This window comes from Uloborus diversus, chromosome 9 (assembly GCF_026930045.1).
Source record: "Uloborus diversus isolate 005 chromosome 9, Udiv.v.3.1, whole genome shotgun sequence".
NCBI lineage: Eukaryota > Metazoa > Arthropoda > Arachnida > Araneae > Uloboridae > Uloborus > Uloborus diversus.
Window position 1 is genome coordinate 106,171,650 of NC_072739.1, and position 60,948 is coordinate 106,232,597.

General features: G+C 33.1%; 1 protein-coding gene across 1 annotated transcript; it reads left to right on the forward strand.

The window, feature by feature from the left end:
* Positions 1-33,123: 33,123 nt before the first annotated feature.
* On the forward strand, positions 33,124-55,246 carry LOC129229640 (lysoplasmalogenase-like protein TMEM86A). The gene is made up of 3 exons (XM_054863994.1): positions 33,124-33,369; positions 44,539-44,926; positions 49,640-55,246. The coding sequence occupies exons 1-3, from the start codon at positions 33,313-33,315 to the stop codon at positions 50,047-50,049; spliced, it is 855 nt and encodes a 284-aa protein (XP_054719969.1). The 5' UTR covers positions 33,124-33,312; the 3' UTR covers positions 50,050-55,246.
* The last annotated feature ends 5,702 nt before the right edge of the window (positions 55,247-60,948 follow it).

Sequence of the window (60,948 nt, forward strand, 5' to 3'; positions counted from 1 at the left end):
AGTCCAACGGGTGATGTTGACTCGCACTACTAATTTATAAGTCTTAGTTTGCTAGATTTTATTCTTCTGATTCATTTATTATTATTTTAACAACCTATTTCTTAATATTTTGTGGTGATTTTTTAAACGTTATTTTCATTTATTTATTTTAAATTTTACAAAGATGCATCGAAATTTTGAACTCTGCAATTTACACTTAATTTAGTAGCAACGCGGATAGTTTCAAAAACTCAAATTTTTTAAGCAGAGTATTTCACTGTGTTTCAAAGACAATAAAAGGTATGTTCACAAACACAATCGATTGTGTTCGATTCGATGGTGTCTACTAGTAGTTCAGTCAGAAATTACCATCTTCCATCACAGAAGGTAATTTCTCGCAGCGTTAGGTACATAGAATTCGAATTGATCGAACCGAAAATCGAACACAATCCTTTGTGTTGAAGATAAATAGCCTCTAAGTCATAAAATATTCCGAAAGATTTTTGGCAATAATTTCAAGACAGTGCAGAACCTTTTATCCGGGAACCAAAAAACCGGGAAACCAAAAAACCGGCAACTGTTTGCAGATTTTCCCGCCATTTTTAAAAAATACGCATTTTCGGCAATTTTTGAAAAACTAAGTTTTTTTTTTTTTTTTTTTTTGAAATACAGTCGGACCTGCATGTATCGAAGTAGCAAATTGCCGGGAAAAAGTTCGATATATAGAAATTTCGATACATAGAAACAACCCGTTTTTATCATAAAAAATCTCCTAAATCATTAAAATTACAGCTAATTTTCTTGCATGAAACCCAATTTCTAATTTATTTGAGCATCGGATTAAACAAAAGTTAATATTAAAAAAATAACAGAAATTACACCTTTGCGCCTTCATACATCTTCATTCTTCGGCAATTCAACTTGATCCGCAACATTAGGGGATTTTTCGTTTTGACAATGTAATCGAGAGAAAAGTAGAAAACCAATCTACTTAGCCTGAATGATTTCTACTGAAGATTAAAAGGCTAGGAATGGTAATCAACAGACAAAAAGGATAACTTGAAACTGATTTTACAGTGTTACTGGTTACAACTAAGATTTGAAATGAACTTGACGGAATTTAAGAACTCCAGAACGGAACAACGACCTTTCTTCACATCCCTCAACCCCAGATTCCTTATGAGTTTCATAGCAACCTTAGTGAGCATAATTTTCTCCCTAACCTTCATTTTTCATGAGCCAATGAGGAAAAAAAATGAACGAATGTCTCAAGAAAAATTTCGATATATAGAGATTTTTTCGATATATAGAAACAAATTTTCTATGTAATGAACATGGAAATGTGCTGGGATTTCGATATATAGAAAATTTCGATATATAGAAGTTCGATATATGGAGGTCCGACTGTACCTAAAAGAATATGAACTGTTTCTTAAAAAATAACATATTACTCACGCAAAATTTCCGAAATATTTTCTTGAATTAAGAAGTACACTCTTAAGTCGGAAGTTTTCGTGTTTTATTCTACTGAAAACTAAAGAAATGAATATTGTCGAATTCTAATGCAATATTTTATTGAATGGCCTTTAAAATTAAAGCCGTTTAGAGCATCAGTGATGTAGCGAAATTGCGGGAAACGCCGAAAACCAGATTCGCGAATTTTCCGGATAGTTAATGGTGGAATCTAGAAATTGTTAAACGCATGACTGTAATAATACTGCAATCTAATTCCCATTGATATTGCAAAAAGCAATAGTTATCAGTAACCGCCGTGTAATCACAAACAAAATCTTTAAAAAAAAATTTAGAAACAAAACGCGTTCATGAAAACAAATTTTTTCATACAGAATAGGAGGAAATTCGCACATTTCCGTTCAAAAACTTGTTTCTAGCCCTTCCCTTCATTTTTTTTTTTTTTTTTCGTTTTAAAACATCGAAAAGTGGTTTTTTTTTTCAGATTGAATGTGAGGATCTCAGGTCTTATGAATAACTTGAAGTTTTCTTGTGTTTAAATTATTCTTTCACTAGTAGTTTTTAATATTTCGATAGTATTTATAAGCATTTCTAAACTGTTTTCTTCTTATTTTAATATATATTACTATTTATTATAGTAATTTAAGTTTTATAAACAATCGGCCAACAGAGATTTTTAGCGATTCAGAAAACCGGGAAATTCAGATATCCGGGATATCGATGGTTCCGAACTTCCCGGATAATTGGTTCTCTACTGTATAATGTCAGCTCGTGTAAAAAAAAAAATCCCGATGTTTTACTTTGACTTGATTTAAATATCGCATAAACAGTTTTGATTTATTTATTTTTTTATATATATAAACTTAATGATTTTACTTTTGGTATTTATGTGAATTCAAAAGACAAGAAAAGCGAAGAATAAAGGAAAATAAAATGTACAAATACAAATGTACAAAGAAAGAATAAACAAATTAATGGTAGTCACACGCACACATACATACGATTCCAAATCTCGAAATTCGTTCTCAGTTTAAAATGTAATGAAATCATAACTGCAACCTTTGTTACAGGAAAGTGTTAACCTTGACTGCTTTTCATCTGTTCTTTTTCCTTATTGTTGCATGCACATGTCAAATTTTATTGAAATCTAGAGGACTTTTTCTTTTGAAATGTATATTAAAAAAAAAAAAAATCATTTCTTTTTCGCTTAATGTAACTGCCCTAATTTTATTCCCTTGTCGTCAGCGTAATTATTATTCTTCCCAGCTTGTGTGGAGACATTTCTTCCTCCACGTTTTGTAAACATCAGTTTTCAACACTCCTTTTTCTAGACCGGAAACCCCACAAATCCGAGTTCCACTTGTCCGAAATTTCAGTTCATCTTCATTCGAATCTAAGCCGAATTCACTTTCGAAAATTATCATTGGAGTACCCGAGAAAAAATTAAATCTACTACAAACAAAAAAGTAATTTTTTTTTTTTTTGCCTGTATAATTTTGTACAGATTGAAAAAATTAGTTCAATGTATAAGCATATTAGACCTAGTCTTAATTTGAGGTTTAAGTTCCCTTTTAAAGCTTGCAGTTTAGCATCACGTGCGTTTGCCTAAGCAGTTTAGTGTGTATTTGGGACCTGGAGGCAGGCCCGGCATTTAGGGGGGTCAGAGGGGTCAATTGATCCCCCCTGGCGTTGAAAATTTCATGCTTTTACCAAAAGTGGGCGTTGTGTTAAGTGTTTTTCGATAAAATTTACATTGGGTGCACATACTTTGCCCCCCCCCCCTCCCCCTCGAAATGACTGGCCTGCCCAGGGGTTGGCAGGAACTGAGAATGACTCTCGTCAGGAACAACAACAAGAGGGGCTGTAATTTCCCAAGTGTATTGTGAAAACATATTGTGATTTTTAAGTCAAACTTTTCATATTTATCTTAGTAGGAAAATGTGGAGAAGAATATAGTGCTAGAGGGCGATATTTTCAATAAAACTTAAAAAAAAAAAAAAAATAATAATTTGAATTCTGACATTTGGAATTTAAATTATGTATTTCACAATCACGAGTTGCGACAGGGCCCTACTCATTGGAGTTCTTGTTTCTAGAAACGGCAAATGCGTCATTTTTACACCAAAATGTCAAACAATATTAATTTGATAAAAAATATTTGCGGGCACTTCTTGCTAAGCAACCTAGCCAAAACACATTGCCCCTTTCATAATGTAATATACAAATTTGATTTTGACTTTATACTCGATGAGTGCGAAATTCTGCAGTCGGATCTTAGACTAAAAACGCCAAGAATTATTTCCAGCTTGTCCAATTGATGTAGCAGCTACAGACTCACGCTGCAACATCAAGGGACCAAGCTAGAAGTATTGTTTCTGATTTCCTTTTGGCATAAATGCAGCGCTGCCCCATTCCTCCCACCGCACCGTCTCACATTCCTAACCGACTCCTCTTCTCTTCTTAGAACTTCTTTTACGAATAAATCATATTCTTGATGAGGTTTTCGTTCCATCGATGCATTTTTTTTTTTTTTAAATAAGCTGTGCCTTTACCCTTTCGGAAATACCTTCCGCCACAAATTTTACACTTGGACTCAATTGTGTAAAAAAGTTGACGTCCGTATCCGTATTCGTGGATCTAGACAGGAATGATCCGTATTCATATCCGCGGATCTGCATCAATAAAGATTCGGCTCTAATACAAAGTGTCCTGAAATAGACTGAATGTTTGCAAAAATTTATAAGAGGAAAACGGTTGATGGTAAAAAAAAAAAAAAAAAAAAAATCTTGCACAAAATTTATGTGGTGGGCCCTAAGTTTTGCTCCACAGATTTAAAAGTTTTATTTCAAGAATTTTTTAATAGATGGCGCTGCAGATTGTAAGACCGCTAATCAAAGAAATACAGAAAATTACATCATAGTTTTCGAAAAATGTTTTTAATAAAACAAATTACGCAACAATATTTTCATAATGTCTACCACTGGCTGCAACCACATGTTGCAATCGGAGGAAAAATTAGTGAATTTCAATCCTTCTTTTTTCACTTAAAGGCTTGCTGTCTTTCCCAAGTCAATCAGTAGCAGGAAGAATGACTCATGGAAATCGGAAGAAGCAAATTAGCTTGATTGGACAGTCGAACTTCCTGCGTAGAGGAAACAAAATAGCAGACGATTTAGATTTCCGGAATCATGCTTCATCAGCTAATCTTTTAAAAGATGAGCAATTAATGTCATCAGCATCAAAATCAATAAATTATTGACATCAAGGGCGCACCTAGGTACAGAGGCAGTCGCTGGTTATAATTTCCAGAGGCCCCAAGCGCAATCTCATCTCAGGAAGCAGGGGCACCCCGCAAAAATTTTCTTATTCGGCAAAATTTGGATGGCCCAGCGGCCATCCAACGAAGGCGTTGCTATGGCGATGGAATTATACAAGTCAAATCAAAGTTTTAATTGGTTAATTTATGTTTAAACTAGCAAAAATACCCGGTTTTGCTTGGGTCAGTAATAATTGTGAGAAACAATCGCTACTTTCATTCGTTTTCTGTTTTAACTGAAAGAACTCAAAACACGCAGCTTTGACGTGATTAAAAATCGAGCTTCTTCCTTTACCCATAGAAGTAAAATAGCACTAAGTATTACGAATGAAATAGTATTCAGTTAGAATGGAAAGCACGACATTTAAGCATATAAAAATTTGAAGAATTTCTAAAATATGAACTAACAAAAACAAAGATCACTAAAAAAACCAAGCGCTTTATTTATTTAATTAAATAGTACACAAAAAAAAAACTCTCTACTATATTTTCCTACGTGTGCAAAAAGTGGATTTCCAAATATTTAAATGACTTTAAATTCACGTTTGCTCCGGAGAAGTATTGATTCAAAATTTTCATTATGATTACTATTAATATTGCTGTTGTAAGGTAACAAATTTTTGTAACAATGGGTTTTATATTGAATCATTTAATGGGGAAATTACATGAAATTTACTGTTTTCCATCATAATTGTTTTAAACTAAGTTTTTTAGAAATAAATTATAGCCTATGTTGCTTCCTGATAATGTAGCTATCTGTGGGGGGAAAATGGTTAAAATCAGTTAGTTCAATAGAAGTAGCCATTTATGTAAGATTTAGAAATTTACCAATTGTTAAATTCTCCGCGCTATTAATTTCTAATACCTTCGATAGATGGCAGTGGCATCCGTACCAGCATTGACTGGTCCTCGTTCCCTCGTTTTGAGTTTATTTTTGCTCTATGTTAAAGGTGAGAAAGGATAGGCAGTTAGTATGACGAGGGCGCTGGTTAGAGATGAAATTCAACTAACTTTCATCCCTTTTATATCTATTATTTTTCATCCCTTTTATTTTATATATCCCCTTATATATCCATACCCAATAATTCCAACATTGAGTTCGAAGTGACAAAATTCGAAAAAGTTATAACTCATAGGTAGAACAAGTCGGCGCCAATAATATAATATCAATCTTATTGTTCGTTTTGATACAGTTGTTACCGTTCAAGACCGAAAATGCAGAATTTTGACATTCACCAGTGATTTACCGGAAATATCTTTCCTTCGCCGATACCTTTGGTCGGTGAATGTTGAACTTCAGTGGCAAATGTTGACATTTGCCAGATTCCAAACTTTCACAGTAGCATATACATTAGACCCTCGTCATTCCGGATAATCCGAATTTAAATGTTTTTGCTTATATAGATAATTTTAAATTATGCTCACATCAAGAACGTAGTTTAACATGCGTTATTTATTTTGATCTTTAATCATAAAGAATTGCCTGAACATGTTACATTCAAACGGCGAAGACACCGATTAAATTTATTAAACAATAAAACTAGTTAACGAAACAAACGAAAACAGTAGTTAGCATATGTATACTTTTTAACCCCTATGCCAAAACGAATAGGGTTACTAATTTGACATGTGCGTTTGTCAGTGGCATCGCATTTTTTAAACGGATGAAACGGTCTTGATGACGAATTTTTGTTCGAAAAGTGATTTGATCGAGAGTGTTCTTACCTTAGGGGTGGTCCATAAAAAATAATGTCACACTTTTTTTCAACTTTCTGACCCTCTCCTCCCTTTTCCCTTTTGGCAAAGTGTCACACTTCATCATACTCCCTCCCTCCCTTCACATATCACACTATTTTTCATCAGCATATTCTTATAAAAAATGCGTGATGTCACACTTTTGATACCCCCACCTACTTCCCTTTTGCCTCAAACTGTCACGATTTCACGAAACCCCTCCTCTAGCAAAGCGTGACATCATTTATAAACAGCCTATTCGCTAGATATTATCTTTGTAAGACTTTAAAATGAATTAAAAAACGTAAAAATTAGGTTTTTTTTTTTTTTTTTTTTTTTTTTTGCAACTTTTGAAGTGAAATCTCATTTGCATAAGTAAAACATTTGTTTCAATCGAGAGAACAAATTTTTTAGCGTCTAATGAAATTTGTTTGGAACTTCCAAGTTGTGCATGAGGCGAATTATAAACCTTTTTAGCAAGTTTTAAATAGAGTTCTAAGCCTTTTATTCACGCGATTGATATTCCCTACGATTCGCCGACATGAAATTTCTTTTGCTCCTGTTTTTCAGTTGCATATTCTTTATCTTTACTAATAATAAAGCTGAAAGTCTCTCTGTCTGGATGTCCGGAGGATGTCTGTAGGATGTCTGGATCTCTGTGACGCGCATAGCGCCTATAGACCGTTCGGCCGATTTTCATGAAATTTGGCACAAAGTTAGTTTGTAGCATGGGAGTGTGCACCTCAAAGCGATTTTTCGAAAATTCGATGTGGTTCTTTTTCTATTACAATTTTAAGAACAAAATTATCATAAGATGGACGAGTAAATTACGAAATTATCATAACGTGGAACCGTAACATGGGTACAAGCCAATTGGCGAGAAATTTCACCATACATTATTTGTAAATATACATGCGAACCAAAAGACCTTTTCATTTTTCTATTACGGGCAAAGCCGAGCGGGTACCACTAGTTACCTATAAATGTGTATCTGTACCTCAGAGCCAAACTAACGAAAGTCCAGAAATTGCGATTTTCCATTTATTAGTGCATTGTATGTAGAATCCTATTCCGCATCGAGCTATATGAACGTAATCCTTAAATTAAAAAAAAAAAAAAAGAAAAAGAAAGAAAGAAAGAAAAAGAAAAAAAAAAGGAAAAAAAAATAGAAATCCTATTAAAGTATTTTTGTAAAAATTTACCAGTGTTAAAAGAGCACGAGTCAAATCCTTTGTATGCACTAAGTGACCGTTTTTCTGCTCTCCTGTAAAGTAGCGATTATGTGAATCTGGCTCTGAGAAACGGGTACAAAGAGGGGGGAATTTTGGACGTAGGTGAAAAGTAGGTTAAAGCAGGCGATTGATGACGTTTCCATTGTCGGCAGAGAAGGATAAATACTCAGCGATTTAAAATTTTTATCTGTCATCAGTTTCTAATCTTTTACAAATAAAATACTTGTAATTAATTTTAGTACATAAAAAAATTCTGAAACAGAAGATACTTTTTAACTTCATTGGTTTTCAGGGTCGGGTTTTTTGAGCAATCACGATTGCTTATTGTTCTCATTTGACTGTCCTTGACGTTACGCTGATTTTATTTCCCCCCCACAGTCCTCTGAAGGAGCGGCTGCTCTGGTCCCGAGCAACCGCTTCACCTGGTCGGCGGCGTCCATGTCCTGCACACACGCACGCTCATACACACACACACACGCCTACGAGCATACACTAGTCTACGCACACATAAGCCTACACATGCACGCGCGCCTACACACACACGACTATACACACGTAACCGCGCAGGAGAAGGGGCAGGTTTGGGGGGAGAGGAGCTGTTTCTAGAAACAATAACTCCAATGAGTAGGTCCTGTCGCAACTCGTGATTGCGAAAAACATAATTTGAATTAAAAATATAAGAATTCAAATTAACTTTTTAGTTTCTTTTTTTTTTTTTTTTTTTCTTTTCTGAACGTAACATTAGCTTATATGGGGAGATAACATTTCCGGGCTTATTGGCCGTGGTCTAATTGGAGTAGAAATTCCAGACGTAGTTTGGTGAGACTGAAGTCTTACCAAACTCAAACCACTGATGATGGCTGCAGCAAAGCAAGCCAAAACGTCTGGAATTTCTATTCAAATTAGACCACGGCCAATAAGCCCGGAAATTTTATCTCCCCATATTGACGCCGCCGCCGGCCGTGAAAGCCTTAAACAGTATGTAATATTAGTTGTTGTGAATGAATTTCTTTTGTTGTGATATTTGTTATCATCATGTGTTCCCAATATTTTGAAGCTAATCCTTACAATCGGTCACATAATTTTTCCACATTTTATCGCACTATTGCGAAAAACCCTTTTATCATACATACAAAATCCATTATGATTACTACACTATCAATCAGTTAAGCAACCAAAAATGCTGAAAGTGAATGATAATACTTCAACTCTTTAATGGGGGGGGGGGGAGTAAACAGAAGATTATAGAAGATTTTACTGATTGCTTAAAAATGTTTTTGTGAAAAGATGTTGACATTTAAATGTGCTAAATTACAAGATTCAGCAATCAAGATAAGGGTATGGAGATTAGATAAAGATCTCAGCCTCAATTTTTTCCGCCAACAATGAAAACTACCTCCTTGTTTTTCAACACTATCTAGTTTAAAGAGGAGAGAAATAAAACTACGAATTAAACTCTGGGACATGGATGTGCACAAAAACAAATCATTTTTTTAAATTTTGATTTTGTTCTTTTGACGTTTAAATTTTAACGAAATTCTCACACAAATTCCTGACTCGAAGGTAGGAAATCTCGAACGTTTCCGATTTTCATACCAATCAAAAAGGCTGATTTTTCTGCAAGATGAACCATAAACTATATTTGAAGTTTCTAAGTTGATTAAAACTTTTGTTCCTTCTTTCTGCGCTTTTTGTTTCCTTTATGATTTGGAAACAGGATGACAGCTTCGGCTTATCAATCAAATTATGGATGACAGAAATTTCCTCCACACAGCTAAGACACGATTAAATTGTCAGGCAGGTTTTTAATGAGTACTATATGAAAGGGAACACAGAATATTTATTTATGTGTGTGGGGTTATGAGGGGAGGGAGATTACAAGAAGACATTAACGAATTTTTTTTTTTAACGCGTTGATCAAATTTTAATGCATAACTAGGCTCTAGGGCGGCTAGATCAGCCGTCTTCGGCGGCACGTGCAAACTGCCAGCGGCAGTTTGATGCCTTCAGAGTTCGGATTGAACCTTCGTAGGTGTACTTCGGTGACTTCGCAGCGTTCTCGCTGCGTAGCATAGACCTTGCCGCCTACAACGGCTAGCTCGACCGGCTTGCAGCAGGTTTCTGCCGTACCCAATTTCCTGGGAGAACCACAGGGGTACTTTTGGGGCTTCACCTCCTATTTGGCCCCGTGAGACAGCTTAAGCTAGTGAACAAAAGACATTTTTGGGAAGCAAATTACATTCTAATTACATTCCTTCAGAAAAAAAAAAAAAAACATGGCATCGAAAAACGCGCTTTATGCCATTCGAAACGTAATTTTTCTTTGCGCATCGAAAAAAGTACTTTACTTACGCCACTCGATAAACATTTGTTTTCCGTGCGTGTTTTTCTGTCTGTGAGATTCAATAACTTCCGCTTTAAGTAGAAATAAGAGATAAATTATGAACGTAAGATCAACGTAGCCTTGAGAAAGCGAGTCACTTTCCACTTTGGTCCCTTGACAGAATGACGGGGAAAATTATGGGGAAAAGTGATTCCGAAAGAAGAACCGATAGGAGAAAAGGATAGTTTTTTTTTAACCGTTTTGAATTTTTGTCCCCACTTATTAAAGTCGCACAGCTAGGCCAATAGCTGAACATGTAGCCAAGAAAATTACGAATCTATCGATACCTAGTTCGATGCTCAGTTTTCTGTAGTTCACCAAGAGTAGCGCCGACATAAATACATACAAACAAATATACAATGAACTTTTATTAATTTTCGATTAATTTATTGAATTAAGATCTACAGTAAAAAATACCAATAGCCGTTTTTAGATTGTAGAACAAAATATAAGATAAATAAATGAAAAAGGTAATAATAATAAATAAATAATCAAACTAAAGTCAGTGACGCAACAGCTCATAGCAGTGGCGCACACAAGGGAGGGGTCCAGGGGGTCCGGACCCCTCCCATAGCTCTTGCATTTTTCTTATTTCAACAGATTATGATTCTATGTACTTTATACACAAAATATTTCCAAACAAAGAAAACAAGAATTTCAGTTTTAATAATAGAGAAAAAAATCCTCTTGTTAAAAGATTTTTTAGAAAATGTGTACATTTCTTGTAACGAATTGCACAAGCGAGAGATCTTTCTCGACTTTGAAAAGGCTAAAAACATACTTAAATAGTACTATGTATAATGAACGTTTAATGTGTTCTTGTACTGCTGAATTCAAGCAATGTCAGCATCACACACTGAGGAAGTTATAAATAAAATCGAAAAATGAACTAGAAAACTAAATTTTATTCTACGATGTTTTGTAAACCTATAGAGGCAGACTATGGGTGACAGTAAATGAAAACTGAGTAATAATAATGTTTTTAGTTTCGTAATTACAGGTTAAAATGAGATTTTTCTTGTTCTTCAGACTTGAGCTTCTTATACTTGAATTTGGGCATCTGTTTTCATTTATGAACAATGATAAAAGTAAATACATTGCATAAGTTCGTTTGCTTTCTTCTAATTTAAGTATCTGTTATTAATATTTTTTATTAATTAGTGCTAATTATTTATTCAATATTTTATTTTTTACTGTTTTTGCTCTCAAGAATCAATAAAATCAAGTCAATATGTTTCACGGCATATTGGAGTATGGTATGAAAATCGGACTTTTAAATATTTACTCTCCCCTTGCAAAATTTCTGTGTGCGCCACTGGCTCATAGGGACCAAGATCTACTGTGCTCATCTCAGTTTCCGTGATCGAGGGCTCAGGAATGCAAGACGCTCGGTCAGGTGGCAAGCCGAACGCAGAACTCCCAATGTTCAATTTCCAAGTACGCTGGGAACTCATTTTATCTACACATTGAAGGGATGAAAGACTGAGTCGACTGCGCACAATTCAGGAATTGAACCACGATCTGTGGCACTGGAGCGCAAAGCGCTATTAAGAACTAGAATAACCCAGGGGCGGTAAAAGGGGGGGCGAGAGGGGGCGGTCGCACCCCCAAAGTTTTCGAGAAGAATGATAAAAAATGAGCAAATTCAATTTACGTAAATCACAAATCAATGCTCAAGAAAAATAATCTGGCTGGTACTCCGTAATGGTTGATGAAACTCGACACATTTTCAGACAGAGCAAGTGTTTTCCGTTTTTTAAATTAGTATTAGAAATTCAAGCCTTTACCGGCCTTTTCAGAACATAAAAAACCTGAAGAATCATGATTTATTTCATCTAAAGACTTAATTTCCTCATATAAGCTAAATATCTCGTTCTTGTGTGCTCTGTGTAATGATGGTTATGAGAGACCCGTGCAGTGTTGTGACTGCATGATTTTCACAAGAAAATGCCTTGGTATTTTAAATTGATTTTTACGCTCATATTTTAAAAAGTGTGGCCATTTAATGAATGTTCATTGCTTTCTTCTGTTAGAAACACATTTCAGCTGCTCAATGCATAGTATGCTTTCATAGATACTCTTTAAAAATACATACTATTTTCGAAAAAAAAAAAAATCTCATATAAAAAATACCTTTTTAGGGGGCTCCTTAACTATACAATCTCTCCCCATATCATGATTACTTGCTGTTCGCCAATATGAGTCTTGTTCCATACTAAGCTAATTCATATTTAAAAAAACTCGACCCCCCGAGTGAAATGCTGAAATGCCGCCCCTGGAATAACCTGACATGGTTTGACGGAAAAGTGCGCTTCGTCATACGCCAAATGTGTTTGAATAAATATATGAGAGCAGGGCCGTATCCAGAGGGGGGGGGGGCAAACCCCCCCCCCCCACGAAACCCGAAATGTTTTGTACCGTAAAACAGAAGAAGGATTTTTTTTTTTAAATTCCTAATGTCAGAAAAGGAAAATCACAAAGTTTTCTTTTATTCTTAATTTTGCTACTATTCAAAATTTATAATATTTTGCAGAAATACAGAAAAAACAGTTCTAGTTCTCATTAGCTGCAAGGCACACTTGAAATTTAGACCTTTAATTAGTACTTCCTGCTCTCTTTCCCAATTCAATTCAGGGCAGTCCTGGGTTAAAGCAGCCCCTTTGTCAGTTCGGTAGACTTTTCAAGTCTACCAAACTGACTTATGTGCACTTCCTCCTCCAGGGGCGTGCACAGAAATTTTGGGGCTGTAACAAATGCTTTTTTTGGGCCGCCTCCATATTGTTCACCCATATTTTCAACCCTAAGGTTTAAAAATATTGGGCCCCATTTAAGCTCGGGCCCAGGAAAACAGGTGTACCTTCTCCCCTCTGTGCACGACACTGCCCTCCTCCCCCTAAAACTCTTATAAAACTTACACTGTACTGATTTCGAGCTGGGGACTCCCCAAAGGCTGGGCCCCTAGTTTCCGATTAGGCGACTATCTTGTTACCAAGATGTGCCAAATTCAACTCCTTGATACATCCTGAGTAAAAAATGCAAAAATCACGATTCTCGCGTTTTTGTAGCATAATTTTCAAGATCATTTTGTGACTGATATGTTTCTTGTCTTGCATTTATTTAATGCCGAATTCAGTATCATGGAAGTTCTTCTGTTATTGCTTGTTTTTTTTTCTTTTTTTTCTTACTTCTACTGCATACTGTTAATACCTTTAGTATGAGAAAAAAAAATAACACTTACTCTACTCTCTTTCATTTTCTGCACTACTTGTGATTGAAAAAAAGAAGTTTGTTTCGAGAAATATTTCGTTGCATTTATTTTTAACTTAAAAGGGTGTGTCTTACAAAGTTATAATCATTTTGTAAGACTGTGCAATCAACTTTTGAAAAGTGTAAATAAAGAGCTTTAAATAATTTCAACTGTTCCAGAGTCTTTGAAAATTATTTAAGTTTTTGAAATTCCTTGAAAAGTTCTTCAATTTTGTATCCTATCAAGAAAATAAAGTATGAATTGTCCAAATGGCCAGAATATTACTCTTCCGTTCTCATTTTCTGAATGTCTACACCATTTCTTTTAAACTATTTTGTACAATTTTCATACTGTAGGGCATTTAATGAAAAAAAATGGGGATAAGCGGAGTGATCAAAAACAATCTTCACTAAAAGCCAATATGAGCAGATGACGAAGTGCTTCTCTTTTCTCCTCTCTCGTTTTTCCTCTCTGTCCATTAAGTTCCATGATTTGTCGAGCAAGCAATTTTTATTTTGTTTGATCTTGAATTGCAAAAGAATGTATAACTTTTAAAAGACTTCGTTTGCCTATTTTTTTTTTTTTCATATTTTTGTAGTCTCAATAACCTAATATAAGGCCTCAAAATACAGATTTTTTTTTTTTTTTTTTTCAAAAATTTCTCGGGGAAAAAACTTTCGGACCCCCTGAAATTATGGATGTTCTACATCCGACTTAAAAGGACACTCTCCTATTATCCTTACCACTACAAGGTGAATAAGAAAAATAATAAGAAATTAAAATAACAACGTCCGAACAGTAGATCGGACAGTCAATCATTAAAAATCGTGACAAAAAGTCTTCTAATCCGGGCCCCTCCCGAAAAAAATTTCTGGATACGGCCTTATATAAGAGCAAAATGCTTAACGTTAAATGAATAAAGGGCAAAACTAAAATTCTTTAGTCACCAGTGAAAAGATGTATTAATCTCAATTTCAGCTCTTTTTTAAACCAGTGCACCCCTCCACTTTTCCCCCGTCAAATATTTCCTTTTACTCAAAGTGCAGCCGGTCATTTCGTATTTTTCCGAGAGAGGAGGGGGCAAACGGGTGTAAACTCAAAGTAAATTTTATTGGAAAACAACAAAAAACCACGTCCAGCTATATGTAAAAGCATCAAAACTTTCTAAGTCATGGTGGAAGCAGGGCCTGATTAACGCACGGTCCGGTGGGTCCGCGGACCTGGGCACCACAAATTTAGGAGCACCAAAATAGCCTAGCCTAAAATCACTTACTTACTTAATTTTTTTTTTTTTTTAAAGCTCATTTTCCGTTTCCTCAACTTTAAGGGAGAGGGTCTCAAAACTTTTTAAAAATGAGCTCTAAAACTCATAAAGTTAAAAAAATTTGTGTAAAGAAGTCGTTGTTACTTAGCTCTGGAATTGAAAAAAAAAATACTCGGATGACATAGATGAACATTTTCCAGAAGAATTAACATACTTTCAAATTTTTGCAAAAGGTAACCCTTCTCCTGGAGAATGTTTAAAAATGATAAGATCACTAAACATTACATATATATTTCCGAATGTAGATTCAGCCCTGCAGCTTCTTCTTACCTTGCCTATCAGCAACTGTTCAACGTGTCTTTTCATTTTTGAAAAGAATCAAAAATCATTTGAGAAGCTGCGTTTCACAGGATAATTTACAGGCGTTTTCCTTATTAACTATTGAAAATTCTGTGACATCAAACTTAGATTTCAATTATTTGATCGACACATTTGACTCTGTTAAAGTCAGAAAGAAGCCTTTTTAAAGCTTGATGTCAGAATTAGTAAGATTTTTTTTTTTTTTGGCAGTTTTAAATTGTTTTTAAACTTTTTTTCACCTTAAAGTAAGGCAATTTTAACTGTGATTAGTATGCTGACTATCAAGTGTTTGGTATTCAAATACCAGATTACCTTTTAAATGCAGTAATGTTCCTTTAAAATGTAGTTTCTATAGTATATTAGGTTTCTAGTATGAAACATTGACTTTAAAATTGTGTGGATTTTTTTCATGGGAGGGGCACCAACTTCTTCTCGGGACCTGGGCACCAGTTTGCCTCGATCGGGCCATGGGTGGAAGAGAAATTGACCTCCTCTCTTCACCCTCCCCCTTCGGATACCCCTAAATGACGAGCCGGTCAAAGTGTAAAACAATGCTTTTTTTTTTTTTTTTTAATTTATTGAAGTTAATATCTCAAAATACATGATTTAATAAAAGCAATAAATTTGAGAAAACATAAAAGTCTTGATTTTGATGGAAAGATTTTAACAATTACGTACTTACGTGCCTTTTATATACACTTTGATGTCATTGATTTAGCTATTGGGTGGTAATTGACCGAATATTTTTCAATCGTCTTTTTTTTCCCCTAGTCGCCTTGTGGTCGGTGGTGACCTGGATTAACCATGTTTCGTATGAAACGCTATAATTATTCCATATACATAATTCAATAACCTTTCTACATATTGTTACAAATCCTGTAAATAGTAATTATTGTAGGAACGTAACCTGTAAATAGTTTCCCGTAATGAATATACAACCCCTTTTCATATGGCTTAAGTATACGACCCCTATTTCCTTTTTGTTCATTGATAAAATTTGATAACGGTCTACTACTTTACAGAAGCGTGTGGAATATTTGAGAAATTTCTTTTCGGTGTCTATATAAGCCGTTAGGCTCCCACCTTACCTATAGCATCCCAGGTGCTATTACTTCAATATATTTTTCAATTGTTATAAAGTGTTCACGCAGTAAGTAAAATCCTAGCAGGGGAGAATTCCGTACAAAATTTATTTTGTCTTTGCAAAAGCCAAACAATGATATGATTTTTTTTACTTGCCATTTCTATGATATTTTTAAACATACATTCGATTTGCGATAGCTCGAATGTAAAAAGACCGACGGAAAACTTCGACTTATCGAAAGTTTGACTTAACGATAGTTTTGGTTTTTGATATTTTAATATTAAAAACCATCGAATACTTTAATTAATGTGTACATATAACAGACAAAATTACAGAACTTAAGTTTTTTAGCACAATATGCACAGTTTAATCAAATGTATTGATAGAAAAAAATCAAAAGCATGCTGGAACCGCTTGAATAGAGCTGATTCTACTTCAGGAAATGTGCACACCTTCATTCGTTTCAAATTCGGATTGCAAGTGAAGGTGAAATAATTATTCTCCCATAGTCACTTCTTTTTTTTTTTTTCTTTTTCTTTTTTTCGTTCTTTCGAAATAATTTCGAGTAATCTTGGAAAAAACTTCGAGTTGAAAGAAGTTAACTTCGAGTTATTCAGAATAATTAGAATGGAATTAAAGACTAAGTTGTCAAGACTTGATAAAAATTTCGAGTTATAGTAATATTCGATTTATCGGACTTCGAAGTATCGCAAATTTACTGTACTTTTAAGAAAATTAAAATATTTAGCGATGTAAAATCCTGTAAACATTGAATTCGTCATAAAAAACTATTTTCTACACTTTAAGCATGAATGAGAAAGGAGCTTTGAACTAGAAACTTTGCAGGAAATTTGATCGCCAAGTTTGGCGAAAATTAGGATATGAATTTTCTGTTGGAAAAATAAAATACACACACACAGTAGACCGTCAAGTATCCGCAGGAATCTAAGATCTGCTTACAAATTTTTGTAATCTTGTTCTAATAGTATAGCATTAGGAGCAGCTCTAAATATCTAGCATTTCTTAAAATAAAAAAAAAGTGTGTGTGGGGGGGGGGGTAATTTTTCGTGATAGGTACGTAGCGGAGCATTTTTTAATCTGGCGATTAGTTTCAATTTTATTTATTGTCGGGGACTATTTCAAGTTACATATGAAGTATTTATTTGGCGATACCATAAACTATTTTGTCTTTTTCAAAGACTTGTAAGCGAAGCGATAAGCCCTAGAAACAAGATCTAAAAGTCCATTAAAATAAAAAATAATCCTCTGAATAATTATGTTTCTCCATTAAGCGTAAAATAATCCATCAAATGATACACAAGCTATAAATGAACATGTAAAATTAAATTAAAAGAAATTGCCTAACCAACTTTAGATCCACCATTTACGCATTAAATAATCAGCTAAATAACTTTACTAATTCGATTCGAATTGGTTTTTACGGTATATTTCTGAGCATCTTGCGAAATATTGATGTTTGTTACATGTTCCATTTATTAAGATAAACAAGCTTTGAAACTTGTCGTTGATTGGTGGATGCAACCGTGGCTTGTGGTGCCTCCTTGCGGTCAGAATGGGCAAATATGAAGTTTTGAAGTTTTTCCATCTAGTGTGGCCATGTTCAAGTGCAGGAATAGTTGCCCCGGTTTAACACAAGAAAGTCAAAAATTGTCAAGGCCTGGTAAGCGCCAGCGCATTCAGTGGGGCCATGGCTGGACATATTAAAAAGAACTGTTGGTATGGCAACAGCAAAATGAATTATCATGGCAGAGGGGTTACAAAAATTATCGTGGACGAAGCCTTGCAAATAATTAAGAACGAAGTCAAAGTTTTGGTAATCATCGCTCACGTGAAGCGAACTTTAACCACAGTGTAAACAATAATCAGTTAGAAGAAAGTTTGCATACTACAATAATTGAAAGCAACGTGTCAAGCTCTGATGAAAGTATTATGACAAACAGAAATGAAATTAACTGGTTGCTGGACAGTGGGTGTACCGATCATATAATAAATAGTGATGAATATTTTGAAGAGCAAGTAACATTGAAGGACCCAATTAAAGTAAAAGTTGGAGACGGAAGGTTGTTAGAAGCGACGAAGGTTGGAAATATTCAAGTCTCTTTTCCTGTTTATGACATTGAATCGAAAGTAACTTTGAAAAATGTATTTTATGTTAAAGAAATGAAGGCAAATTTATTAAGTTATTCGAAGATTACAGACAATCTTAAAATAGTTTCAAAAGGACGGTTCTCAAAAATTTATAATTTTGATGGCACATTATTAGCAATAGCGAAGAAAGAGGAAAGATTATACAAAATAGTAAGTTATGTTTCAAATAAAATATTTGAGAATGTTACCAATAAAACACTAACATTAAAAGAAAAGCTGCATCGTACATTTGGACATGTAAATTTTAAATATTTGAACATTATGTGTAAAAATCAATTATTAGAAGGAATACCTAAAGAAATAGAAACAGAATTTATGAAGTGCGCTATATGTATTGAAAACAAGATGCATAATTTACCCTTTAAGAATAATAGAAGAAGAGCTGAAGATATATTGGAGATTGTACACACTGATGTAAATGGACCTCACAGAACTACTGGATGCAATGGGGAAAAATACTTCGTTACTTTTATCGATGATTATAGCAAATTGGCAAAAGTTTGGTGTATTAAGACGAAGGATCAAGTCTTTGATTGTTTTATGGAATATGTAAATGAAGTTCAAAATTTAACTGGAAAGATAATAAAAGAGTTGAGATGCGATAATGGTAAAGAATATATGAATAACAAGATATATAACTTTGCAAAAGAAAAAGGAATACAGATAAAGCCATGTCCACCATATGTACACGAATTGAACGGCACAGCCGAAAGATATAACAGAACAATAATGAATATGGCTAGATGTCTCCTAGCAGAAACAAAAGTTGATCGACGTTATTGGCCTGAAGTAGTTAAAACAGCTGTTTATCTGAAAAACAGGACATTGACAAATACTGTACAGAGGAAGACACCTTATGAAATATTTTTTGACACAAAACCTTCTTCAAAAGAATTAAAACTATATGGCAGTAAAGTGTATGTCAGAGTACCAGATGAACTAAGAGAAACCAAATGGGATAAAAAGGCTGTATTTGGAATTTTGCTTGGATATACGGAAGTTGGATACAGAGTTTTGGTTAATAATAGAATAATAGTTGCCAGGCATGTTGACATTATTGAAGAAGATATTATAACTGTGGTGATGAAGATGACAGTCATGATACAAATAATAGGACACTGTCCGAAGAAGTGTCAAATGGGCAAAGTAATAAAAAGAGTTTCAAAGACAATGCGAAAAATGATGACGAAATAAAAGGTGAAACGAGACCGAAAAGGCAAGTCAAACCATCCGTTCGATTCCATGAAGAATTCGGATATTATTGTGTTGATGCGAATTTTTGTGATGCTACAATTCCAGGTAACTTCGAGGAGGCGATAACATGCAATGAAGCTGATCGATGGAAAGAGGCAATGGACAGGGAGATGAACTGTCTTTTCAAAAACAATACTTGGACACTAGTGACAAAACCGGAGAATAAAGCAGTTCTAGATGTGAAATGGGTGTTCAAAAGGAAACCAGGGGATGTTTTAAAGGCCCGGTTAGTTGTTAGAGGGTTCCAACAAAAGGATTGTATTGATGATACATACTCACCTGTTTCTAAAACGCAAACTTTAAAGCTGTTACTTTCTTATTCTTGTCAGCATAGTTTAAACATACATCAAATGGATGTCGAGACAGCATTTTTAAATGGTAAAATGTTATCTGAAGTTTATGTAAGACAGCCACAAGACTATGATGATAAATCCAATAGTGTTTATAAGTTAAACAAAGCATTATATGGTCTAAAAGAGAGTCCACGAGCTTGGTATGAATGTTTTAATGATTATCTTGAAAGTCTAGGATTTCGTAGAAGTAAGTACGATTATTGCCTTTATGTTAAAACTGAAAATAGTATAACTGTATATATACTTTTATTCGTTGATGATTTATTAATATGTTGCAAAGACATTCAAACAGTTAACGATATCAAGAAACAGCTACATAATAAATTTAAAATGAAAGATTTGGGCAAAGTAAAGAGCTACATTGGGATCGACATAGAATATGATTATGAGAAAAGTAACATCATAACATTAAGTCAGAAAAACTATATAATATCTTTAGCTGAACTGTATAATATAAAAAACTCAAAACTTCATAATACACCAATGGAGATAAATCTTAAACTGAGTCAATCAAATATAAATGAGAATGTTAAATATAGAAATTTAATATAGGAGCTCTTTTGTACATCAGTCATGGTACTAGACCAGACATATCTTTCAGTGCTAATTATCTAAGTAGATTTCAGAATTGTTATGATGAAACACATTTCAAGTATGCTTTGCGAGTTTTGAAGTACTTGTATTTAACTAAAGATCTTAAACTAACTTATAACCAAAATCAGAAAGCTGATATTGTGAACTGTTATGTTGATGCAGGAGATGTTACTGATAGGAAGTCAACTACCGGATTTGTAATTGAATTATTTGGAAATCCCATTTATTGGAAATCTAAAAAACAAAATTGTGTAACTAAGTCATCTACCTTTGCAGAATATATGGTATAACTTTGATATACACCCCCAAAAATTACGCGCCAAATCTGGCATTTCCTACGGACTTTTTAGGGTTGCTGTTTCTTATTTTGGTGTTGCCAATTTAGGTTTTTTCAGCTTTTAGGTTTTTGCTGTTGCCAAATTAAGTATTTTCTTGTATTTTGTACCATTTTTTGAGTTTTTTTTAAAGCTTTGTGGCAACAATTTTTGTGGCAACAAAGTTTTGTGTCAACAAAAACAAAAAAAGTCGCCAAATTACCGATTGGGGGGGGGGGGAGGTATATCAAAGTAGTTCCGAATATATTGCATTATCTGAAGTTGTGACAGAAGCAATTTTTGTAAGAAATGTTGTTAATGATGTTTTTGTTGAAATTGTTCAACCTATTAAAATTTATGAAGATAATTCTGGAGCTCTTGCCATTGCTAAATACGGAAACTTTACGAAAAATTCTAAGCATATTGAAGTACAATACCATTATGTTCATGAAAATGTTAAAACTGGAGTTGTTGAAATATTTAAGATAGATTCAGAGTCAAACATTGCTGATATCTTTACTAAGTCGTTAGGAAAAATTAAATTTACCAAGTTCAGAAAAATGTTGAAATTGATATAAATTTTGTTTTTGGTAGAAAACTAAATTGTATTTATGTTTAGTTCGACGTTTTGGATTTATATGTATAATATATATATATATATATATATATATATATATATATATATATATATATATATATATATATATATATATATATATATATATATATATATATATATATATATATATATATATATATATATATATATATATATATATATATATTATTTAATAATTTGGACATTTTGTGCAAAAACGTTGAACGTAGTAAAAAAAAAAAAAAAAAAAGAATTATATTTCTGTTATGTTTGTAATTGGTAAAGATAATTGTAAGGAGGCGTGTTAAATTATGATACATTTATCTTTACCATTGTGGCAATACATTAGTACTTTTACTATATTTGAAATGGTCGTTGCTGTAGTTTCGTTGTAGTTTCGTTATATTTTCGTTGTTGTCCTTTTCTAAATAAATACAAGTAAAAATGCATCTGGATCTCTAACTATTCTTCAAGCAACATAACAAATTCACGGAGCTCACTTAACAGTTTCTCACAATTATTACTGACCCAGGCAACTCCGGGTATTTTTGCTAGTATTAAAATAAATCCTTAATTAATTAAATTAACATCCGCATATAAATAATAGCCGATGATCGAGTAAACCGCGTGTTTTAACAATGAAACTCGCACCACGGCATGATAATTTGATAATAATTTGGTAAAGTTTAGCATGCAGGGAAAAGCTTTATTGTGACAAGGCTGAACTCGATCCGGTAACTTAACTGTTTTACTGGTAAGACTTTTATTTTAGGAAACTGGACTGGAGTTTAGGGGAAATCCACTGGTGCTAGGTTTAAAATTTGAACTATCAAAATATCACCGAACTGTCAATTGCTTCGTTCAAATGTAAAAACAATTTTCACCCGTCATACCATGACGGGCTATTTTCTAGTAATAAGTTAAAATTATCTTTTGAGCTCTAAAATAGTTTAAACCTTTAGTTCTCTTTCTTTGGCATATTTTTTCTCATTTTTACAAAAATATCGTTAGTTTGACATATTTTTTAAAAAATAGTGATTTAATCAGAACTTTCAGAACTGAGGTCAAGTTGATAAATCAATTTATTTGAGCTATGGCAAATTTATTACACTGCTAAATTTCTGAAATGAATAACTTTTTTATATTATAACATATATATAACTTTCCAGCAGTACCCGCACAGGGATGCCCGTGCTAAAATTTAATGGAAGTCCGTTGAATAAAAGAAAATTGACGACCGCTCCCCTTCTGATGTAAAATGATCCTTTTTCTTTGCATAAAATGCGTACACACCTCTTCAAAGAAAAAAAAACTATTAAAGTTTCTTTGGAATTCAAAACTTTTCCTCAAATCGTTAAATTAGATTTACAGTAGCTTTAAAACTCTATTTAGCGAGAGAAGCGGTTTTTATTGCAATTTGAAATATTTCATCAAAAGACTTATTCCAAAAAAAGACATCAAATAATATCTTTCAAATGTAAAAGTAGTTCCGCAACTCTATCCAACCTAACTCGCCAAACTCGTCCAGCAACCACGCTCTCATAATCCATCCGTCTAACGAAAAAAAAAAAAAATAATAATAACATCCAGCTGAACATTTAAAAATCATCGTCAGAAAAAAAAAAAAAATTCGTACATTTCACTCGGATAAAAACAAATCAAAATTTTCTTTTCTTCCAAAACAAATCGCCAAAACAATGAATTACATTTACGGTTTCTGTTCCCAACCTTTTTTGGCCCATCGCCCCTTTCCGAAGTTAAATTACATATTACACCTATCGCCCCCCTCCCCCCGCGTTCTTCCATTAAAAACGCAAATTAGATGGCGCTGCTTTTAGTGAAGATTAATGTTACTGAACGCCTAATTTTAGTTTGAAGCTTCAAAAAGTGCATGATAAAGCAATAATTAGTTTTGAAACTGAATTTTTTATTTTTAACCCCTTCCCCCCCCCCCAAAAAAAAGAAAAAACGTAATTTGAAGTGCTTTAATTAACCAACGTCATTTACATACTTAGCAAAAATTAAAATACTACATTTTTCAGTAACATGCTTTTTTTTAAATTGAAATCCGGAAAAAATTAAAGTTTAACTGTTAAGATTCGTTCTTTTTTATCTTTTTAATGGCTGCCTTGTGCTTGATGGAACTCCGTTAAACCTTTGATGTCTGACTTTACACTGTAAAAAAAATCCGAAACGTTACTGGTTATTTCCGTGAAACGTCTCGGGATTTCACACGATTTCACCTATTTCCCCGTAAAAACAAGTATCTTCACAAAAAAGTTTCCTGAATTGCTACATGTTGCACGCGTGCAGAATTTCACTGTTGTGTAAAATATATTTAGCAACCAGTTTAAAGATTGAATGAGCGTATTTATTAAGCGTATCGGCCAAATTTTGCGTACGGCCTGTCCAGATTGCCTAAGCTCCCAATGAGGGTGAAAAGTCAATGGATAGCTACAGCCTTGCAAGGCAGGAATTGCAGGCAAGATATATGCTTGGTTCCTTCTTGCATAGCTGTGGTCGTTCTGATTTTTATGGAGTCTTGGTAATGGAAGGCGCCCCCCTCCCCCCGCGTTCTCCCATTAAAAACGCAAATTAGATGGCGCTGCTTTTAGTGAAGATTAATGTTACTGAACGCCTAATTTTAGTTTGAAGCTTCAAAAAGTGCATGATAAAGCAATAATTAGTTTTGAAACTGAATTTTTTATTTTTAACCCCTTCCCCCCCACAAAAAAAAAAGAAAAAACGTAATTTGAAGTGCTTTAATTAACCAACGTCATTTACATACTTAGCAAAAATTAAAATACTACATTTTTCAGTAACATGCTTTTTTTTAAATTGAAATCCGCAAAAAATTAAAGTTTAACTGTTAAGATTTTTTCTTTTTTATCTTTTTAATGGCTGCCTTGTGCTTGATGGAACTCCGTTAAACCTTTGATGTCTGGCTTTACACTGTAAAAAAAATCCGAAACGTTACTGATTATTTCCGTGAAACGTCTCGGGATTTCACACGATTTCACCTATTTCCCCGTAAAAACAAGTATCTTCACAAAAAAGTTTCCTGAATCGCTACATGTTGCACGCGTGCAGAATTTCACTGTTGTGTAAAATATATTTAGCAACCAGTTTAAACATTGAATGAGCGTATTTATTAAGCGTATCGGCCAAATGTTGCGTACGGCCTGTCCAGATTGACTAAGTTCCCAATGAGGGTGAAAAGTCAATGGATAGCTACAGCCTTGCAAGGCAGGAATTGCAGGCAAGATATATGCTTGGTTCCTTCATGCATAGCAGTGGTCGTTCTGATTTTTATGGAGTCTTGGTAATGGAAGGTTCTAATCAATTACACTAAACCTACTTAATTTTTCTACAAGGTTCTGGAGACATGACTGGCTTTAACAGGGGAGATTTCGCGCTTCTTCAAAAAGTTTCCAGGTTAATTTCAGAGAGGTTACTGACTTTTAGCGGAAAAGGTTCCTGGTTTTTCCAAGATATGTTAGTGTTAGAAATTGGGCACATCAGCTGCCTATTATTTTCGAGGAACGTTTCTGAATCGTGTTTACAGTGTATATTAGTGAGATTTAATCTGAGGTCCCCTTTGAGGTAGATGTCCAATCTATTTCTTTACTTCGTGAAAAGCTGCACTACAGAGCTAAATCCTCTTTCAACTAAATATGTTGAGGGGAATGAGATGAGGAGCTGTTCAACTTTTTTCCAAAGATGTGGGTAACTACCCATAAGCTTCACCCAAGCAAGTTCGTAACCGTATTGCTTGAAAGTAATTTTTGATTCACAATCAAATTTCAAATCCATAAACTCTGTCTGCAAAGAGTTTTCCAGTTCATCCACATCTTCAAAACTAAATGGGTTTAAAATCCAGTCAGGAATTTGTAAGATGATCAAATCTGCAAACCTTGATTCTATGTTCTTTTTTAACTGATCAAGGTGATCAATAAAAATTAAAAATTTTTCTTCAGGAAGTTCATCATCCACGATTAAACTTTTTTTTCAGAGTTGGAAACAGGATAAGTTCTTTATGGCCAATATTTGACATGTGGATTTCGAATTTGGCAATGAATGCTGAAATTATGCTTTTGACCTTGATGAGGCTCATCTTGTTTCCTTGAAGCTTAATGTTGACTTCGTTCATTTTTTCAAAAATATCTGAGATACGCAAGTTCCAATTTGCGCTGTTTCAAATTCTCACTTAAAGCAGTATCATGCAGGTCGAGAAACTGAGCTACAGAGTCGAATAGTTCAAAGAAACGGCGCAAACAGTTTCTTTTGGAAAGCCATCTCACAGACGTATGTAAAAGCAAGCGTTCGAATTTTTCATCGCTTTCATGGCAAAGCTCTCGAAACAGGCGATCATTGAGAGAATTAATTTTGATCTTGTTAATACCAGTAATGACTAATTGTAAGGTTTCATGTAAAACACCACTCAATTTTTTTGCAGCCAAGTGTTGACGATGAATAACACAATGGATGGTAATCACTTCTGCCACTTCTTTTTTAAGGTGCGCAAAAAACCCAATGTGACGACCCGCCATGGCAGGGGCACCATCTGCTGCGCAAGCACTTACATTTGTCAATGGAATTTCTTTTTCTTCAAAATAATCCTTCACCACTTTAAAAATCGACGATCCCTTTGTATCAGTAATCAAAGTTCTGGCGAACATTTCCTCAGTTATCTCTTTCAGCTCATTAATAAACCTCACGTAAGCTAATAAAATAGTTCTGTTATCTGTCACAGTTGATTCATCAATCTGTAGTGCAAATTTACTTTGTTTCAGAACATTTATGAGTTTGCACTCAACGTCAGCAGCCATTTCATCTATTATCCTGGAAACTGTGTTGTTACTCAGGAGGAGAGATTGACTTATCTTTTCACTGGAGCAGTCACCAAGCAAAATTTCAACTATTTTTTTTGGCAGCCGGTAGAATAAGAGATTCACCAATCGTATGAGGCTTACCACATTTTGCTATCAAAAGAGACACTTCGTAAGAAGCAAGAAGCCCTTTGTCAAAATCTGTTACTTGTCTTCTATGTAATTCACCCACCTTTGGCCGTTTATCCGCTTTTGTTTTGAGGTCTTGAAAATAACTAAGAGGCTTATTTACTTTGTCACCATGTACTCTTGACAAATGCTCTTTCATTCGCGAGGGCTTCATCGCTTCATTGCTAGAAAAATGTTTTATCGCACAAAAGACAATGTGGAAACTGCACATTTTGCGGTGGGTCACGTGACAAAACCAAATATTAAATACTCTGCTGAATACTGCCGGCACTTCTTTTTCGAATTCATATCGAGCTTCCACACTGCGAAACATGCACAATTAAACAGAAATTCACTAAATTAAATCAAACAATAGAAACTACGTAAAGAGGTTTATGCGCTGATTACAAGATTCTGAATGACAACTGATAAGTAAATGCAAAAATCCATTCCTACACATATCCATCCCACATTTCAGGCGTTAAATATATGCTGGCGCCAACGGTCATACAGTTCCTTCCTCGTGAAAACGGCAATAAAATAAAAGTTATTATTTTTCGCTTTTGGGATTTTCTTTATCCGAACAGATTTGATTGAGCTGTAAATCATACATGCCTTATTTTCTTGGAGCGACTTTCTTTGATTTGGAGTGCCATATGCTTGGTTCGGAATGACACAACATAAGGTATTCTGAAAGATATTTCTGAATTGTGTACAGATTTGTTTTAATAAATATAGTTTTTGAAAGGTCAAGAATTTCCCATTACCAGGTATCCGAATATCGGTCGCCCCCCAGAAATTTATCGCCCCCTTGAAGAGTTCGATCGCCCCCAGGTTGGGAATCACTGTCCTAGACTGAACTGCTCAGCGCCTCACGATCCAAGCAACCACGCTACCGGATCCCAGGCGTTTTGCAAGTGAAGCGGATATTTTTTTCTTTGGCAAAGAAAAATGTAAACTATATCACTCATTATGTCTCATTCATTATGCGCTGGGGACCTTCGTGGCTTTGTGGTAGAAACTTCGCTTCAAGTGCTGGTAAACGTGGGTTGGATAACCTCGGATGCTCTGAGTGGTGTATTTCTTTTCTTAACGCTGAAAATCTTTCTCATAATGTCTTATGTGTGAATAAATAAAAAGAATCCAAAATCTCGAAGCAATGGCCCTCAATCCTTCCATGATCATTAACTATAGACACGTAAACAGCAACAGTAGTTTAATATAAGTTAAAGGCAACAATTTTCAACTTAATTAAAAAATATAGTCATTTTTATAGTAATGAATGGACTTTAAAAGCCACTCCACCGCAATCATTCCGTCAAAACGCATAAACTTCAATTTGTCGACCTAATGCATGAAAAATTATTTAAATTAACAGTTTCTTATTGTTACTTCTTTATCACGAAAGTATTCGTCTGTTAAAAGATTGAATTGATACACAACTTCACAAAAATATCGTTTTGTTCTAAGAAGTCCAAAAACTTGGTTCAGAAAAGTGTCATTTCATCACGGAGCAGAAAATAGCACAAACATTGAGGAAAAAGAAATATATTTTTTTTCCTCCGTCTTGTTTTTCATATTTTAACAATGAAGTGCAGAGAAGAAAAAAAAAAAGTCAGCTGAAATGAGAATATTTTCACTGTAATCGCTTAAACCTTAAAAAAAAACTGTCTTTCTGTTACACATGGAATTGCTCTGAACTAAAAGGCATTATTTTCTCTGTTGTAATTAAAATAACAGGGCTGTGGACATTACCGAACGCTGTGGATCGCTGTAAAATAAAATTCCAACAAAACATAAATGTGAAAAGGAGCCAAGCTCGATCAAATGAGGTCCTAGGTAGACGGCGTCACCGATAAAATAGTTCAGATCTGAATGGGTACCAAGTTTCATAGTGTTCCTCATAGAAGTTGGACTGTCCCATGTTTTTTAATTCATTCAGAAAACAAATTTTTTATTTTCTTTGATTCCGCATTTTAAACTTGCGGCAAGGTTTGATCGTCAATAAACAATTTCCAAAACATTTGACTGCTCCAATTATACAGTAACTTGTCAAGTTTAAATCCGGGATCAAAGAAAGTAAAAAATTGCTTTCAAAATGAATTGAAGAACACGGGGTAGTCCAATTTCCATGAGGAATTGCTATGGAACTTGCTATCCGTTGAGATCAGAATCTTGTCGGTGACACCGTCTACCCAGAATCTTATTTCGATCGAACTTGGCTACTTTTCACATTGATATTTTGTTTGGATATCATTAAGTTTTGAAAGCTAAATCATTTCGCTTTGCTCTTCTTTAGAATTAAATGTAAAAGCGCGTATAAATACAACTTCCATCCCCCCTGCTTTTACGATGCACCGGTTTCTTTTCATAAGTAATTTCGAAGATATTTCGATAACTGGCGGTGAGGCGCTGTCGTCAATTATGGGCTATAATTGTTTGCTTCTGTCACTATCAGCAAGGCCATGGTCGAAGCACATTAGCCCTTGGTCTTTGGCGTCCAAAAATTTGATGACAATTGGGAAAATTGCTAAGACTCCTAGTTTTCAAACTCTTCCCGCAATTTCTACATTGTCTAAGGGGAATCATCATAACGTAGATCGTGAAATATGCAGAATTGGCGAAAAAATTTCCCCATTACTTTATAATTCCGTGGTGCCAAGTCTGTGGACCTTTAAGAAATTAATATGAAGCGAAGCTAAAAGACGTAACCATGGCAATGTGAAACAAAACATCAGTAGTTTTAATGGAGATTAGATTTATTCGAACTTTATTTTTAACGGCTTGTAACTTTTTTTCCTTTGGAGATAGAAGGTTATTTTTTCGACCACAGGTAGAGATATTTCTGGATTAAAAAATATCACTTTTTCCAACGGTGTCAAAAAGAAAACTGTGGGACAATTCCTTCACTTTCTATTGATAGATTTAATGAAGAAAGTATTGCCAAAATTTCAGCTAAGCCTAAAAGAAGTTCTAGATAAAAATGCAAATTTCTCCCATGGTAATGAAGTTAGAGCATTGAAACAAATTGCTTAGAACGCGGAAATATCTACCCTTTTCAACGATATAAAATATTAATATGTGCAAGTAATTTTTCACCCTTTTAATAGCCAATAATAGGCAATTTACGTGAAATTTGGACCTAAATTGGAGTAAAAAAAGAACTATTTATCGGATTTTTTTTCGAATTATAGCCTATGTTACTCAGTAAGAAGGCACCTTTCATACAGTGAAAGAATTTTTCAGATAGTAGCAATAGTTCCAGAGATTACCTCGAACATATAAACACGCAAAAATTCGTCCTCTCTCTTTATAATATTAGTATAGATAATATAATATAACTAATTTTACTGTCCCATTGAGAACATAAAATTGTCTTTTATAAAGTCTAAGAACATTTTTCCAATTTTCGATTAAGAAACTAGCCAATGCATAAATTCGTAATTAAATACAGTATAAAAGCCCTATTGCACCTGTTCGCCATATAAAGAACCAATTTTAATAGTCTCCAGCATACTAAATGTTGTGCTGCTTGACCTGCTGCTAAGACACCGAAGCGTTAAAACGGCACTGAATGCAAAAATTGTTTTATAGCCTTAAATCATACCAAACTTGAAAAGATAAGACGATTTCTCGCGTGGAAAGAAACATTCAAGGCGTAATTCATATCTTGTTAGATAGCACCCTACGAAGATGAGATCGAGATATCCATGATCTTCGTAAAATTGCGATTTTTTGTGTCTGGTTCGATCTTCAACTCCCTGACGTTCTTTAAGGAGTTCGACGGACAACTCATTTGTCATTCCAGTTGCGTAGGGTAGTGCCATCTGTTGGAAATATAAAACATAAGAATTATTTAATTTAATTTAATGTATTAGCGCATATTTTATGCATAAATTTTGTCATCCTACGCTCCTTCTCGAAATGAACTTCAACTGTGCCTAACATTTTTCCGTGCACAGTGCACTTAAAAAGGTGACATAGGTGCATTAATATACAAGGAAATTTAGAATTAAATTAGGATTAAAATATTAATTTTTTAAAGTCGGGGACAATTCCTAAATTCAAGAATAAGTTAGCGACTTTAGAAATTTAAAAGAAAATATCACAATAAATTTGCAACACTGAGAAAAATAGCTTTAATTAAAAATTATTTGCAATGAACTTCAGATACGTGTTTCGGAGTTATGAAGAACTTCTTCTTCAAAGTAAAAGAGTGATCTTATAAATGGAGAGACATGCGACAAAAGTTAAATTTTCAAGCTCAGCTCTTTTGCATTGAAAAAGGTGTTTCTTGTAATACCAATAAATCACATGACTGCAATCCTCGCCGCCTGCTTTGTCTAGTAGTCAGAGAAGTCTGACTACGACAGGAAGGTCCGGGTTCGAATCCTGACTCGGGCATGGACATATTTTCTCTCTCCTGTCCTTGTCCTTTCTTTGTGTGACTATGCAGTTGTTGTGTTGTGAATGGTTGCCTACCCTGGCTGCGCTCGGAAATGATCCACCGGTTACACCGCGTGGTTAGTCCGGTATGGTTATGGCGTATTTGGAATTTCTCTAGGAAGCCTGGTAGAACAGCTGTGTTTCCGAACGCGCGTGGAACGCTCTATAGACCATTTTCAGAACGCTCGTTAGGAAAATGGTCTATAGAATTCCATAAAAAAATTCTATGGAAATACCTATATAGAGTCTTATAGAATTATGGCCCAATTTTCTATAGGCCGTATTCTATAGTGAAAAACTGTATAAGATTCTATAAAAAATATTCTATAGAATTCCATATACTTATAGAATGCTATAGTTTTAATGTAAATAGAACTCTACAGAAAATTGGGCCATAATTCTATAAAACTCTATACAGGTATTTCGTATACAACCTCTATAGATCTTCTTATAGAGCCTCTATAGATCTTAAGAGCCTAATAAAACACAATGACAATGCTTTACATAATCAATACATGTTTGAAAAAAACAAACTACGCCTAAAAACATTCGGTGCAGCAGTTATGTATCTTTATTCCAACAATTACCCATCATTCTTACATAGAGATACACTACATAAAAATGAACAATGGCTTACCATTTGGGAGTGCTAATTAAATATATTATACACAAGACCTATTAGTAAAAAAAAATGTTAACACATCCAAGCTTTTGGTTCTTGCGATTTAAATAAAAATTAATTATGCGAAAATCACCAGTAAATTAATGTCAACTCAGTCATGAGCTTTATTTATTTAGTAAAATCAAATGCTATTTCCGATGCATAATGAAGTTATCATTCTGGATTTAAATCTCAAGTTCTGTTTTACAACTACTGTTCATACATTTTTTCATTCCCAATTGGTTTGATACAATCAAATAACACAAAAATAATACATACTTTCTAACGAATTCGCCATTGTTCGACCATTTTCAGCGCAACGATTTGTGAGGATGCACGTGCAAAATGGACACTCCATTTGGGGCAGACGTTTTCATATAGGGACTCTAGGGCAGAAAAGGGAAAACAGACTGGCGCATGCGCAAATAGATTGAGAAAAATATTGCCGGCAAGCTTTTCGCGACAAAACACGGGGATTGCATCTTGGAATTTCGATTATTTTATTTACTAAACAATGAAAAGAAGTTATACGATTTCTCACACACTTAGAATTAATTTCAATGTTTAGAAGTTTTATTATTACTATAAAATAACTTAAACATTTTAAATAATAAATAATTTTTATCTTTTATGAGTATATTTTTTTATTATTTAAGTTTGATTTTTTTTTCTTCGAACTGTGGTAAAATGCAACAGAATTATTATTAAAGACCATACTACAATCCTCCCTTGTAATAAAAAATATGACCTTAACAAATAATTGTTAAAATAGTTATTCTTAAAAATTAAATAGATTAATTAGGAATTAAACTATTTCATTTTAGGGATAAAACTTCCTACTTAATCAGGAATTTTTAGCTTTTCCAAACTAAAAGTAATATATAAACGCTACTGAAAGCTATAATTGTAAACAAAATGAACGAATTCTCAATTTTTTACAAAATTCTACAAGAAGGGAAATTTTCTGATCAAATTCTACAGAATTTTATAGAATCTATTATCTATAGAAACCTTATGCCTTATGTTGTAATATTTTCTTTTATTTTTCTGTAAATAAATACTTGAAAAATGTTTGCAGGGACTCATTTTTAAACATAGCAAACTTATGTCTAATTACCCTTTTTTTCGTAGTCAACGATAGTGAAATGAAAGGGGGGGTTGGGATGGATTTTGCAGAGCTTTTGATTCTCATTTTGGTGCGTCGTGTTTGGGAGGAGGGGTTGCTACATAGCATTTGAGGGGGTGCACCATCAACTTGGGGGGGGGGGGGTCACCCTGGGTCAAAAATACAAGTCTTTAAACTTGGGGACGTTTCGAGATCCCAAAAAGTGTCCCTAAAAGTTGTGAAGTACAACATATTAACCGTTGCCACAAGATTTAAGTTTTAATGTAGAATATAGAACTAATATAGTGCACATAGAGCTCATTTTTGAGCAAATGTTGAATAAGAATGTGCAGTTATCTTCCGTACTTGTGGCATAATATTTTACTGTACAATGAGCCCGAGTTAACCCGTTGCTTTTTTCAAACACGACTAAAGATTCTTCCTACCCCCCTGTTTTTTTTTCCATAAAGATTAGAAAGTTACTACTACTTCTACTGTCTCCTGTAGTTGTTTTTTATTTTCTTTCGCTGTTACGCATGTAAACGATGTAAACATCAGGCAGATGAATCGCAGATCTTAAATACGTTAGACGCAATTATATAGTTTTATGTATTAATTTCAAAGCGCTAACATAAGTTGCTCTATATCGCATTAGGTTTTTCTGGAAAAGTCTGCAAAATATATTCAAAATGCAATTGCATTTGACCTTTTAATAATTTTTTTCACTGCTCTTTGTTTAAAAAAAAAGTATGCTGACTGACAATATTGAAGAATTTTCTGCCTATTGGACTAGTCCAAAAATAGTGGTTTGTATTTTCCTTACAGTGTGCTTTTGTTGGTACCGCAATGCATAACAATTTATTTTTCACCGTTCTTTATTTTTTAAAAATATATATATATATTTTTTAATTTAAATTTTATTTTGTTTTTGTTGAAAACTTGATAAAAAGAGCAGAAATACGTACAGAAATGTTGTTAATGTTGTGTTCAATTTTCTTCTTTTTTTTTAAGCTAGGGGAGGAATGAAGTTGTTTATGAGGTTTTTTCTTTTCTCTTTGTTTTGGTGTTTTACAACATAATTTATAGTAAGACCTATTTTCAATGCATAAATGTTGATCTCCTACATTAATTGGAAGCTATAAACTTATTCACCAGCTATGCATTCTTTATAAACAAAGCATAGGGCTGATGTAAAAATTTGATAGCATAGTTCTTTTGTAATTAAAAAAAAAAGTTATGATATTTTTTAATCTCATGCATTATGAAACATTTTTCTATACGATCTAAAGTCTGTGTTCTTCAGTCCTTTTACAAGTTTTAATAGCTAAATAGTCTGTAGGTATTTAACATTACATAGTACAGTACATTTAGAGATGCAAAATTACTAGAAATTAGTATACTTTCTTAGAAAATATTAAAAAAAAACGTTAAATATTCAAAAATAAATTTGCAGCAGGAGAAGCAGCGGCGCATGACACGCCCGTCATTTACAGTCAGGAATAAATAGTCCTGGATCTGAAGGGGGTTGAGCATACATGGAAAGGCTGACGCAATATTATTTCTGATTATTGTTGCAGGCACGATGGTGATTATGAAACCACATGTCGTCGCCACCCTGAGTGGTCGACAACCCCGGGGGAGGGGGAAAGCAATGGGGGGAGCCGTTTGTTAAAACACTCATAACTCGCGAACTATTTGAGATAAAACACTGAAAAAAGTGGCAATCGACGCAACAAAACAAGGGCTTCATAAAAGCTAAATATGATTATGGACCTATCTTTGTTGGTTTCTGAGTAAAATTCCATTTTCCGCAAACAAGCAAATTTTTGAATAAAATTTGCTGAATAATTTGTTGAATGTGCAAAACAAACTTTTTTTGACCAAAATAAATTTCAAATCAAAATTGTTTGATTTTTTTTCAAATAAAGTCCTAAATATCATTATTCAGTTTATTAAAAGGGCAGTTCTCAAAAGGTGGGAACAAAAAAGTTAACTTTGAGCAATTTCAAAAATTTTCAAATTTGACATCAATTTTGCTTTTATTCTATAGTATGCATACCTAGAACACAATATATGAACATGAAAAGACTGCAGGTATTTGTAAAAATTGTTAATTAGCAAATTAAATCAGCAGTCTGTAGGTAACAGATTTTGGACATTGTTGTCCTGTAGGTAACGGATTTTGGACATCATCATAATGAAGTTTCACCATTTTTGACAATTCTTAATCTGATTTTTAACTTTTCCAATGAAAATTTTATTTACTGCTTTTTGAATTTTGCAATTTGATAATAAAGAGGATATTCATGAAGTACTTGAATGGCTATACATACTGCTCTTTACATACAATAAAGTTTTGGAATGATTTTGAAGAAGTTAATGAAAGGTAAAAAAAAAGTTTCAAATTAAAAATAATACAAATGTAAAAAGTGACATCAGTTTTATAAATGAATATTTTTTTAATGTCATAAAAATTAAAACGATGTCTGAAAATAATTATTGAAAAAAGAAATTCGTATTTCTATTCGGAACTCCAGCGCTTGAATACGCTACCTTGCGGTGATTTACAAAACTGCCGATGGAACTAAAACATTGCCACGTTGCGTTCCACGTGTGTCTGTTGACTTAAACACAGGCAGTTTGTTCTGAGTATTTATTAACGCAATCGATGTGTCTTAGTTTGCTTTCAGCTACAGAAATTAATTCGTCCCTTAGTAGTATTCTCGAGCTTCTCAAAATAATGTTAGTTTTCCTTATTTCTTTCAAAAAAGTATTAAATGGTGGACGCGTAAACAAGAAAACTCTGGATTAACAAAATTGGATAACGTTATACCAGGTAAAATTTTTAATTGTTTTGTATGAATTTTTAAGAATATAAGTTTTTTTTTTATCTTAAATTAATTTAACTAATCATATTTTACAGCAGCATTTAGTTGGAATGGACAGTATGCAAAATATTTTCTTGAATTTATTATCGTAGAACAAAATGAAAAATGTTTAACCGAGAAAGAATTTACTTTATTCCTTTTATTCTCAGCTGAAAGGTTTCGCCAAATTTGTTTAGGGTTATAGTTTTAGTATTGTGCGAGCAAAGTAGCCTTGGCGAGATTTCGCGTTTTTAGTTAAACCATTTTTAATTTTTATCATGAGTGGAATAAAATGATAGTAAGATTACAGAATTCGATAAGTAAAAAGAAATAATGGTCAATCAACTGAAAAGAAAACTACCACCATATATAAACTGTGAGTACACATTTTATTTATTTTGTTCTGAGTGAATTTGAATAAATATCAGTTTTTCAATTCGATGAAAAAAAACGAACTTAACAACATTGACTGGATACTTTTCCTTAACCTAATTCCACATAAATGATTTAAATAACCTTTGTTACTACAGTATCCTACTGAAATAGACAGTATGCAAATAAATTTTCTTGAAAATATTTATCGTAGAACAGATTGAAAAATCCAGAAAGAACGTTAAGAATTTGAACAATAAAAAATAAAAGTTCGCCAAAAATCTGTTTATAGGGTTATGGTTTTAAAATTGTGTGAAAGAATAATGTATCTTGACAAGATTTCGCATATCAGGTAAATCATTTCCATGACGAATGAATTAAATGCATGATTTCTTTGGATATCCAATCATATAGTCAGAGAAATAAATTATCTTGTGTTAAACGTTATTCTTGACAGTCTGCCACGTATGTGCACTATGTGACAAAAATGTCAACAAATGCCAGAAATGTCACGAAACTGAACTGAATATGTACTAATGTATAGAAAAAACGGTACAAAATGAAAATGCCGTTCGAAGCGAACCAAAAATTTATGAATTCCGAATTCAACATCGTGAAAATGGCTGCTTCAGAACAACTTACTGTGTGTTCTGCATTAATTGTTTACTTTCGTAATACTTTTTGGTTTCTAATCTCTTTCTATATGGGTCAGAATAACCAAAAGACTTTGAAAAATCTTTTCAAATGAATGAAGCGAAAAAATCATACATAACAACAAAAATCACAACACTTTTAGCATTTTCTTCGTTACCACATGCATTTGTTTTAGTTTTTAAGTCGGCCATTAGACAGTGACTGCAGTGCCCCCTATAGTTTGTTGGAGTTGCGAATTTGGAGATCGTTAAATTATGTTTTGAAAAGAAAGAGAAAAAAAAAAAATTCTAAAATAATAAAAGCGGGGGAAAAAAAAATGCTAGCGCAGGTGATAAAGTCTCCAAAACTGTTGCAGCTGAAGAAAAACTACATTTGTCAAACTGGAATTCCCCTCTGGTAACCTTTAGCTTATCGTACACTGTGTTGTCGCCAACGGAGTTTCCTTGGCGATTTTAGCGCAAAATGGCTTTCGTTCGATCATAACCAGCCATGTTTCTACTGTAATTTATGTATTGTTCAATGTGTAACGTATTAATTATGCAAAATACCAATAGATTAAAGAAGATAACATTATAATAACCTTTTTTATTGAGGTTAGAAGACAGTGGATGATCAAAAATTATGAATAAACGGACAGAATTATCGGCGTCAAGATCATAACGCCATTTGGACACCTCACATGTATGTTTAAGAAAAATTATTTTTCTTCTAAGATACTGGATAAAAGCTCATGAAAACACTTTTAAACAATTAAAAATTGATTCTCAGGATCGATAAATACCTTTAAAACAAAACATCATATACTCAGTTCTCAAATAATAGCATTGTAAAGATCGTAACTTTTGGACATACATCAAATTTCAAACTTACTTTTTTCTAAAATCGTTTACAAAGTAAATAATCTGTCTTTACTTTTGTTATTTGTGTAAAATATTAACAAAAAATTATTCAGTGTAAGATTCATACCTTTAATTTTTTTTTTTGAAAGGCATGGAAATAATTAAAAAAAAATTTTTTTTAGTGGTACATTTGCTCAGTTAACGTTTTGGTATGTCCAAAATTGTGCCTTTTAGCAAAGAAAATATTTTTTTAAGGGCATTTGAAGAGCAATTTTTCCATAATTTATGTCAATTCTTGTCTCTATACAGTATTATAATTTAACTCAAAAATTTTTGAGTTAATTAAAATGAAAGTTATTTGGTGTTGAAGCTTCAAAGTTGAGGTCTGTGTTTGCTCCCACCTTTTGAGAACTGCCCAAAACTATTTAAGTACTGTCAACGCGTTGAAAAAGGAAATGACAGTAGCAAGCTCGAACACTATCCATAGTAGAGTTCAAGATCTGAAGGGGGGTTTTGAGCATGCATGGAAGACCTGACGCAAAATTATTTTTGATTTTTGTTACAGGCACTATAGTGATTATGAAAGCACATGTCTTCATCCCCCCTCGGCGGTCGACATCCCCGGGGGAGGGGGAAAGCAGTAGGGGGACGCCGTTTACTAAAACACTTATAACTCGTGAACCGTAGGAGGTAAAGCACTAAAAATGTGGCAACAGTTGCAACAGAACAAGGGCTTGAAAAACCTAAATATGTTTATAGTTCTATCTTTGTTGGTTTATAAGTAAAATTCCTTTTTTAGCCGTCATGAAAAAATTTGGAATAAAAAAAGAAAAGCTTTTTTTCCAAAGATAAGTTATTTTTTAAAATTATTTAACCATTTAGGGAATCAAGAAAATCTGAAACTTCATCATTCAGTTTGTTCAAAACTACTTAATTATTACCAGCGTGAGCGTTAAAAAGCAAAATAGAAAATGCAAGCATGCCTAAGTTAGCGCATTGAATAAAACGGTAGTATGCTAAGGAGAAAAAAATAGCCTTATTATCCTTATGTCGAACTATTCATTCTTCAGTTTACAAACTTATCCTAATTGCAAAGTATTCAATTATGGCTTTAATTTTGTTACATACTGCTTTAAATTTGAGTGAAAAGGGAACCAGGCCCACAGTCGTTTAAATTCAAATGTAATTTTTATTTATTTCTATTAATTTATATTTTCAATTTGCACAAAAGAATATTGCGGGTATTGTTTTGCGGATATTGTTTTTTATAATTTACCCAACAAAGAACAATGATACAAGAAATCATATGTTCTAAATAAATATAAAAAATGAGAAGCATCTTTGAGCTTTTATGAAAACGAATATAAATATAAAATTATACACTAGAGTTCTAAAAAAACTAATTAAATAAAATTAGTAAAATAATGTGTATTAAAAAATAATTGCAGAATATCAATATGCATACATAAAGCATTAATATATCAGAAATTCTGAAAGCTAGATCATACTCTTTTTTGTTGACTTGTAATTGTTCAATTGAATCGTTCTCTTCCGAGTATTTTGTAGTTCATGGGGTTTTGCTTTAGTCTTAATAGCACAGTATTTACAGCAAGGATGAATTATTAATAAAACATTTACAAGATTATTTACAGTTCTTGCCTGCGCAGGGTGGAATTAAACTCTCTGGGGTAACACTGGCTGCATCATAAGGTGTGGGATTTTATTGTTTTCTTTTCATTCAAGTGAAACCCAAACTTGGTTACATCTAAAGGCACTGCTAAGGTACAGGGGAATTGATTCAATAGTACAGTTGAGCAATATTTCTTAGCACAAATTTGGAAAGAATTGCAGGAGCATGGTAGAGAGCTGATATCATATTTATTTCTGATGGAAATGACAAGAAATTATTGTGTGTAATGATTGCATTCACAAAGAAATACCTATTTTCTTGACAATTTTTTTATATTACAGCTTCTAACAGTTGAAATTCTGGAGCTCTCAGATATTGTTTTAATGATAACTCTAGTGTACAAAAAACAGTTTCCGACTTTTTTGGTAAAGAGAAAGCATACTTTTTTGTTCCTATTTTACTTGTATCGCAGTTGGAAAATGCATCAAAAGCTTGTTATATTTTATATGTTTTTTTCCATAAGTGCTCCTGAAAATAGATGCCATCCTAAAGCTCTTTTCCTATCCACAACACCAGCACATGAAATGGCAACCTCTGTCCTTTAACAAAGATTGCCAATAAGAATTCATTAGTTTCTGATCTATAAACTATTAGTTACTTTTTCCTCTACTCTGCACTGAATCATATGCAGGAAGATAGAGTCTGTTGCGTGCTTCGTCCTGGTTGGACTCGGGCATATCAGAGAAATTTATTACTTGGCTCTCAGATTTTAAATAATATTCATTTTCGTTTTCAGAGTTACCAGACACCAGAAGCTGATTGGATGCAAGAACGGATATATGTTACATATTACATACTCTGAAATGTACTTTTAAAGGTTCTTTTTATTTTCAGGAATGGCTATGACACCAAACCACTGGTTTGGTACCTAGTGATTTTTTTTATAAGCGAAGGAGACTTTCATGAACTTCTGGTTTTCAAGTTATGAAAACGACAGTGAGATGTACCGATCGTGTTTAAGGTCCACTCGTGTAGTTTGACTATTGGGGGAGAAAATTTTATTATTTATTATTTGGAGACCTGCAAAATCTTTGCTGCATTCGAAAGTAGTGTTTGGGACATTATGGACCAGAGTCATTCCATCGATAACGTGAACTTTGTTCTTAAAATAGGGTATTTCTTCTAGAGTTTTGCTGCAAGAAGTATCATTTTCTATTACATTCACGAAATCGGACCTCTTGCTTTGCTTCAGTGAACCATTCTGATGAACCAAACCTAGCATTGGGCTTATTGTATGGGAATGATTTTTAGATGTACTAACATCACTTTTGAGCTAACATTTTCCAGGTTAAATGTTTTTTTGGTTTTCTCTTGCTGTTTTGCAGTCGCTATTGAAGACATTGTCATTGCAAGACTTCTCTGGATAAGAGACCATTCACATTTTCTTTAACGTTACACTGAAATTTTGATGCTGCTTATGTGGCAATAGCATCACTCACTATGTTTCATAACTCAGGTGTAAAATCTGCAAAAGGGTTATCCTGGTAGTTTATCCTTTCCGTAACTACTTCGTACTTGCAAACTTGCATGTTTTAATTTTTTTAAAAGTGCCATTGTGACCCATACTAAGCAGCTATAATGCATTAAAGGTTAAATAATTAAGCAATTACTTAACTGGGACATTGTTTTGATAATATTACGAAATAAAATCGCCAAAACAGGAGAGCCACAAAATTTTCTTTGGTTTATGTCGAGTCTTCAAGGTACATTCTGCAAACTTTTTTTTTTTTTTGTGAATTACCTCAAATGATTTTTGAGCTTGCTTTTATTTCACTTTTCAACTCTTTGATAATAATTAAGTAATTTTAAACAAACTGGATAATGATATTTCAGATTTATTGGTTCCCTAAACAGTTAAATAATTTTGATAATTTGAAAAAAAAAAAATGCATATTTTATTCAAAATTTTTGCTTGTTTGTGAAAAATAGAATTTTACTAAGAAACTAACAAAGATATGATCAGAGTCATATTTAGCTTTTATGAAGCCCTTGTTTTGTTGCGTCGATTGCTACTATTTTCAGTGTTTTATTTCAAATAGTTCGCGAGTTATGAGTGTTTTAGCAAACGGCTCCCCCCACTTCTTTCCCCCCTCCCCTGGGGTTGTCGACCACCCAGGGGGGGGGGGCGACAACATGTGGTTTCATAATCACTATAGTGCCTGTGACATTAATCAGAAACAATTTTGCGTCAGGTCTCCATGCATGCTCAAAACCCCCCTTCAGATCCTGAACCATACTGCAAATCGTGTTCGAGCTTGCTACTGTCATTTTGTTTTTCAACGCGTTAATGGTACATAAATAGTTTTAACAAACTGAATAATGATATTTAAGAAGTTTATTTGAAAAAAAAATCAAAAATTTTTTATTTGGAATTTATTTTGGTCAAAAAAAGTTTGTTTTGCACATTTTATTCAAAAATTTTGCTTGTTTGCAAAAAATGGAATTTTACTCAGAAACCAACAAAGATAGATCCATAATGATATTTAGCTTTTATGAAGCCCTTGTTTTGTTGGGTCGATTGCCACTTTTTCAATGTTTTATCTCAAATAGTTCGCGAGTTATGAGTGTTTTAGTAAACGGCTCCCCCCGCTGCTTTACCTCCTCCCCCGGGGTTGTTGACCACCCAGGGGGGCGACAACATGTGGTTTCATAATCACCATCGTGCCTGTAACAATAATTAGAAATAATATTGCGTCAGCCTTTCCATGCATGCTCAACACCCTTCAGATCCCGGTCTAGGAAAGGCCACCCCCTACTTTTCTTTCTATCCCAGTACACTAAATTTTAAGGCTATTAAAGAAGTTAGTCAACAGCTTTCTTTGTTCAAAGTTCAAATACAAATACAAATACAAAAGTGACGACCAGCAACAGGCTCTGGGCCCAGCTAGACTGGTCCTAGTCAATTTACAATCCCCAGTGAAGATCAATGGCCCTCTTAAAACTGTCTACTCCTTTGCTCATTACCACCTCTTCCGGTAAGCTGTTCCAAGGTTCCACTACCCTGCTAAAATAATAATTTTTCCTAATATCCATGTTAGCCTGAGATTTAAATAGCTTAAAACAATGACCCTTTGTCCTGTTTTCAGTGCTAAACTTTAGCCCCGTAACATCTTTCGTTTTAATAAATTTAAACAGCTGAATCATGTCCCCTCGGTCTCTTCTTTGCTCAAGACTGTACATTTTTAGCCTTCTAAGCCTGGAATCATAATCTAAGTGGGAAAGTCCACTTATTAGCCTTGTAGCCCGCCTTTGAACCCTTTCCAATACATTAATGTCTTTCTTAAGATAAGGAGACCAAAACTGAACAGCATACTCCAAATGAGGTCTTACCAAACTTCTATATAAGGGCAGAAGAACTTCTTTAGATTTATTTGAAATAGATCTATTGATAAATCCAAGCATCTTATTGGCTTTGTTGCTAGCAATGCTGCACTGTTGGCTAAACTTCAAATCCTGACTTATTAGGACCCCCAGATCAGTAACTTTGTCTGCCTGACTAATGACTGAACCTTGCACATAATAACTTGTACACTTATTTCCATGCCCTAAATGTAGCACTTGACATTTCCCAACATTAACAGCCATACCCCATTTATCAGCCCACTCCGTAATATGATCTAGATCCTCTTGCAGCTGATTTGCTTGTTCTTCACTTTCTACAGTCCCCATAACTTTGACATCATCAGCAAAACAATTCATGTTCCCAGAAATATTTTTGTGAATATCGTTCATAAAGACAATGAACAAAACAGGCCCTAACACTGATCCTTGAGGAACCCCGCTTAAGACCTCACTCCAATTAGAATAATTTCCCCTTACAACTACTCTTTGTTTCCTTCCGGTCAGCCAGTTTTTTACCCAAATGAAACTTTTCCCTCCTATTCCTATATCAGCTAATTTGCTAAGTAGAGCAACATGCGGTACCTTATCGAAAGCTTTTTGAAAATCAATGTAAACAACATCTACAGGCTTCTTATTGTCCAAAGCCATGGTAACTTTGTCATAGAAATGTTATAAATTAGTTGCACAAGATTTACCTTTCCTAAAACCGTACTGAAAACTAATCAATAGATTATTAGTCTCTAGAAAATTTACTATCTTAATTTTCATCAATGTTTCAAAAATTTTGCAAAACACCGAAGTTAGACTCACAGGTCTATAATTTCCCGCACTCTCTTTAGACCCTTTCTTGAAGAGCGGTGTAATGTTAGCCAGCTTCCAGTCCTCTGGCACTGTCCCCGAATTATAAGAAGCATTGAAAATGTTTGCGATTACATCTGCTAATTCCTCTGCACATTCAACTAAAATTTTTGGATAAATATTATCTGGCCCCGGAGCCTTAGTCTCTTTAATTTTTTTCAAATGAAGTAAAACGTCATCCCTGGAAAATACAAAGTCCTCAAGCTGTACTATAGCTTGTGTCTTGTTGGTGTCAACTGTTGAGATACAATTATCGTTAAAAACACTCGAAAAAAAGTTATTAAGAACATTAGCAATATCACTATCGTCCTGAATTAAAATTCCGTGCTCATCAACCAGTGGCCCAATATGACTATTTCGAACTTTCCCCGAATTAGCGTATGCAAAAAACCTCTTGGGATTCCTGTTTATGTTATGTGCCAGTCTTTGCTCCAACTCTCTTTTCTGAATCCGTACCAAATACTTAAATTTACGCCTTGCCTTACAATATTGGAGCCTATCTGCACTGTGACCTGTTTCTCTAAACCTATGAAAAGCAGCTTGCTTGTAATTTAGAGCGTCTTTAGTTTCCCTGGTGAACCACATTGGCCAAATTTTAGTGTTGACATCCTTTCTCCTAAAAGGAACATGATCCCTAACCATATTCGCTAGATTTTCCTTAAACTCTGCCCACTGAAGATTCACATCGCTATTGTCCAATCCAGAAGAAAAAACTGCTTTCAAACTCTGCCGAAGTGCCACAAAGTCAGTATTTCTGAAATTGGGCACAAACCTAAAATTCTCTACTTTGTGCGTATCAAATTTAATCCCAAAAGAATTAAAATCCAAATTTAAAATCCAAAATTTAATTCCAATAATTATCTGAATTATTCTAACTATCATTCAACCTTTAATTTTGAATAAGATGTGATTTATGTCAACAATAATTAAATGTTTTTTTTTTTTTTGACAGAAAATGGCCTTAAAAAAAAAGATTTTAAACATAAATTTGCTTTAAAAAAATCTTTATTTTAGAGCTACATGCTTTTATATCAATGTGTGTACATATATACACACCTATTAAATGAAAATATATATGAAAAAAAGACTAACATATTTCCAGCAGTTATTACTTTTGATATTATACAATATGCACTAATTCTGTCCTGTGTATACAAACATAACAGTTTTAGTGAGAAAAACAGGAAATAATCCTTAGGTATATGCAGGGAAATAAAATTATCTTACAGCTAGTATAGTGAAATTTACCTTTTTTGAGGAAAAACGGATTTCCCTCAAAGTGTCTGTTTTTTTTTCCTGACCATTTTGATCTCTAGGTACATTGCATAATGATTATTTTATTTTTTGTTGCAGTTAAAATGTGTTGGACCAAAGCTCGTCCCTTTCTTCAAAACTGTAGCGATCTATTTTGTCTTGTGCACACCTTCTCCTTGCTGGTTTGCTTGCCTCATCAAGTCTCTTCCGGTGGTATGCTTGTGTGGTTTTGTCCTTTACCATGGCATGAGCCTCGGTGAGAAACATGCATACGCTCGCCGAATCCTGCTTGGCCTGTTCTTCTCCTGTATTGGAGATATCATGCTCATATGGCCCTGTTGCTTCACCTGGGGCATGCTTTCTTTCGCGATTGCACATCTTCTATATATATCAGCTTTTGGAATGAAGCCATTGAATCCCATGGCTGGAATGGTCTGTGCAACAGCTGCTGTTGCTGGAGTCGCATTATTGATTAATGGATGTCAAGGTTAGTGCTTTTTACTAATTTTAGTGGTCTTTTATTTAGAGGTCGTCAGAAATGATGTCACGCTCTGAGGGAGGAAGGGGTTCGTGAAATTGTGACGATGTAGGGAGGAGGTAACCAGCAGTGTGACATTATACATATTTTATAATAATATGCTTAAGAAAAACAGTGGGGCATGTGACAATGGGGAGGGAGCTGCAGACCTAGATAAAATGTGAAACTGTCTGCAAATTCAAATTATTTCTTGAATTTTTTCTGCAAGAAAAGGAAGATGTAGATAATGAATATGTGTCCTGAATCCTATTATTGATGCCCGCAGCAAAAATATATTGTTACAAATTCTGTAAATAGTAATTATTTTTGTGATTAATTTGTTGTAATCTGGCTAAATAGGCATTTACTCCATTATTTTTTTATCTAAAATTTTCTTAATAATGTAACCTGTAAATAGTTTCTTGTAATGTACATACAACCCCCTAACATTCGACTGAAGTATACGGTTCTCCCCATTTCTGAATGATAAGATTTGTGAATGTAATAAAATAAAAATATGAGAAAGTGGTAGAACAGTGTAGGGTTTTCTGAAAATTTCTTTGCTGGTATAAAACACCGGGCCTCTTGTGAATGAGAGGGGAATCAGTTATGCTTTTTAACTGTCTGAGATTTGCATGAGCCATTGCTCTGTTTATTGTTAGGCATTTATGCTGTGTTTTTGCATATTTGGATGTAAATACATGTGTCATCGTTGAGTTTACGGTGTTATTTGATATTTGCTTAATTTGTGGGTTGCAGAAAGCCCTCCATGTATCCAGAAGCATTGAATCTTTTTGAAAAGCAAATCAAAGCTATTCCTGATTTAGCAGTATGTTACCACCCCTAAGCCAGAGCTAAGGCAGAACTGTTACATGCAATGGTATATTGCATGTAGCTATTCATGATTTCCTGTTTACTTTTGTGGATTATCCTCTGTCCCTGTATAGTTTAAAGCTGAAAATTAGCGGTCGTCACTCACCACATGGCGATGATTAAAGTTGCAAAAGTGGCGATTAAAAAATGTGTCATCAATCGCCACCCCCAGTCGCCACTCTTGTTCAGTCACTCTTCTTGCATTCCCCAATCAAACCACTTTCTCCCCCCCCTGTTCCAAGCTACCCCGATGTATTTATTTTCCTCACCGCTAGAGGGAGAAATTTAGCTGCTGCAGTTTACTGTCATTTGCACTTTGAATTGAATCCTGCACATGCCACCTGCCTTGCGATGGCTGCTCAGCATTAACGTGGTGAAATAAACAGAAACATGTAGTGCAAGATTTTTAATGTTTTTTACCAGTCATATTTAAAAACTAAAAGCATTTTGCATACATCTTCTAAGACATACTCATGAATAGTTGCCAGGTTACGGAAAACAATGTTTAATATATCGCTCATGCACAAAAAAAGTAACACAACTCAAAACACATATTTTGCGGTTCATTTAAAAATATAAAACTGTTTGAGATTTTGCTTACAACAAGAATAACATCAGAAAGGTCCATATAGTTTGTAAAATGATTTACTAATGTTCTAAAACCAAACTTTTTCCTCGTTTTGCACTGTACTAAAAGGTTTATTTATTTATTTATTTTTTTTGTCTCTTCTGTAAAATATTATGCTTTTTGGTTGTGTCACTTTCTTGCGTGTGAGCAATATTCTGATGATACTTTTGTTCATAATTAATAAAATTTGAAACATAGTTGCAGTTTTAAAAAATGGCTACTAACCTTAAAATGTGGCCACTAATAAAACTGAGTCTACCGGCCACTGGCTACTAACCAAATTTCCCAGTTTTCAGCTTTACTGTTGTTAATTGTTATCCTTCTTTTCCAAAATATTTTAAAAAGCAAGTTAAATTTTAACTAGATTAAAATTTTCTCAATGTACTAGTGATTAGATAATGTGTGCATTAGTAGTAAAGTATATATATATTTTAAAGATTTGATTTTAAATATTTCTTTTTTTTTCTTCAATTTTACTTTAAACATGTTTGTTACAAATTACAGCTTATAGGATCAATAAATTCTACATGGTACTCCCAAACTAGTATGGTTAACACAAGTCTGCTTATTAAGCCAAAATTTTGGGAGTGTGCTCGATTGAAACCTTGATATTTTGTGATAAGTTTAATAAAACAAGATGTAAAATACATAAATGTGCCCACCGAAGTAAAAAGAATATTTTTTGAACTTATTTGGTATGTAACTTGAGATGTGGCATAGATGTTCAAATTTGGAAAAAAAATGCACACAAAATTGTAGAATAGTAAACAAGCAGGACACGAAAACTGCTTTTTTTGTCTAACAGGATTTGGGGCCCTTAAACAAACTTGCCTTTGCGAAACCTTTGGCCGGAGCATCACCATATTTGCTCCTCCACCTTGGTGTGCTAAATTTCAGTTAAGCTACCACAGTGATGGTAATTTCAAGTTCTATAAGAGACCTGGTGATCTCTAACAAACAAGATACTTGTCTTTAGATGTTGTAAAAAAACTTTTGGTATTTGCTTGTACTTGTGTCTAAGATTTGGCCAAGGCAGGCATATCCCTCTTCCCCCAAAAGCAAGGACACGCCCTCCAATGCCACAAAGACCCACCCAGTCGAGAGCCCCCCAAAGAGAAGAATGCTCCTGAAACCCCCCCTCTCCCCCTGTAAAATTTCAATAGCCCCGTCTGCGCCATACTCTCTAGGTGGGCAGCCTTGGCTAATGTCTTACAGCTAATTACCTACCCATTAGAAATGGACAATTAGAAATATTTAAAGAAAAGCTAACATTTTAATTTCTCTTATGAACTTTAATTATAAAGGTAGGGCATGAGGAAAAAAAGGAAAGCAGCATTTTATACTTTTCTCTTGTTTCAAAATTAATTTTTTCTTTGAGCTATAAATAATGTTGGGAAAATGGGGGGTAAAAATGGAGGATAATGGGTGAAGAGTTTAAGGGCTTTTCAAACTGTTGTATAGCTTCCAGCGATATGAACCAAAAATTCATTTTATTGTCATCATGCAATTGCCCTATTTCGAAACTTCTACAGATAAGATAATGAATTATTGGGTGTGGTGTGAGTTTATACATTCTGGAAAGGGATGTTAATAATTGTAAAAAGGATACTTCACTTTAAAAAGATGCTACTTTGGCAAACAAGATAAAACTGGTAAAATGAAGTGTTGAGTTCTGAGCTGAGTAATAATTTTTATCGGATAAAATTTTTATTATGACTTTTAAAATACGATAGCTCTGCAAGAGCAGGGCTTTACAATATACTGATATCTTTTGAATAAGAGCTTCAAAAGAGGGGTCAATTTTTGTATATCAAAAAAGGGAATAATTTTTGCATAGGAAACTTTAGGGGTGCTGGTATCAGTTTAAACCCCTGGTTTAATGATGAAACTTCACTGGAAAAAACACCTACAGGAACTGACATCTATGCAAATTAAACCTTGATATGAGGATAAAATTGTTGTTTCTCTTGGGAACTTCTTTCCTTTTGGACATCACAATTCTTTGTATTTTGCTCTCTTATGCTTTGACTTTTCTGTCAGGATAAAATGACCTTGCTAAAGAAAAGCTAGTTTCCTTCTGGATAGTGGTTCTTTTTTGCCTCATTGGCCTGAATGATGAGATGGCAAATTGACAGACCAAGCTGGGTGTGTTAATTCTAAACTTTGATTTGTCATCATTTATATTTGTTCAGATGACTACTTTATCAATTAAGAATCCATTAAAAAAATTATAATTTAGCAGAGTTAATGGCTTCTAGAAAAACTGCAGAGGTATTAAAAGATGTTAAAAAAAAAAAAAAAAAAAAAAAAAAAAATGTGTTCTTAACAGTTAATTTTATTTTTAAATTTCTTCTCCAGTTTGATACAGAAGAAACACTTTTTCAAATAACTTTTTTTTCTGAACCAAGAAATTATCAAAGGATATTATTTTTAACTGCATAAGTTTTATAAATTGGAAATAATTTTTACATTATTAAAATTTTCATTGGAAAAGCAATATTTTTTCAGCACTAATACATTGCTTCCTGGTGCAATATTCAAGCTTTAATGCACATTTTATGCATGAATAATGAACTATTAACCATAGCAAGTAAATAACTGATTTGTAATTCCTCTCTTTTTTTTTTTTTGGCCGGAAGCACCCACAGGGGGAAAAAAACAAGTACTAAGTAAACACCTTAAATTTTTGCCTGGTGAAAGAAATCTCATGCAAATTTTTTGTATTTAAAATCATAAAAGGTTTTTGAAAAATTCAAAAAAACAATTTCCATTGGCTATACATAGTAATAGTATCCTACTTGGTAAAATTATAATAACCAATAATCAAATCTAATGTAGAATGTCCCAATGAATATGTAGTGCCCTATACACAGCTTCCAATAGAAATGTTAGAGGTACACATTTTAAAAATTAGCTCAACTATTTGAATAAACAACAGCAAAAAAGGGTTCTATTTAAAATAAATAAATAAATAAATGTTTATTTTTGAGACTTTGCTTTTTTAAAAAAGCTTACATTACTGTTGCAAGGTTTTTCCCTTGAAAACGTAATTTCTGTATATGTGTGTGTGGGGGGGGGGGGCATAGACTTGAGAGTGAAACATGTTCCATGTAATGTGTGGTTGAACTCCTACATACTCCCTTTTATCCTTTTTATGTAAAAAGAAAAAAACTCTTTTCTAGGTCCATATGTCATTCTGGTTCCTGTATACACATTTTTATTGATGATCATGGTCTGGAGAGCTGTTGCTCGAGTACAGTTGTTTGAAGACTTATGGACTTGGACTAAGCTGTGTTCATGTGGCGGTGGGATCCTTTTTGCCATATCTGATTTTCTTCTGGGTATGAATATGTTTCACTCCCCATTGCCCTATGCCAATATGTTGATCATGGTAACATATTATGCAGCACAACTAGGAATTGCACTCTCTGTTGTCGACAACACATCAATGGCTGTCATTAGTGCTGCTCACAGTAATGACAACACTCAGTGTTGCCAACCTTTAGACACTAAATCTGCTCAAAATAAGCATGTTGCATTCAAAGAAAATGTTACTTTAAAATCATTGCAGAAAATTCGCTTGAAAACCTAATGTTGAAGTGTATTTTCTTGTGGTGGGCAATTGTTTTTTGGATAAATAGCTTTCTTCTGATCAATGTGAAATTTTGTATTTGTATTTTAGATTGGGAGATCGGTAAACTCTCTAGAGAAGTCTTTCTTGATAAAAGAACTGTTCTGATCTTAGATACAGAATTATTTAGATGATTTTGACAATTTGTGTAATTAATGTAGTGCAACATACTCTAAAGGTTGCACCATTTTCATACTATCCTTAACTAGTTCAATTGTTTTCCTACTTGTGCTTCTTCCAATCCATATGCACTCATACAAAACTGAAGTGATAGATTAATTAACCCAATGTTCAGGAATTTCAATTTTGAAATGGATGTTAATGTTTTGCAAAAGTTCGTTTGAGAAAGATATTTTTACTATTGCTTATCTAAAAATTTTCAAATACAGTATGAGACCCCAATTTTGAAATCCCAATATACAAAACTTTTATCCTTAGATATTTAAAAAAAAAAAAACTTTGAGTTCAGTTTTAAAAGTTTGAAATTGTTAACTTTTGGCAATTACTTGTGGAAAATGCAGTATTTTCAGTTCAGTCTTTGTTTTTAAGGTTTTTACGCTTCCACCTGTTATGCATAAATAAGCATTTTGCTGTAACTGTGCAGCTATCTTTTTTGTAACATCCACTCTTGGTTAACAATAATTTTTTTTGGTTCTCATATGTATGCAATACAAAGCTTACTGAATAAAATACAACATCATTTTTAGTAAAAACATGTTTTACATATTGAATTGATCAACACATTACATAATAATAAAGAGCAACATCCCGGACTACAGGCCACTGCAAATTATCTCCGATTTTTGCTTTAGCTTCATGAAGTATACTTTCATTCAGATTGATCAAGAAATAAAAGAAATTTAGTTAGAACAATAGTGAAACCATAAAAAATGTGACAAATACCGCAGGACAGGAGACTTTTCACAATTTTTGAGTCAGAATCAAAATTCCAAAATCAGGAAAGGTTGCGGCCCTGAGCATTCCGGATTTGGTATCCTATACTGTATTGCATTCAACTGGCAATAACTCGAAGCCTTATAGCTCAAATGTTCCTTTATTTTGGCGTTTTCATTTTGTCTCCGACTCTTGAGGAGGCTATGGGAGCTATCAATAACGCAAGTGTTTTAGTCGTTTTCATGGGACTTCGAGTTATTGAGAGTTGACTGTCTATGTTTGTTTTTCGTTATTGTATAAGGACAAAATCAAAGTTAATATTTAAACTTTATAAATTCTCACGTAAAGTCAATATATTTACCAATCAAAGCGTAATAAGTTATTAAATTATATTTTAACTTAAAAAAATAAATAAAAAGCTTTGGAAAAAAAGGGAATGTAAAAATATAGTCACACAACTCATAATTGCCCATCACTTATGTAAATATTGTTGTTTCATAGTTGTTTGTTCTTATTACAATTACAATGGTTCAAAGCTATCTCATTCCTTATGTTAGTGTAACCTCTTGTGGTGATAAAAGTACAATTATAATCATAAAGATGTTTATATGTAACTTTTCTATTGATTCCCATTGTAGCATTTACATCATTACATCTTTACCAGTATCTACATGTTTGTATTTTTGGATGTTAAATTTGTAGACTAAATGTATTATTTAAAAGTATTTTTGTGATAAAACTCTTTGTAAAGTGCAAATTCATTTTTCTAAGTAGTAGCAATTAATTTGCACTATTACATGTTTTAAGATTTTATGAAATTATTACCATCAAATTTTCTTTTGAAAAATTGTCTGATTTTTTGCTGAACCAGCAAATTTCCTTAAAATTAATTTGTAATAATGTTTTTTATGCGTTTTTAATCTCCTTGTGATTGTTACATAAAGATACAAAGGTGCCTGAATACAAATACTCACAAAGCAAAGTAGTTATGCATAATTAAAAATGTTTAATTTACACATTTTTATAGTTTAGTGAATAAGTTGGTAATTTTGTTTCTGTTCTGTTTTTAACAAACTAAATCTAGGTCTTTTGGTTTTTCATCATAAACCAAGCATAAATACAGTGGATAAATTTAGAAGCTGTTTAGTGAAAAAAAAAAGTCTTATCTAATAAATTTAAAAAGTGTATCCAATTCATTCATTTTAGAAATGCTTTTTATGGATACTGTAGAGTGGAAACTGCTATACATATCATATGTTTCAACACACCAAAGATTTTTTCAGAGTTTGTAGAGCTTTTTGTATGCTGTCTTTTTTTTTTTTTTTTTAAATCAAAAAGTGAAAGACTGTATTTGATGATGGAAGTGATGCAAGAAAATGCGTTTGTCATCATATGAGCAGTTGAGAGGTAAAGTGGTGTAAGCCCTTTAAAAGGAAAAAAAATGCATTTTTTCGACCAGAGGTCAGTTTTATCTTATTTTTAAGACATGTGAAAGCAGTTATGTCTAGGTTCAACCATTTGCTGATATACAGTAATCATAAAACAAAACAACTGTAATGTTTTGTGCAAAAGTAGCTAATAACCATTCCATTGCTCAAATTCTTGTTTTATTGACTTAATGGCTCACATAATGTTGGGTTATTAAAAGTTCGGAAAAATCTGTCACAAAGTTGGAGTATTCATGTTTTAGAATGCTGCCTCCCCCCTCCCCCTGAAAAAAGATCTGTCTGAGTTTGGAGATAATTTCATGATTCAAGAATTCAAAAGTAGTTTCTGACTTTTATCTTGATTCTTTTTTCTACTGGTATTTCTCAATCGAATTGTTTTAGACGTCATTCTGTTTGATCTGAAAATTATATCTTTTGTGATTGGCTACCATGCAATTACATGGTGTGTTTTCAGTGGTGCAGCTAGGAGGGGGGGGGGGTAAAACGACCACCCTCCTGAAGCATTGGTTTTAACATAAATGCATATTCTAATACAGTAGTTGAAACATATGAAAGGACTGTTTTGATCAAGAAACCCCCTCCAGAAGGTTTTTCTGGCTGCGCTAGTGTACGTTTTGACATCATATTTGACATAAAATATTATATAGAACAGGAGTTTCCAACGTTTTCAATTCGTGGCACCATTTGAAGAATTTGAATCTTCTTATGGCACACTAGCATATCTCCGTTGTATTATATGTATATACAGTGTATATTTAACAGCACCCTTTGCCTCTCTCTACGCCACTGTAAGGTGCCGTGGCACCCACTTTGAGAACCCCTGATATAGGATGTATATCGTTTGTTTTAACACATTGAAATTTATTTTTCAGACCCCAAATCATCTTTCTTTTAGGGTACTGTTTTCAACTTTCAATGTGCAAAACAATCCAAGTTTGACCTGATAGTTTCCAATTCATCAACTGGTATTAGGAAACTTGTGATATGTTTCAATTTTATTATTTAATAAAAAATGTATGATTATGAACACTAACTATTAACTGAACGTTTGAATTTTCAGATCTAATCAGTCTACATTTGAACTTAACTTCAGATGCAGGAAAAAAAAGGACTAGTGCTCATTTTTAAAAACTAAACAAAGCTTTTGATTAATAAAACAAGGTTTGTTTGGAATTCTCCCGACAACCATGAACTATTTTTAACTTATGTACAAGTTGTATTCAAAGGATGCAGTTCTGCCTCCAGGATCGTTAATGTTTAATGACAAAAGTTGTATATTTTTTCAACATTCACATTGCATACAGTGGGATAACATGTAGGGACACCGACTTAAAAAATAAGAATCATCTTGTTACATATTTGAATAAAAATTTGCTCTTTTTTTGCTTGCTTGAAAAATTTGCATTACCCCTTTATTTAGTTTCTTCTTTATTGTGCTTGTTTGTTTAAATTTCCTGCAATTTTTTCTCCTTTAATCCAAGTGCAAAGAAACTTCTATAAGAAAGAATCTCATTTTAAATGGAACTGAAACTCAAAAGTTTACGTTAGCCTCCATGTTTCAAAAGCAGTATTATTATTATATTTTTAATCAAGAATTAAGTATTTTTATTTTATTATTTAATTGGATGTTGAAACACATATTATTTGTCACCGATATTATTTGTATGTGTTGTAATGGTTATTGAATAACCATTGTTCTCGGTTTTTCACTTCAATGAATATGCTGCACTTTTTAAAATTAAAAATACTTACTAACACTGGTTTATATGGAAGTTGAAAAAATGTTGCAATTAAATTGTGTGAAATTAGCAAATATCTGCTCCAAATAAAATTGTGTACATAATGAAAAAAAAAAAAAGGAAAGAAAAAAGAAATTTGCATAGTAAATTTAAATGGAATTATCAAAAATTTTAAACAATTCTATTCTCTGTGTAATATAGTTTTTTAGAATTTCTATTTTTAAAGGTTTTATTATTATTTATTTATTTATACATTAAGAAGGAGTCCTTTAAATTGTACCTAGTTGATAAATTATATAATTCTATTTTTTTACACAATTTTGAATTATGCCAGTCAAATCACGGTTACCTGTGTAAGCATAACAAACAAAAATTTTATGATATTGCACCCATTTTATATCTGTGCCAGGATGAAAAATGTGATTTAATGTAAATTTTTATCTCCTTAGTAGTTTTCTGTAATTCACTTACAAGATATTTTATGCATTATTTAAAATGTACATACACACGCACTACATGCTATACATAACAAATACAAATTTTTGCTTGATTTATGGTTCTCTAAATAAATTCTAATGAAGGTTTTGAAACATAACAGCATCTCAAATACTGATCCTCATGCTGTCCAAAACTCAGTGGTCTTTTTTTGTATGTGTATTTTTTATATTTACATTCTAGATTGTGCACACACATGGTCTTCATTTTTAATTATATAATATTAGGTTGATAATCAGGTTTTGGATAAGCCAGTCAGGTGTACAAAATTTCAAGGGTTTAAAATCTGAAACTTAAAGAGAATATCAAATATTTAATTTGTGATGTCCGCAATATTAGTAATAATTAATTATTGATAAGTTTTAATGTATAAATATTTGATCATAGTCTTTCACTAAATCACTTGTCATTTTATATTTTTTTTGTGTAAAACAAAATGTCAAAATTGAATGAATCCATTAGAAACTAGGTTACTGATTTTTTCATGTTATTCAAATTTATTTGTTATGTGTTATATTTTTTTTATTAACACTGTGTACAGTGTATATTCTTAAAGATTTAAGAAAAACTAAATAAACATTTGTAAAAGAATGTAAAGTATATTTGTTTTTCAGTTGAAAAATATATTCATTACATTTAAGTCGATTATTGCAGCATGATATTTTTTACATTCTCATATCCACTGTTGTTACTTCTGCTGCTATCAAAAATTATTCTTAAAACTGACATGTGTTTATTAAGATTTTTAATGAAGAATTATAACTCATGTTATGATGAAGAATTATAACTCTTGTATATATGGAATGGTATCATGTGTGTGAATTTGTTTTTTTAAATTATATTATTAATTTAACATTTGAAAAATTAATTTTTTATGAAACAAATTATGCTTTAAGTTTTAAAAATGATTAAATCTTAAATTTTTGAATATTTGTTAATTTAATTGTTTTCTTTTCTCCTTTTTCTAATAGAATGTACATTTATTGAAACTTTTGTTTCGGAATATAAAGAGTGGTTTTTGGCTATGATAAAACTATGTTTCCTTACCATAATGCTGAAAACCTTGTGAACCCTGGTTGTAGAATGTAAATTTACAATAAATGACTTACTAACTCCTTGTTTAGTTACACAAAAAAGAATAACTTGCTTAGAATTTGTCATACATATTCAGGGCCCAATACAGGCTAATTTTGCTACCATTTTTCGGTACCTTCACAAAAATCTTATTTTGAAATAGGTACTTTCACAAAAATCAAGCAATAAAATCAGTAGCTTCACAAAAACATCGAAAATTTCACAAAAATTCGCATTTCAAAATATAAAATTTGTTTCTCTGTTTAAAACAAAATTTATTCATAAAATAAAATTCTAAGCAGGTTTATATGAACAATCGCTTAAATAGCAACCTTTTTGAGGTATTTTAACGAATTTTTAGCTGGTTTCTCGCCAAGGTGTATTTATGCAATATTATCGCAATCTTTTAACATGTTTTGGGGAATCATTTTTCTCATAATTTCCAATATTGTACACAATACATAGCCCATTAAGCTGAAATTACAATGGTATTTTTTGTACTTCTTAGGATTTTAGCTCCCCCCCCCCCCTCCCAAAAAACGAAACCTGTTAAAAATAATACTGGATGACATTTACACTTTTCGAACTAAAATTTCACTTGTTCTATTTCTCTTTTACAAAAATTAGGATGCCTCTAAAAGTTCACAAAAACAATGCTGATAATAAAAAAAAATTCACAAAAATAGAATGATGCATTTACAAAAATAGGTAGCGAGAAAAAAATCCTGTATTGGCCCCTGATATTAGTAACTACTAACTATGCACAGTTATATTTTAAATGTATTTTTTAAATTGAATAATGTTTAATATTGTAATTACCATTGAAAAATGTTTTGCGTAAAAACGTCAGTAATGGAAAACCAGTTTTATTCATTTATTAATTTATGTTTTTATCTGTAAAAGGAAATTTTGAACCTGGATTCCGGGGAAAAAAAAAGAAATATTTTTAAGTCTTCATATTTAAATGCATTTCCTAATGCTATGATTCCAAGTGGTCTGTGTCAGCAAAGTATGCACATACCTCGGGTTGCTAACCCCTTATTCATTATCTTTTGTATTTTACCATTAAAAATCATTTCAAACCAGATCACCATTATTTGTCGATTGCACTATGACAAAATAGGACCAATGAAACCAATCTTTGCTGTTGGTCTGATGTACATCACAACATTCCAATGCAAAGATCTTGTTTTGTTGCACTTGCAACCATTTTAAAATTAGCATTATTATTATGATCTCCATTAAAACCTTTCTATAGTCCGTTCGCGGAAAAGATGGATTAAAAATAAACAGAAGGTTTGCCATGTTTGATAATAATCTCTGAAATAAAAAAGTAAACTAATATTCACCATTTACCTGGCACCAGTTTGTTGTTTTGTATAATGCCAAGCATGTAGTTAACGCCGCGAAATGGCGCATTTGTTTGTTTAGATTGTGTATATCTTTTTCCGTGAAAGGAGTACAGTTTTGATCTTCATTAAATGTCCTGTAATAATGTGAACAATTTGAAGTTTATTTCATTCACCCTCAATTTCTACTGTTTTCTGTTGTAATGTTGTAGTATTAAACTCTTCTATACATTTTAGAGCCTACAATGTAAATCTCGGTGTTATTTATATTTGTATATACTCTACCTTTGTTTAGAATTTTTAGTAAGGGGTTATTCACAAATGATGTCACACTTTAAGGGGGGAGAAAGAGTTCTTATGATATTGCAAGTTTTTGTGACAAGGGGTAGGAGGGGGAAACAAGAAGTGTGACATGAATCCTTTTTTTAATGAAAAAATGTTTATGAAAAATACTGTGACATGTTACAAGGGGGAAGTGAAGTGTGACTTCATTCAATGACAGCCCCTAAGATGTCTTGTTTTCAGGAAGATATTTTTTACCAATGTGTTTTTAGGATATATTTTAATCATTTAGTATATTTATTATTTTTAGATAACTTATTGATTATAGTTGGCTGTTGGTTTAGCCAATATTTTATCTATTTATATTAGATGTTAGTTATGCATTGATAATATTTGTTGGTTTGTGTGTATTTATGAATGCATGCTATTTTATAAAAGAATGAAAATAAAATTATGTGTGTAAAAGTTTTTCTCTTTCTTGTCTAATTTCTAATAAATTTTTATGTATTGAATCAATCCAGAGTCTTGTACAATTTATATTGATTTTGCAGACCCCCCCTCCTGCCCCATCTCTTTTGTGTTAGTCATTTCAAACATATGAAATTTGCAAGAAATTTTCATGCATTATAGGGATTCGCCAATAAGCAAATTGGCTGGTTACGGATGGCAGGGTTCACATTCTATTCGGATGAAAAGTTTCTATGATTTTTCCAAGACTTTTTCTGACTTCATAAACATTTTCATGACCTTGTTACACGAAAAGAATAGTACTATTTAATATAAAACCGTGTGGGTGCCAATTTTTGGCAATGAGCATTAGCAACACTATGTGAATGCCACTCACTATCTGCTTACATGTAATTAATACAATGTTTCATCGCAGAAATTAGCAGATCATTGCTTTCACTAAATGTAACAAATAATTACAATTTTTTCTAACATGAAATTTATTGCTCTGTAATCAACGGTCCATGAGCAGCTCATGGACGGTTGATGTGGCTGCCACATCCAGCCCACTAACAGAGTTTGTCCTACTCACAAAAAGCTTAAAATGGTAATTTAAAAAATATTTGATAATATATTTGCCTTCCAAACATTTTTAAAGAATATGCCCAGAAAAATCTCAAAAACCACCACTGAATTTGAAAACAATGTGTGTGTGTAGTGGGGGGGGGGGGGGTTACCACTTGCTAGACAATCGGAAATAACTAGTGTTGGATTGCTGGCCATTGAGTAAAAATGGATAGAGACCAATTGATCTACGCACTCGCTTCCTGTCAAGTCTTGTTAGAGCATCAGTTTCCAACCGGTGGTTCACGAGAGGTACAAAGGGGGGTTCGTGAAAATAATATTGTAATGGCGGAATTTTAACATGTCTGTTTGAGATTTAGTCGCATGTTCAAGGGTTTTTGTTTATAATTTTTCAGTTGTCTCTTGCACATTCGATACTCTTTGGATACAAATGTTGGCACATGTGTTGATGTTCTATTTTGTAAATTTGGAGAAATAAGACTCATTACAAGGCACGGGTGTTTTCCGTTTTCGTTGAGCATGATAGAATTGAACCATTACCGAAAAAGTTTCAACTTTTGATGAACGCACCAGTGTTCTTGGTTTGATCGGAAAATTCAATTGAATTTGATGGAAACATTTCATGGAGCATATGCAAGCATCTGAAGCATCTTTAATTTTCTACGTTTAGTTTCTTTACCAATTGAGTGTGACGATGAGCTATCCTACTTCTCTTGTGCTTTGCCGAAAATGAGAGTGACACAATAAGTGCAATAACGCTGCTGTTTATTGCTATAATTCTCATATCACCAAGATGATAACGTACTTTGAGATTTGTAGATGAAAAAGAGAAGGAATAGTTAGCAATCCAAAAAAAAAAAAAAAAAACCCCATAGGAAGTGAAAAAGTTTAAAAAAAAAATTATTAAAAGTTCCTGGGCAAAGCTTGCGAAGGTGTAAGGTACCCAGTAAAAAAATTACGGAGCTAAAAAATGAAAATTTGTTCTGCATGTAAAAAAGGAACTCATGAAGTTTACCTTGTAATAAGTGAGTATAAAAATATTTTTGTTGGCAAAATTCACCGTTTCTGAAAAATTAAAGTTTATTGTAGGCTTTTCTATTATTTTTTAAATAAAATAAAATAAATTATTTCATACTTTTAGCATAAGAATAAGAAAATTCTTCAGCACTCAAACGATTATGTACGCAGTAGATCCTTATCAAACAACTAGATTCGTAGTCCTTTTCAAGATGAAAATTTAAGAGAACTTTCTAATTTTACAGGAAGAAAAAAGATCTTGTAGTTAATCCGAGACATTTTCTCTAAAAGGTGTTTTTAAAAATCATTTTTTAATATACTGATTTCGCGTTACAAATAAATGTACTGTTGTGTTAGAAAAATACATTTCAAATTTTATTACCCTTATCAAACAAAGTTTCTCTGAGAGAAATGAATTTCAGCACATAGAGATAAAAGCAGAAGGAAATTAAATGCTGAACCGAATAAAAGACTGAAACTGTGAGATAAAACATTTGAGCCAAACTTTGAACTTCTTTGTTCCACAACCATCCCATTAAGAATCTTTTCAAAGTTGGCTGAAACTACAAGAATTATTACTTGGGTTGATCTGCTGAATTTGTTTTGAAATCATTTTTTAAGTAATTTTAGCTTGTAGCAATGTTTGCACTTCTATGTTTTGCGATTATTATTTTTGTTCCTAAAATTAAAAAAAAAATTCCCCTTCTAAATTTTATTGTGTGTGTGGGGGGGGGGGGGGGAGGTGCTTGTCACTTATTACAAAAGTTGTTCTCCAAACTCGTACCGAATTTGGAAGGGAATTCGCAAGGCAAAAAAGGTAGGGAATCACTGTGTTCGAGTCTCCCTGCATTTCTTTTAATGGTTCACAGCATATGAAAACATACTAACTGGCTTTTTAACAGGGAAAGCATCAGGTGCAACCCAAACTAATTTTTTTTTGGGGGGGGGGGAGGGGAATTCTCAATTTTCCAAATGAAATTCCAGTTTTATCGAATGACAAAAGCAATTTTAAGGATTAAAGAAAAAAAAAAAATCAAAAATGTAATTGTTTCTAAATTTGCCAAATCAGGAGATTTTTGGGAGGTTCCAGTAACCTATTGGATTTGTAAACATTTGAAAATAACAGAACTCTACTTGGTCAAACCTAACCTCAGAGCCTGTTACAGCAGGGGCATGCTCTTAGATTTCAGGGGGGAGGCCTAAATCTCTGTAATTTATCATGCTAATTAAAAATAATGATTTCACTCAGAATCTAGAGTAAAATAATGTCATTGATATTTTTGCAAAGGCCAAGACTAGGAAAAAATCTCTTATTTGTTGATAAAAATTCCCCTCCAAAAATTGATCTCTTTGCAAATCTCAAAACCACTCCAAGTTTAGTCTGTATCTTCTATTAAAAGTTATATCATAAATAGCTTTGATATTTACGGTAAACTGGCAAAGTTTAACCCCATCTTATATAATTATCGTATACTATAGCTCTTCTACTTTTTAAACGTGATATGAGGTTACCACCAAATTTAGCTTGGT

Coding starts and splice junctions, on each gene's coding strand:
- LOC129229640 (XM_054863994.1), top strand. CDS start 33,313: ATGCTGACTGACAATATTGAAGAATTTTCTGCCTATTGGACTAGTCCA. Junction 33,370..44,538: donor GGACTAGTCCAAAAATAGTG/GTTTGTATTTTC, acceptor TTTTTGTTGCAG/TTAAAATGTGTTGGACCAAA. Junction 44,927..49,639: donor ATTGATTAATGGATGTCAAG/GTTAGTGCTTTT, acceptor ACTCTTTTCTAG/GTCCATATGTCATTCTGGTT.